The following is a 71,301-nucleotide window of genomic DNA, read 5'->3' as shown; positions in this document are numbered from 1 at the left end:
TGAGCTCTACCCCCAACCTTCCGCCTGGTTCTGCTTCACTGAGCTAAAGAGCTTCCATAAGGGTCACCCCTCTCTATCTGGCCCCGCCTGTGCTTTGAGCCACCACGAGCCCTGGGATGAGCTTGTGAGAGAGGCCTTGCTTCTCAGTGGGCATCTCGGGGTGGCCATGAGTAAGGGCCTTCCTGTCCCCTCTAGAAGGCTCTCCTTGCCTAGGGCAGCCACAGGGCCCAGCCGTCCTTGAGCTTCCTGACCAAGGACTGAAGCCGGCTGCATTTCCATCACTGACCAGCAGAGGGCACCTGGCCCCGAGGCGCCTGTGGAGGGTGACTGGCCAGAAGATGGCCCAGGGAGAGTCCTTATTCCAGGGGCGATGCCCAGAGCATTTTCAGAAAGAAAGCAATCAGTCCTGGGCCGTAGACCTCTGGATAGTCTCCCGACACACACACACACACACACACACACACACACACGTCTGGTGGGAGCTGTCGGTCTGTCAGTCTTTTTTCGTCATTCCCTTTATGTTAAACGTCCTGACCCAGGTCCCCAGCTTATGCCCAGATTGGGGCAAAAAAAAAAAAAAAGTGTTAGATCTGTCACAGAGAGCTGTGCTTCAATCAGTGAAGGCCCACAGAACCCTTGCACTGTCCCTAGGCTTGGGCTGGGAGTCAAGGAAGCAGCAAGAAAGTGAGCTGACTCTGGGATCTGGCAAATGGGTGACAGTCTGGGGAAGAGAGGGTCTTATTGACAGGGGTGATGGGTGGGAAGAGGGGCTGAGCTTTGCTGCAGGAGTTAGAGACTGATTGTGAACCCCGCTGTCTGGACTCAAGCCTTATTTCCAAGCCTGTGGCCCTGGGCAGATTACTTAACCTCTCTGTGCCTCGGTTTCCTTTTCCGGGAAATGGGACATTGGGAGTGCTTCTCTGGAGGATTTAACATAAGGAAGTGTTTAGCATAGACGCTGGCATGTAATAAATCTTAGCTATCATTGTCGTCGTCGTCATCATCATCATCATCATCATCACCAGAATTGGTCTGAGCCTTTAAAAAGGGGGACCAGAGCCTGCCGGGCAGAAGGAAGAAGGTACAGGCTAGGTGAAGGCCAGTAGTGAGCTGAGAGTCTCTGGGCAATAGGGAAGGTCATTAGAGCCGGAGACAGGCTGCATTTCTGAACCCGGACTCTCTCAGGTAGTGGGGTCAGAGGAGGCAGGAGGGGGCACCCTATACCCCCACTCCTGCCCTGGCACTGGCCCTAAATGGGCTCCTTGTACTGCTTGCTTCCTTTTTATTTTTTTAAGAGCAAGAAAACTCATCTTGCTATAGTATGCGGCGGCCAGTGAGAACACGTTAATCTTTAACGTGTTAGCAAAACAGCCTCCAATTTGAATATCGGCTCTTCCTTCCATCTGTGGCAGTTTGCACAGATTTTTTTTTTTTTTTATGGAGTGGCAGAACGCCTCATCTATGCACCAGCCGGCCGCAGACACCATCCACTGTCACCAAGCTTCCCCCAGGACCATGAGGAGCCCCATCCCAGATGCCCTCCCCCAACTCCAGGCCCATCCATCACCACTGCAGAGTGTGGGACCCAGCAGAGGGAGCATCCTCCCCAGACCTCTGCTTGAGTGAGCCCCAGATCTGTGGACTTTTCAGATGGGTAAAATGACCTCCCATGCCAACTGGGGAGCCAGCATAGAAATACTAGCCCATGATTTTGCCAAGAAAAGCTAATTGAGAAGAAAAAAAAAATAGACTATCATCCAAGAACCCTTTCAATTCACCCACAAAAAGAAATTTCCACATTTAAAAGGGAAAAAAAGAGAATCAAAAAATGAAAGTCTTCAAACTGGGCAAATTCAGCTTTATGAAGACCTACCTTACCATCTTTATTTTTCTCTATTTGGGACTTAAAAATAGTCCTGGAGAATCTGCAGGCCTGCCCCAGGAAGGAGCCTGAGTACAGACTCCAGAAGGGCCCAGAAGGACCCTCAGCCTGTCATTCTGAGCTGGCCTGTCCGCAGCCCACCATCCCCTCAAGAGAACCATGTCTGCAAACTTAATTCTTGGGAAATACTCTCTTACTCCAGAGCTTGTCAAGCGACAAAGAACCAAGCGAGGAATAAATAGCAATATTTTATAAGTTTTAAAATGCTATTTTAACACAAATACCAGAGCAACTATAGCATAAATCAACAGAGACACCCAAAAGTATGTTTGTACAAGAAATGTAATAAGCTGGTACGAAAAACAGTGTCAACTGGTACAGATGGCAGAAAAAGCCACTATTCAAATGTATGCTGTTTTACTAACACATTAAAGATCAACATTTGCTACCTGCTGCTCATGATAGCAGGAGTAAAAAAACACACAACACACACATATACTCACGCGTGATATTCTAACCCAGAGAATGAAAGATTCTTAAAGAAATTGTCAAGCTCTTTCTATACTTCATCTGGTGGTTTTAAAGCTTCCGTGGTTCAGAGAACAATTTGCATTTGAAAATGCAGATTTTCCCCTATCTGCCTGATGTTTGAGAAAATGAGGAAAGTGGGATGAGGAAATATCAGCATTGTGGTCTTTAAAAGTCTCCTAGATTTTGGAAATAGAATTATCCCAAGTGTATGTTCACGGTGCCTCCCCTCCATGCACAGCAAATGGGTTTTCTGGGGGGAGCAGTAATGGAGAATTAAGCCCAGGGGTGCTCTGCCACTGAGATACATCCCCTACCGTTTTTATTTTTTATTTTGAGACAGGATTCTGCTAAGGGTGGCCTTGAACTTGCAGTCTTCCTGTGTCTGCCTCCGTAGTAGCTGGGATTTTAGGCATGTGCCACCATACCTAACTGCACATGACTATTTTTAAAGTGCTTCCTCAGGTACAGTAGCTCTGGACACCCCCCCCCCAAGAGCCCTATAAGGTAAGTAGGCCAGTGAGCATTAGCCCCAGACTACAGATGGGCAAACTGAGACTCAGAGGTGGTGTGTAGTTGACCAAGGATTGCAAGACCTAAAGGAAGTCCATTAGGGACTGCAGATCAGTCAAGCAAGAAAATTGCCAAGGAATTTTCAACTTCTCCCTGTAGAGTTGATTCTTAAGCCCATAGACTTGGGAATCAGGCAGCTTGAGTTCGAATCCTAGCTCCACCTGACCAGACCTTGGACAGGTGAGCTCTGGCAAGTGATGTCACCGCTGAAGTAAGAACAACAGAAACCTTCCCTGTGGGTTGGCATGAGGACCAGATGAGAGGTATCTTAGACGGATGAGCCTGGGCAGTGTGAGCAGCAACTGTGATGTAATGCTCTGTAGAGAATAAAGAAAGCAAACCAGGGGCTAGGGAGACACAGCTGGTCACGGATGTTTTATTTGGCCCACCTGGTGTTTTTTGAAATTTTGATTTAAAAATCTAGAGATTGCACGTGACAATCCAGATTGCCTCCTGTCTTAAACAGTTGCAGTTGAAAGCTCTGGCAATCTGGAGTTGCAGTCAGCATCCTGGACGTGCAGGAGACGGCTGCTCCCTGGGACTGGGCATGAGTGGCCTGCTCTGTTTCCCAGGGTTGGCCCATCTAGCTGGGAAGGAGGCTGAGATAAGAGCGGGGCCCTCTCTTTCTTTGTACTCTAAGCCCAACTTCCCTGTACTCCCACCCTGGCACACAGAAGGGGCAGGACAAACAGTGAACTGTGGACAGTCTTCCCTGACCTCAGGCATGGTAGGGGGTTGAATCATGGTCCCTAAAACAATACGTCTATGTTCTGGAGCCTGTAAATGTGAGCTTAACTGTTAAAAAGTGTCTTTGCAGATCATCTTGGATCACCTAGGTGAGGTATCTATCTAAGGACATGCGTCCTTATAAGAAGGCCATGTGGACATGGAGGCAGAGACTGGAGTGACACACCCACAAGCCAAGGGACACCTGGAGCTACCAGCAGCTGGAAGAGCCAGGAAGGATTCTCCCGCAGGTTCTTCAAGGGAACGCAGCACTGCTGACACCTTAATTTTGGACTTCCAGCCTCCATAAGTATAAGGGAATAATTTTCTATGGTTTTAAACCACCAAGATGGTGGTTATTTGCTAGGGCAGCCTCAGGAGACTCACAGCAGGTGGCCCCAATGGATGCCCTTCCAGCTTCCTGAGCACCTGATCCCCTTGACTTAGCCTCCTTAGGGGCTCCTTTGGGTCTTCACATAGCCTGCAAGGCCCCCAGGACCTCAGCTCTTGGGGCACCTGTGCTCCTTCAGTTCTAACCCTGCTGACCAGGCTCCACCACCTCCCAGCTCTGGCCCACATGCTCCCATTGCCTGGAAACTCGCTTCTCCCCATTTCCCACTCCTTAGGAAAGTGGGCCCTGCCCCCAGCCTCTGCTGACCTTCCTCAAACACAGGTCACCCTGTCCTGGAGGGCAGGCCCTTGGCTATTACATTGCGGTAACAAAACACCTGGAAAAATCAACTTAGAGGAGGAAAGATTTATTTTGGCTCATGACTGCAGAGTCCATGGTCTGCTGGCTCCCCTGCTTTGGGCCTGAGATAAGGCAGAATATCCTGGCCACAGGGTATGACAAGAAAAGCTGCTCAGATCATGGAAGTTGGAAGCAGAGAGAGAGCAAGAACAAGAAAGATCAACCCTTCCAGGGTGTGCCCCCAGTGACCTCCAACTGGAACTACCTTCTACCGTTTCCACCACCTTCCAATAATGCTATCAAAGGACTAATCCATCAATGGATTCATCCACTGACAAGGCCAGACTCTCGTGATCCAATCATTTCCCCCAAAGCCCCACCTCTGAACATTGCAGCATTGGGGACCAAGCCTTCAACGCATGAGTCTTTGGGGGACACCTCATATCCAGACTATATAACAGCCGCTTCCCTCTCCAGCCTGGAAGCTCCTGAAATCATGGCCCCACACCCAGCAGAAAGCCTAAAGAGTGACATTCAACAGAGCTGATGAACGGACAAAGCGATTCGTAAATGTGCAGATTCTAGATGGGAAGATGGAGCCTTGTGATACCATGCTTTATCCATTAAATTGACAAAAACATAAAAGCAGGACAATAATAAGTGCTGGAGAGAATGTGGGTGAACACTCTGATGTCAGTGGTTTGAGTATAAATTGGTGTCTTGGAGGCAATTTGTGGACCATTTAAACCATTTATTTATTTATTTATTTATTTATTTATTTATTTATTTTAAAGAGAGAGAATTTTAGTGTTTATTTTTTAGTTTTTGGTGGACACAACATCTTTGTATGTGGTGCTGAGGATCGAACCCGGGTCGCACGCATGCCAGGCGGGCGCGCCACCGCTTGAGCCACATCCCCAGCCCCATTTAAACCTTTTAAATGCACATCTTCTGTGACCCAGAATTTTCATTCTTCATATTGACTCAGGAGAAATCTTAAAGAGGCCTGTGCAATTACCTTCACTTCAGCTTCATTACAAGAGTGATTAACCTGGATGTCAGTAGGAGGCTGCTAAATAAAGAGCAAGGTATCCACACAAGGGAATGTCATGCCGCCGTTAAGACAAAGAGGTGTGTCTCCCTGTACTGACTGAGCAACAGGCCAAAGCGCATTCCAATAGTGTGTTGCTTTTGTGTTTTAGCACAACCATCCCACAGGTAATGCTGCCAGTCATCTGGGCCATGGGTCACAGGAGGGATCAGTTCTGTCCACAGGGCACAGGTGGCAATGTCTGGAGATATTTTTGGTTATCACAATGAAGCAGAGAATTCTCCTGGCACCTAGTGGGTAAGCTACCAGGGAAGTAGCTAACTCTCCTGTAATGCACAGGACAGCCCCCAAAGAACTGCCAGCCCCGAATGTTGATAGTGTCAAGATTGAGATAAATCAGATTGTTAACAGAGGTTATCTCTGGGGGAGTATATAGGGGTTGGGGGGACCAGTCAATGATAATTTTAATCCTGGGATAATGCTGTCACTATTTCCTAAAAGAATCCATGTGTGTATCACTATATGGGTAAGAATACCAAGGACGGAAGGAAGGAGGGTCAGAGTGGATCTCAGTGGACATGGGGCCAGGCCTGTCCCTGTGTCCCCAGGACAGCATAACTGAAGACACGTGGGAGTGCCAGGGCTCATTTTAGTCAATGCCGTCTTGGGGTACCTTGGCCTGGGGCAAGCTGGCAGCACCCAGCCCCCCCCCCCCGCAGTGACACTCCCAGGAAATGCTGTGGCTGCTCTTCCAGACACCCACAGCAAATTAGGTTTTCACCTTTCCCATAATGATCGTGACTTTTAGCAACTGTGCTGAATGTTTTCAGAAACAACTTCTTTCACCAAAGCATCACTATCAGCGAATTCACTACCGTTTCCAAACCAGCTTCATAGAATCACCTACAGCATCTTCTCAGTCACCGACAGAAGTCTCCAGACAATTGACTGACATCTGTGGTGCCATTTGACACTCAGCGCATGCAGGCTGTCTCTTCTGATGCCAGAAGGTGCCAAGGCCCGCGGCTGGGGAGGGCTGGGGATGATTTAATATTACTTAAGCTCCTTGGTGACACCTGAACACAGCCACTGTCTAAACAAATGATGTCATTGCAGTCAGGCTAAAACCCCGTTTGACTCCTTCCCCAAGAGAAAATCACTGATACACAGTTTGGGATGTCGCTATCACATCTTTATCTTACATATTTACCTAGAAGATAGGGAGGTAGGTAGGCAAGAGGATAGATAGATACACAGATGATAGATGACAGATAAGATAGATGATATATCGATGATGGATAGATCATAAATAAGAGATGACTGATAGAAGACAGAGATGATTGATGGAGACAGAAGGACAGAAGATAGATAGATAGATAGATAGATAGATAGATAGATAGATAGATTTGCAGCCACACAAATTATATTGCTTTCTGGGGCTTTCCTACCTATAAATGAACCATACCATACCAGGCATATTGTTCCTGAACTTGCCTTTCTCTTCCAAGGCCGACCTTGGAAGTCTCCCTTTGTCGGCTAAGTATTAATAATCACATTGTGTCTTGAAGCAAGGAGAAGGGCATCGAGGTGAGAGGGGTGCGGAATTCAGCCTTGCACGCTGGCAATATGTGGCTGTGACAACCCAGGGACATGAATTCCTCTTCATAATTCACCTGCCCAGAAGGGACTCCTTTCTGGGATCCACCGGGTCCTTCAGGGGTTGGACAGCCTGTGAATGCTGGCTGGTACCCAAGGACAAGCAGGACACCACTGTGAGTAGCTGGACATTTAGGGTGTTTCCAGGTGTTGATCATGCACAATTTCACCGTAGACACCCTTTTTTCCTTGGACTCATGGGTCTTCATGTGGGGACTCTGATTTGCCAGAATAATGACAAATGGAACTTTTTTAGAGCCTCCCCACTCTGTGAGGAAGCATCTTAGGGATTATAATTCATGGATTACAAAGGATGACCCTAAGCTCAGAGGAACAGGGACTTCTCTGAACTTCCCTGGTAAATGAACAAGCCCCAGGCATCCAGTTCAGGCATGGCTTCTCTTCTCTAAGGAAAGTGGCTAGGGTCAGAACACAGCTTCTGAGAAGCAACAGCCCCTGTTATCCATCAGGGTCCCAGCTTGGGCCCTGTATCCTTCTGTCCATGTCCATTCTCCTGACCCAGTTGATGTTTTGACAGCCCAAGACCAAATCTCATTCAAATGTCCATCCATCCATCATCCATCCATCCAGCCAGCCAGCCAGCCAGCCATTCATCCTTCCACCCATCTATCTGTCCACCACCCATTGAACATCAATCACTGAGAAAAATAATTAGTATGCACCTATAATGCACAAGGCACAGTTCTAGGCACCAGGGACAGAGCAGGGCATGAAACCGTCCATCATCCTTGGGAGGCTAGAATAAGGAAGACACTGGTGCAGGGCAGTAGATCCTGTGAAGAGAACAAAACCAGATGTGACTGATGGAAAAGGAAAGACTTTTGAGACAGATGGCCCTACATACACAGAAGGGACCAGTGGCCGAGCCGCAGGAAGGGTGTTCTAGGAGGGGAACAGCAAGGGCAAAGTCCTGGAGTTGGAGTGTGCTCAGGAGAGAACGTCATGAGAGCCCAGTGGCTGAGGTGTCCTGGGGGAGAGGACACCGGAGAGGCCAGGGCCTGTTGTGCTCAGCAGCTGCCCACACCCTGGGACAGCCTCGAGGGGACAAAGACACCCAGCGTTACCTCCTCAGGACTGTCTTGCAGCCTCCCCACTCTGGAAACTGGAACCACTGATCCCATTCCACCCCATGCCGGAGGGGTTCCCACCCTGGGAGCTCCCCTTGACCAGGGAGGGCAGGCCCTGCTCCCACCCACCCACCCTCTCCAGGCCCTTTGGCAGAATGGGAACCACCGCTCTGAGAACACAACAGCCAAGGCAGAAAGTCTGATCAGGGCTCCAGACAGCGTCCCTCAGAGTGGCCCTTGACCTCACCTTTCAAGTGCCCATGCCTAATGGATGGGGGGCTGGCAGGAGAGTCAGGTGGCCGGCCAAATCCCAGCTCTGTCACCAACTCCCTGTGTGTCCCCCCACAGCCAGCCACCTGCTCTCTCCAGCCTGTTTCCTCCTAAGTGTATGTGGGGGGGGATGGTAATAAAGGCCACACGGGGGTATCTGTGAGATCCTTACGACCAGTCCTGGGACTCAATCCCCAAATTCCTTGTGCTCTTTCACCCTCTCTGAAGCAAGGTGTGCCTTCCACCCTCAGCCCCAAATCCCCTAGAATTCCTAGGCACTGGGCTCAAATTCCTCTCCCAAGGGCTCAGACTGTCAAGGCTGCATGTGGTTGGCACAAGTTTGTTTGTTTTAAAACAGTGTTTTGAAGAAATTTGAAATCGTTGCCAGTGTTTCAGAAACCAGGAGAAAGGACATTAGAATCAGGATGCTTCGCTGCTCTGACACAATCAGAACACGTGGCAGCTCTGGGCCATGCTGAAATTCACATGATGCCTTGAAGGGACCACTGGGAACCAGCCTCTTCAGTCGACTAAAGTCCCCAACACTACCTGCTGTGCCCCACCCAGAGGGCCAGACTCACAGGTATCTGAGCTGCTAGATGTCTTAGGGCTTTGGAAGAACTGGGGGAGGAAGGAGGGGTTTCCCCCAAGCTGGGGTAATTAGGGGGTGCTCGGTTTCTAGATTCATTGGCAGGACCTCCGTGAAGGGTGGATCCTGCAAAAGCCCCCTACCCAGGGGAGCAGGGAAGACTCCCAAGGCCTCACAGAGGCAGCAGGGAGAGTCTCAGGGTAACTAGAGTGGTTTCGTGCCAGCTACCCCAACTCACTGCCCAAGACCAATTATTGGAGGGGACCCCCAAATTTTTGGCTCTGTGTAAAAAAGAATGCATTAGCCTAAGGGAGTGGGGACCTCTAAAAGGAGAGAACATTTCTCTTAGGCATGTGGATAAGGCATCCAGAGTAATATTACATGAAATTAAATTAAAAGGAAATAAAGCAATGTGTGTCCCAGTTAGGGCGTGAACTATGTCTGATACACAGTATCAGAGCATTTTCCATTCTGCAGAATAGCCGCTGTCACCAGAGGCAGCAAGAGATGGAGTCAGACGGGAAGAGGGACAAAAGCTACAACAACCCCTGCACATGTCCACACGAGGACATCTGCAGTGGACTGAATTGTATTCTTAGTCCCCAAGTCATATGTTAAAGCCCTGTACCTTAAAGTGTGACTGTTATTGTAGATAGAACCTTTAAAGAGATAATGACGTTAAAAGAGGCCACGAGGATGGGTCCTAATCCAATCTCACTGGTGTTCTCATTAGAAGAGATGTCACATGGGTGTGCCCACAGGAGAACACAGCAGGGGGTGCCCATCTGCAAGCCCAGGAAAGCAGTCTCAGGAGAAAGTGACCCTGCTGACATCTTGATTTTGGATTCAGTCTCCAGAGCTGTGAGAAAAATAGATCTCTATTGTTTAAGCCATCATTCTATGGCATTTTGTCATGGCAGCCTGAGCTAAGACAACCTCTGTGTATACACACTTCAACCTCCAAAGCTGACCCCCCCACAACTCCAATACTAACCCTACCATCTTTCACACATGTGAATGCACACACATGCACACACAAACACACTCTGATTCTGCACACACTCAAGCCCCTTCCTGTCTTAACTGGATACTAGGATTGAGCTGGTTTCCATCAATATTCTTGATTCTTATTTATGGTTGAATCAATTAACTGTTGCAGCTGAATCGATGCATGCCTTCATTTGTCAAATAGAAACCAGACTAAGGTCTCTTCAAGTAACCAACCATGATGTACAATCTTGGAGTGCTGGAAATCCCTAGGATGCATTTCCATAAGCACCCTTCCTGCTGGTCTATATGGCTGTTGAGATAAAAGAGTCAGCTTATTAATACAATTACCATGGGCCTCAGACTGCTTGACTGATTTTCAAAACCACTAGTGATATAAGTCACAGTTTAGTGAATACATACAGAACATTTTAAAGGTTTTGCAGATCATTCAGAAGCCCTCAAGGAACCTGCAGATTCCTGGGGTCAGAGACTGGTTTTCATAGTACTGTGAATAAACAGAATTCCTGGTTGGGTGCAGAGGCACGACCCTATAATCCCAGCTACTGAGGAGGGTTCGGCAGGAGAATTGCAAGTTTGAGGCCAGCCTCAGCAGCTCCTCAGCAACCTCTTAGCAAGTGTGACCAAATGTTTCTCTGCTCAGGTACCAGGAGTTGTAAATGCTGCCTCACAGACAGGTACATTTTGGTTTTAGCTTAAGTTTAGTTTTAAGGGATTCTGCTCAATTGGATTTTTATGGCAACAATGGCTTCATTCAGGAAACACCCGGGCAGACCCTACTTCTTCCCTGGACCACACAGAAGGCCTCTGGGATGAGAAATGTTGTGCATTGTCCCTGCCCCCACCAAATTATGTAAAGTCCAATTCCCCAGTGCCTGTGATGGTGGCTTTATCTGGAAATAGGGTCTTTGCAGATGTAATTGATGTAATCAAGTTCACATGGGATTATACCAGATTAGGGCAGATACTAACTCCAATCACCTGTGTCCATATAAAGAAAAGGAGATTCAGATAGTGAGACAGAGAGACACCATAGAGGAAAGAGGGACAAGCGGAGACGGAAACAGGAGCTGGAATGATGCAGCTATGAGCCAAGGACACCAAGGACTTCCAAAACCCACCAGAAGCTAGGAAGGGGCAAGGAAAGATCCTTCCCTTGAGACTTCAAGGGGAGCATGGCCATCTGGGCACCTTGATTTGGATTCACAGTCCCTGGAAGTGTGAGAAAGTAAGTGTCTGGGATTTTTTGTTTTGTTTTGTTTTTTTAAGGTCACCAATTCATGAAAATTCGTTATGACAGCCACAGACACTAACGTAGGGAAAGAGTATGGGATTGACCTTCTCTCCCTCTGCTATTGAAGGCACAGGACACAGATTTCCTTCTCCTTCCTCAAGTGAAATCCTGGCACTCAGTGGTTTCTCAGCCCAGAGTTTCCAGTGAGTGTTGCAAAGCCACACAGCATCAAGGGATGAGAGCAGGGGACCCTGATTCAGCATCTCGCTCTGTTGTTCCAGGAATGGCTCCCGGCTCGGGGTGCACGTGGGGATAACCCTCCGGCCAGCCCTCCGCTTTTATGGTCCCTTGACCTGTCTGTCCTTTGCGGTCTTTCCCTCCTGATGGCCCTTTTGGGAGCAGCCCAGCTCTTCTCCTGGCTAATAAAATCTCCCTTCCATTACCCATCAGTGCCCTCTCCCCGGTCTCTTCTCCTATTTTAGGGAAGTTTTGATTCATTTAGACATATATTTTTGGTCCCATTATTCTTCCTGGATCTTCCAAGGCCAAATGAGACTGAGTTGCTTTTCCATTTGATGGATGTGGGAGCCAATTCCGGTGCAGGGTGTGTGGAATGGTGGAACAGACTGCAGTGGCAAGGGCACATGCCATCCCAGCCCTACCTAGGGCTGCCTTCCCTGACCCTCAGGGGGAACCAGCTGGCCATCACCTTTAATTCTGGTGACTATAAGAGGAGAGATAGGGAGGCCAAAAGATACCATGAGAAATCTTTTGGTGGGTGGTATTGGAGGGTGGTCAGGGCTCTTCTGCAAAACCCCTCAGTCTTGACCCACTCCTCAAAGTCTGAAGTTTAAGAAGAGACTCCACATAGAAGCCATAGCCGTCCATCCTGCCTCCCTCCCCTGAAGCAGGTATACTCAGCAACTTCGCAAAGACCCCACACCAGCTTACAAAGCCCTCAAGAGTCAACCTAGCCCCTCAGCCTTTCTTCATGCCCACTTCCTATGATTGATACCATAGATAAACTGGCCTTTAGTTTCTAGAATGTGCTCACACATGCCACAGGGCCTTTGCACGTGCTGTTTTTGCTATCTAGAATCCCTTCCACTCCCCTTCACCCTTCTCTTCAGTAACTCCTACACATTCCCAGGGCCTTGGCTCAAAGCTCACTTCCATGGGAAGCCTTCCTCATCACACCCCCTTCTTCTGAGCAGCTCACATCTCCCCTCAACAGGCTTACAGTCATCACACCCCACCCTTCTCCATGGCAACACTTATCACAACTGCAATTACAGCTGTTGGCCTTGGCTGGCAGCACATGAGCAGGCCATGGGGACACCACCATGAACAACTTGAATTAAATGTGGAGATGATGTTTCCTCAAACGGAAATCACCAGAGGAAGGAGCAACAGCCCCCAGCATGACAATAACAAGTGCCCTGCTTTCCCTCTACTTTTGCACCTCTGCACCATCCAGAGGAGAGAGGGGCCTGCCGGGGCCGGCTGACAGAGAAGGGAGAGCCCAGCTCCTGCTCAGACCAGAGCTGCTAATGAGCCAGTGGACTCCACCTGTGGGCAATGAGAAGCATTTCAGAAAGAAATGAGCAAAGCCGACTGGCTGCCCGGTCACAAGGTGCCAGTGACATTCGTAGCTGAGCATGAGGCTCAGTCACCCTCCATTCAGAGGATAACTATTGACCCAGGGATACAAAGGTACACCAGCCCCTGCCGTCACAAAGGCCAAGGCTGACTACGAGGGTGCAGACATGGATAAAGCAGGAGAGCAGGTGGGCAGAAGGGTCCCAGATGAGGATGGGGTGGGTAACAGACATGCCAAGATCTGGGGTCTGAGCTTTCCCCATAGAAGGAACAGAAAATTCAAAGATCCTTTGATAGGGGCTGGGGTTGTGGCTCAGTGGTAAAGCGCTCGCCTAGCATGCCCATGGCTCTGGATTCGATCTTCAGCACCATATAGATGTAAAATAGAGGTACTGTGTCCACCTGGAACTTAAGAATAAATATTTTTAAAAAAAGATCCTTTGATAGAAATGAGTGTGGAGGCCAGGTGTACTGGTGCTGCATACCTGTAATACCAACAGTTCAGGGGGCTGAGGCAGGAGGATCTCAAGTTCAAAGCCAGCCTCAGCAACTTAGCAAGGCTCAGTGGTAGAGTAACCTAAGCAACCCAAAGAGACCTTGTCTCTAAATTATATATATATATGGGCTGGGGATGTGGTTCAGTGGTTAAATGCTCCTGGATTCAATCCTTCAATCCCTGGGGGGGGGGGGAGAGAGAGAGAGAGAGAGAGAGAGAGAGAGAGAGAAAGAAGAAGAAGAAGAAGGAGGAGGAGGAGGAGGAGGAGGAGGAGGAGAAATAATGAATGAATGAATAAATAAATAAATGAGTGTGGAAGACTGAGGTTCATGTGGGGCACTGGGAACAGGAGGGCAAAGAGCAGGAGGGAAAGCTGAGCATATGAAAAAAAAAAAATGGACATTTTTATTCCAAGAGCTGTGAGAACCCACTGGGAGCTGTTTGGTGCAGGGAAAAAAATCATTTAGGCTGGGAGATTCCAGGATTTTGCAGTGCAAGTGGGTGTGTGTTAGAAACCCTGGACCCCAGCCTCACTTGAGTGCAGTGTTACTGGGAATTGAACCCGGGGGTGCTCTACCACTGAGCTACATCCCCGGGTCTTTAATTTTGAGATAAACTTGACAATCTGCTGGGCCAATCTCTGGAGCCGTTGGGACTTACAGTTGTGCAATTCCATGATCAGAGTACAGCGCTTTTTTTTTTTTTTTTTTTTTTGTACTGGGGATTGAACACAGAGGTGCTCTGTTGGTAATCTACATCCCCTTTGCCTTATTTTTTTTTTAATTTCAAGACAGGGTCTTACTAAGTTCCTCAGGGTCTCACTAAATTGCTGAGGCTGTGCTCAAATTTGTGATCCTCCTGCCTCAGCATCCTGAGTCGCTGGGATTACAGGCATGTGCCACCACACCCGGCTGAGAGCCGCATTTAAAGCGCACCTCACAAACTACTCTCTCTGCAGAGGGAAGAACTTCCCACACCACTTCTGCAATGAAGACATCCGCTACATTGTAGACACAACTGGACACTTTTCAACATTTCCAAGACCTCATTCCATTCAGCCTGTGAAGTGCCGACCGGGCAGAATCCAAGAGAAGGCATCTCTCTCCCTTTTGTTTTCCTGTGGGGCAGTGGTAGGGTGGGGGTGCCCAGTTTCAGGGAAGTCTCCTGACTTTCCTCAGCAGGAGATGTCTGCCTAGTAACTCAGGTCTTTCCCACCTCTCTGGGCCTGGGGCATTTCAGATTGAAGGGCTTGTTTGGAGGGGACCAGGCTGAAAACTTTGAGAATAGCTTCCCACGGGAAGCACCGATGTGTGCCAGGGGCTGGCATCCTCCCACATTAGCCCGTCTCATCCTGGCGTCAGTGCCCGGGCATCATGGGGGGCTTGAGGCTCGGGCACTATGGCAGTGACGTTGCTTGATCCTGTCTTGGCCTGGCACAAGAGGGCCTGAGCCTCAGTGCCTCATGCTTCCTGGTCATCCCCTGGAAACCACAGCAATGGCATCACCAATGCGAGCGAGCATGACCCTGAGCTCTGCTTCTGCTGCTCCCTCCCTAGAAGTGGATCAGGGGACAGAGAGGCTGAAGACACACTCGTCCCCAGGGCTGCCTGTCAGTCACATCAGGAGCAGCCCCTACACCTCCCAGGGAACTCAAGGACAAACCTTAATGGCACTCAGCTTGCAGCCCAGCCAGCCTCTCTCCACTTACCTCCCACCCGCCCAGCTTTGATCCATGGCTAAAGGAAAGGCTGAGAATAGGCCCTGGGAATTCTAGAGAATTCTTGAGACTGCTGTGGGCCCTTTCTTGTAAAGGGGCAGGAGGGAAGGACTGGTTCCTAAGGAGTGTCGTGGTGGGATAGGAGGGGACTGTGTTTCTGGGGCCAACCTTCATTCAAACCCTTCCCAGGGTCCCTGGGGCAGACCACCAGCCCCAGATAAGCACAACCTGCTGAGCCATGAGAGGGCATTGCTTAACCCAGGTATGCATTTAATAACAGGGTTCCAGGGGAGGAGACATTTCTAGGCCAGAAACCAGCCTGAGGGACTAGGACTGCCTTATCTACATATGTCCCTAAATCTCCAAAGCTGGCCTCCATACAGGAAGGACGCAAGGTCCTCTGGTGGCTCTCACACCCTTACTTCTCACAAAAGGGCGAAATCTCTTGTTGGAGCTGCAATTTCAGAACAGCACAGGGTTAACTCTGAGTGTCCTGGCTTGAGTCTTGAGCCCACTTGGGACAGATCAACAGTTACAGGGGTGGGTGGGAGAAGTTGAAATGATCATGGCCTCATCCAGACCCAAGGGGCTGGGGTGGGAGGGAGTAATTCCCTGAACAATCATGGGGGGCTCTGTTTGCAGAAGGAAGGCAGGGGCAACAGACCAAGCTCAGGAGTTCACTCATTAGGAAGAGCTTTGAGGAGGAGATGGCATTGTCATGGGTCTTGAAGGATGAGATGCACTTGGATTCACAGAGAGGGGAAGGAATGTGAGGATGCAGGCCCTATGCTGTTTGGAACAGGGTATAATAGAGTGTGGGGAGGTGTACAGTGGATCAGAACACCAGAACCATGTGTCTGCTAGGTAGCTTGAGCTAGCACAGTTCCAAAGGCACAGGGCATGGCAAGTGAGTGCAGATTGGGGTTTGTCCAAAGGCTCTTGTGGAGTGCACAACATGCACAGTTGTGCATGGTCTCAGACTAAGATGCTGAGCAGATGTAAGGCCTCTTTTTGAAACTGAATGTGTGTGTGTGTGTGTGTGTGTGTGTGTGTGTGTCTTCACCTGCCTCACAGTTCCTGACTGCGACGCAGGCTCTTGCAACAACAAGATGCAAATGGGACCAAGGGTGACAGCCCTCAGCTGATGGGCAAGAGGCTGCGGGCCAGCAGGCAGCTCTGCATGCCTGTCACATTCTTGACCTGCATTCCTACCAGGAGCGAGCCCTCCTCCACGAAGGCTCCTTGCAAGACAGCAGGAAGCAATTCATCAGCAGAGCGAGGCTGTGTGGACTCCCACCCTGCTCCTGAGCCACAGGGCTTCTGCAGCCCAGTGGACAGGCCTCCAGTTCTCCTCCCCAACCCACCAAGAGGCCAGAGGCAGCACCACGCGCCAATTACGGGAGCCAATTAATTCGCACTTAACAGGGATATTTTCTTTTACTGCACAGAACCGAGGGGCATAAAACCCTGATTTCTCTTCTGTGGCTTGCTCCTGCTCTCTGTGTGCTCATATCATTTAATAACTCCTGCCGCAGACCAAGGGCCAAATCTGTGCGAGGCGCCGGGGAGCCACGCTGGCGAGTCCCCATTAACAATCTGGTGAGGAGGCCACACCGGCTGCGCTGTTTACAGTTCTGTTTCCCCTCGGCTGCTCCCAGAAGTTTCCATAAAAACAGATGTAAGGTAATCAAAGACTTCCCAGCCCCAAGCATCTTTGTTCCTGAAGGCTTCCTCAGAGCCGCCTCCCTCTGCTGGAGTTTGTGGCTCCAAAAGACTCTCAAAACAGCCCTAAAATCTCTCCCCAGAAAGGAAGGCTCCTCCTTGCCTGCAGACTCTGCAATCATTTGTCAAGCATTTTATGGTCAATAGTAATAGTAATAACACCTTAGCTGTCCCTGGTGCCTTTTCAATTGTACTCAGAGCGCGTGACGCAGGATCCCTGCAGCGCCCGCAATGGCTGAGGAGAGCCGCGTCCCATTCCCGTTTTGCAGATGGAAAGGAACCAGCAGCTCACTCAACGGGCCTGAGCCCATCTCGCCCAGAGTCCGAAGGATTCAGGAAGAAGGTGGGAGCTGATCCTGTCCCAAGAGCCAAGCCCCGCTCGTCTTTCCCTTCAATCTTATCACTCCACTGCTGTCACTTAAGAAGCCAGGAGCCCAGCAGTGGGGGGTGGGATGGAGCCAGGACACCAGTGTGACTCTGATTGGACACCAGACATCAGAAAATCCTGCTGCTCTGAAGGTTTGTCCCAACTCACACGTTTTACAGATAAGGCTCTAGGGCCCAGTGTCAAGAAGGGCTAAAGCCAGGACTCCTGGCCAGCCCCTGGACACCCAAGCCTCAGGTCGCCTTGCCTTGTTCTTAAAAGCTCAAAACATGAGTGTCAGTCTGAGCTGAGCAGTGGATGAAAAGATGCCCAGACTGCACGTGTGTGGGGTTGGGGCTCCTGGGAGACGCCCTCGTAGCTAAAGCCTCTGTGTGGTGCGAGGGCAATCCTCTTTGCCTGCCTCTTGTTGCCCCTTTATGACTCAGAACCAGGAATGCACAACTGACCCCACCTGCCCCGTGGAGAACCCACATGTCAGGGTGAGAGCCAGGCTCAGACAGTGGGATGCTGGTTCCCAGGGCTGCAAATCTCAAGCAAGAGATGTTATGAGGAAGGGAACATGCATTTGGGATTTCTCCAGTCTCTCAGTAACTCGTGAGACTGTAGTGGCCACGGTGATACCCCCCCCCCTTTTTTTTTTTTGGAGATGGCTGGAATTGGTTCTCCTGATCTGCAGGCAAATCCCAGATGGGCCCTATGATCAGTTAGACTTGATGACGATCCTGGTAGCTAAGGTGTATGGAGCACCTACTAAGTACCAGGTACCTCATACATGACTTCATTTAGTTCTCAAATGAGCCTTAGTACTATTATCACCACCTGCTTTATAGACAAGGAGAGGGAGGCACAGAGAGATTAAGGGACTTGTTCAAGATGACATGGCTAGCAACTTAGACTTCTCCCCCAGAGCCTGTGTACTTGAGGAATGCGTTGGTCTGGCTTGAGAGAGCACAGTGGCTTCTTTGCATCTCAAGGGTGGAAGTGTGGGTGTATCCTGTGTCGTGTCAGAGCCTTGTTGGGATCTTATCTCCAATGGGGTGGGAATGTTTCTTGTTTCCAGTATCACCTCTGGGCAGGGCCTCTGTGCGGGGAGTGAGTGTAGCACCCAGAGGCTGCCGGGCCCAAGCCCTTCCCACAACTGAGAAGTGGTATTCAGTGTCACTGAGGGGTGCAGAACAGACAGGTGCAAAATTCTGCGGAGGTAGAGATGTAGCACCATATTTCCACAGGACCCTCTCAGGGGCTACCTGCTGTGTCCAGAGGGAAGGTTCAGGGGGCAGATATTTCTCTTGATTCCAGCCGAACAGCTTCCATTAGTCTGCTTTACCTCTTGGACTTCCATGAAATATCTCATTTGAGTAAAGGACTCTCCTTGGCTGACAGGAGGTTAAGTGTGGAGCTGCCAGTGACATTCTTACCATCACTCAAGGACTACCTGCCTGAAAAATGAAGCCAACACAGAGGAAATAAGAGACAAATAAAGATTCCTGTCAATATTATTTAAACCCCTGGATCCACCCATACCTGAAGTCCCCAGACTTTTGAATAATAAGAGCCAGTCATTTCAGGTTTCATTTCAGGTTTTCACTTGAGCCTACCGACTCCAGTTTCTTTCACTGGCATCTGAATGAGTCTTCATGAAGACGGGTTCCATACTGGAGCAGATTCTGACTTTTCCATCTTGAAGGGTCTCCTAGCATTATAATGGCAAGAGCAGCTCTGACACCTCTGGAGGGACTGCCCTTCCTTAGTTCAATTGGGAGAACAGGTGGCTGCTGATACTGAGCCACCACACTCCCCCAAGGATGCCCTGGGGGTCAGTGTCAAGGAGGGGCAGGGTGGGATTGGGTAGACCCACAGTGGTGGGAGGCCTCCGCTCCACTCTGGTTCTCCCAGCCTGGGGAGCCCTCACCCCTCACTGCACCTTCTACTGTCAATTCTCCACAGTGTGAGGGAGCTTCTGCCAGAAACCCGTGGTGTCTCTCCCCTGCTCCAAACCATTCCTTGGCTTTTCATGCATTTTGATTGAATGTGCTGCGGCCCCAGCCTGGCCTCTTGACCTCCCACCAACCGTAGCTCCAGCCTCCCTGGCCTCCTCTCTCACCTGGCTTGATCTTCAGGACCCTAACACTTGGAATGCGTGAATGCAAAAATACCATTGGCCCCGAGCTGGCTCCTCTTCTTCCTCCAGCCTCAGCTTCCTATACCAGGCCCTTTCGTGAGTAGCCTTTGCTTCCTTTGCTGTCCACCCCTCCACCACCCCTTGGATCCTGCTTCTCTTCAAGGGAAAGGAAAATCTCAGCATTTCTATGACCTCAATGCATAGAAGAGGGCCCTTCATAGTACATGCTCAATAAACACTGATTGAGTGAATGAATTAATAATGGACACTGACTCTAATGCTTTGCCAATAAATCTAGCCTTTCCTGGCCATCTGCACCACATCTCCACATAAAACCCACCCGAGTCACTCTTCTTAAAGGCCCAGCACCCATGATCAGGGCCTTCCTCGTTCTCCCTGCCCACCCTGGGAATGCATCTGGCCTTCTGCAAATATTTCTGGTCACAGTGCTCTGGGGGAGTCAGCCCCAGTCCATCTTGGCTGTCCCCGGGTGATGTGGAAGCTCCAGCAGGTGCTGTTCCACCCAGTAGAGTGGTGTCCCACCCCCCTATATGAAGAAAAAATTAGCTTTCCTTACCAGACAAGAATGACAATTTACAGAAAATTATGCTTTGAATTCATAATCTGGAATGAGCGGAAATGGTATTCTATAGTAATCCATCCCAACTGACTCGCTATTGTATACGCACCTGCTCACATTTTTTAAGCCGGGACTTTATGGAAAGGACATTTTGATCGCTTCTGAAGTTTGCTGAGCAATTCCCCTCTCTCTCAGGCATACGGTCTTTGTGCTGGAAATTTCCCTCGCGGCTTCCTGCAGGCACCGGCAGACGGGCACGTGGTCCCGCACGCGGGCACGCACACACACACACAGCCGCAGCCCCCTCTCATTGGCATGACTCTAATGGGGGGCTTTGCAGGTGCCGAGCCGTGGAAATGGAAGCTGGGAGAGTGAAATAACAGTTGGCACCTGTGCCGAGCATGCCCCAGGAGCTGCAAACTGTGGTGCCCACTGGAATTAGGGATGCTTTCCAGTGCAGGATTCAGGGGGTGGGGCAGAGGACAGAAAAGGGGCAGAGGGCTCTGGTGGGGCAGACCCTGGGACTATCCTAGGGTTGTGAGAGCCAAGCCTTGGGCTGCAGAGGTGATGGGTCTGGAGCACGCAGGCCTCACTCGGGTCCCCTCACCCGCCTGGTCTTGTGTTCCAACAGCATCACTCATTCTAGGTCCTGGTTGGCAGCCACCCCGCTCAGTCCTCGCCTCGGGCTTCCAGCCCAGCACTGACATGAACAGGTGGTGGGCAGCTTGTTTTACGTGGTCCACATGGACAAGGAGCCCCATGAGGCAGCGCTGAGGCTGCCAACGGGCCTCGGTGCCTTGTCCCAGGTCTGGTTCACAGAAGGTTCTGGTGCAGTATGTCCAGAGAGAGGCATGGCCCATCAGAGGGCCCAGCTCTGGGGGTCAGGCCCTCCTTATTGGCTGGGTGCAAACGAGGCCCCTTGGCAGAAAGTGGTAGTCATGCCAATCTGTGATCCAGCGAGGACCTGAGGAAGTAGGTGGGCAGGAGAAGATCCACCAGAGGATTTGGGGACAAATACTAAACTGACAATATTAGAATGGTGGCCAGATGAACCATGCAAGCTTGGCCTACCACAGCAGCAATGAAAAAGAATGGGGTATGTTCTTAAGTAGAGGAAGCCACAGAAAGCATTGATCTTGAGAAAGAAAGTATAAAATAAAATCAGTTACATGCATCCGCCCCTACACAAAAGGTGAGCCCACTTTTTTCTTTCTTTTTTTTTGGTACTGAGGATTGAACCCAGGGGTGCTTTACTACTGAGCTACATCCTCAGCCCTTTTAATTGCTTGTTTTGAGACAGGATCTCACTAAGTTGCTTGAGGCCTCACTAAGTGGCTGAGGCTGACCTCCAACTTTTGATCCTCTTGCTTCAACCTCCCGATTCCCTGGGAATACAGGTGTGTGCTCCTGTGCCTGACCTCCACTGATTTTTTTGTTTAAATCTTAGAAAAGAATTCCTTCATCATAATCGGGCACATCTCCATGCAAATGCACACTCATACACACCCATCCATATGCAAATATGAGAAATGTATAGAGAACTGCTATGGAAAGGAACCCTGCACACCATGAACTGTGCTCACCTCTAGTGTGAGAAATGGGTTTGAAGCTGGTGGTAGGGGGAAGTTTTTGTCTTATATGTAACCTATGAATTGTTCTTACAATGAAGATGTGCCATAATGTCGTTCTGCTAGTAGATCCAAGTAGGAATCAATGAGCAGGCTGAGGGAGTATTTTTCTATGTTAGCCTGGTGGGTTAAGAGGTTCCATATGGATGCAGGCACCATGCTTTGCTGTCTATACCCGGTCAGCTTTGCTTTCAGCCAGCACCTGGGTTTGTAGGCCCCACTTCACAGTATAGCTAGCTATGCCTTCACTTTGTTCCCTTACTCCCACCACTTCCTACTCTGTGGCATTTATCCAGAGCCAGTCCATACTCAGTGGATGAATAGATGGGTGGATGGATGGGTAGATGAGCTGATGGATAAATGGATGCGTAGATGGAGAGATGGATGGGAAGACTGATAGATGGATAAGGAGATAAATAGATGGACAGATGGATGAGTAAATAGGTAGAAGGATAGATGGAATAGTAGAATGAATAGATGAATGGATATATGGATGGGAAGATGAATAGTTGAATAAGTAGATAAATAGATGAACAGATGGATGAGTGAATGGATATATGGAGGGATGGATGAGTAAACAAAAAGATGAATAGATGGATGAGCAGATTGATAGATAGATGAATGTGTAGGTGGATAGATGGATGAGTGGATGGGTGGATGGATAGACCAAATGAAGGGGCTGATGATACCCAGGTATCAAGCTACTGTGCACTAGGAAACTTGAAAATGGAAGAAGAGGATGAGGAAGAATTGGGGGTAAAAGAGCATCTCCCCTTTCCCAATAAGGAAAATGTTATAGATCAAGTCAGCCAACAGATAGATTTATGCACCTACCCTGTGCCACACACTGTAGTAGAAGAAGAGGACCATGGGAGAAAGAGAAAGAAAGAAAGAGAGAGAGAGGAGGAGAAAGAAAAGAGATGAGGTTAAAGTCTGTACAGACAGGATAATGAGGTTGGGGTCCCTTCAGGCAACCTAGAAGTTCAGTTAAAAAGAGAGAGCAGCATGAGTCTGGAGTTGAGTGCTTGCATGGCAGATACAAGATTTGGGGTTCAATCCCCAGCAGCAGAAAGGAAGGAAGGAAGGAATAAATGAAGGAACGAATGAATAAACAAACGAAGGGAAGGAGGGCGACTGGGAGGGAGGGCAGGTCAGAAGGCTCAGCTCTCTCCACCCACCTGCAGATTCTTTTGCCTTGGGGTTATTGGTATTTCAATGTGAATTAGGTCTTGAGATGCCCAATGTGAAATGAGCTATTTCTTGTCTCTCTAGAATGGCCTCTGCTGCCTAAAATCAGAGCCCTGGGGTGGACAGGGGCCTTGATATGGAGAGGAACACTCATCCTCTCCCACCCCTGTACCAGCCTCGGGGACTATGACAACTTGTCCCAAAGGTGGGTCAAATGGGGACAGTCCTGAAGTTCATTCCCTGAACCGTTATCTATTGGCCCCTTTGGTTGAAGGCACAGTGCCAAGCACTGGGCTGTGGCAGGAACTGAACTCTGCTCTCATGGAGCTGCCAGGGTGGTGGGTGCAGGCTGTTGAAACAAAGCCACAAAGTGAACAAGCAGAGACAATGACAGCTGGGCTAAAAGTTATGAAGAAAATAAAACTAGTGATGTGAGAAGGTGACTGAGGGCGACGTTTCAGAGGGTGATCAGGGAGAGGTACGTGGAGGAGGCAACTGAACTGAGAACCAAAGAGGCCCAGGCAGGAGGGAGGCTTGCAGTTCTGCCTTCCCAGGGCAGGCGGGGCCCACCCAAGGCAAGACCTGGCAACAGACACTGCCCAGGTTCCATGGCGGGGCCTGACACCATCTAAGCAACTGTAAGGAGGACGGGAAGAAGCATGGGTACCTGACGGGCAAACTGGGGCCAGAGAGTATGATCCCCAGAGTGGGCCCAGCTCAGCAGGCCCACCCCCAACAAAGGGTGTCCTTAACTACCTGAGGAGTCCGAGGCCCTCCTGGAGGAGCGAGGCTGGAGCAGGCGTTGAAGAGAAGTATGCCAGTTAGACAAGCTGGGAAGGGGCCTTCTAGGCCAAGGCACGGGCAACGTGAGGTGGTTTGGGGAGGCTGGAGCACGAGTCCCGGAAGGAAAAAGGAGCCAAGGCTGGAGGTCCTGGAGGAAGAACAAGGCCAGATCACCAAGGGGTAGCTATACTTTCACAAAAAGAGTAGACTTCATCCAGGGGGCAATGGGGACCCATCAAAGGCTTTGCAGAGGCTATAATCCTCTTATGTTTTAGGAAGCACCACTTTAGGCTGCTGCAAGGAAGATGGACAGTGGGGGATTGGGAGGGGTGGGGTGGGGTCAATAATCATGAAGCTGTCACTGTGCTCTGGCAAGAAAGGATGACCTCTAGAGCATGAAGGACAGGTAGACATTAAAGACAGATGAGAGGGGGGGAGGAGAGAGAGAGAGAGAGAGAGAGAGAATCTGCAGATCCCTGAACACGGGACTTGCGAGGAAGGAAAGAACCAGGAAGGTCCATCTCCAGGGGTTTTGTGGTTTTGCCTGATCAGTGTCCAGGATCTCCCTTGAGAAGCACCTCTTCCCTGACTCTTGGTGAGCATGTGATTTAATCCTGACCAAGCAGAGCAGGCGACTCCTAGGGTAGACACAGAATCCAAGCTGGACTAACGGACACGAAGTCCAGAACTTCTGTACGGATAGCAGAGCTGACCATTCACGCCACCAACTGAAGAGGGCCTGTAAGACAGCAGGATCAAGCGGTGGACACAGTCCTGGTGACTGGAGCCCTGGACCCAGCTATACCTGAAAACCCCAGATGTTCAACATAATGTGCCAGTAAATCCCTTTGTTCCTTAGGCCAGTTTGAGATTCTGTTACTGATCATGAAAACAATTCTGACAGAATCCATAAAGGGGTGAGCAGGATTTGAGTTCTGTCCTTTATGAGAACCCTTGTTATCTAGGACTAAAGTTGCAAGTCAGGTCACCTGGACAGAGAGCACTAGGTCAGTGTCTAAGGGAAGTACAGGAGATACGGCCACGACATTCAGAAGAGGGAACAAGAAGGAGGGCTCCCTGGAGGAGGTAGGCCTTGAATCTAATGGATTCTAAGATGGACAGATGCACACAAGCCAGGAAAGAAAACAGAAAGAAGAAAGAAGGTAGCTAGAGTCTTCAGAGTCAGCTGGCTCCCCAGAAGCATAAGGTAGGTGCAGGGGTGGGCTGGGAGACTGGGGTCCCTGGGCAGAGGGTGGCCACATCCCTGCCAGGATAAACACTTGCTTATTCTAGCCTCACCTGGTCAGGAGCAGAGAACACCCAAGTTCTGAAGCCCTGGAGGAGGATCCAACCCAGAGTCTCTTTGAAGGATCCAAGTCTGCTAGCAATGGGCAGTCTGCCTTCTCTCTATTATAAATCCATCTGTCCCTGTGTCCACCCCACATGCTGCCACTTGACCTAGCCGCCATCTTGCCTGGCTTGGACCACTGGCCTCCCTGTTTCTAATCTCCCTTGTACCCCACAATCCAAGCTTCCAATAGCAGAGTGACCTTTAAACATGTAAAGCACATGAGTCACTTTCCAACTTAAAAGCCTCCAAGGGCATCTAAAAGCAATAGGCTAAAATTCAAACTCCCTAGGACAGCCCATGAGACCCCACCTGCCTCTCTCTTTCTCTCTCGCCTTCCCTCCCTACTGTCCCTTACTCCCTTCAACTCCAGCCTGCCTGCTGTTCCTTTAGTCACTAAAGTAATTCCCACCGCTGGGCCTTTGCAGACACTATTCCCTGTGCCTGGGATATTTTCCCCATAACTCTTCTTGCTGGATTTTTCTCGTGCCTCAGGTTGCAGGTCAAATGTATTCTCTTGTGAAAGGCCTTCCTGAGCCACCTTATCTGCGGCAGTCCGCCCTGGCTTTGTTTACACTCTATCACATGGCCCAGCCACTTTCTTGAGGTTTCTTATGACAATAGGAAACATCCCTTTTTCATGTGTTGATTGACTGACTTATGATTTGACCCCTGTCCCACCCTGGGGACAGGTCTCTGCTTATCTTGGTTCCATTTCTCTCTGGTAGGGGAACAGTCTGAGCATGTGACAGGAGTTCAGTGAATGAATGAATGAATGAAAAAATGAATGAATGAGCTGATGGAGATCGGCCAGCCTGGGCCGGACAGCAGGGTGGGAGGAGCCTGTGGCCCCAGCTCGCTGATGAGGCGGGTTGGTGAGCTTCTGCTGTCTTCCACTTCACGTTCGCACCGTATGGCTGGTGGCAAGATACTCTAACTTGGAGCTTCTTGCTTTTGTGTGTTAATAACATAAAGATGGAACACGGCTTACCACATATTTTGTGTTTGCTAACTCTCTATAAGTATATAAAACAGACTTCAGTGTGACTAGCCAACCCACTTGTGAAGTGGAAGGAAAACAGAGCAATTAGAGAGAGAGAGAAAGAGAGAGAGAGAGAGAGGTGGGGAGAGCAAGGGGAGTGCTGGCTGAGAACTGGCCAAATCTCTGCTCAGGTACAGAGTGTGCTTCCTGGAGAGTAAGCTCCAGACAGGAGGTCATATCCCAGAAGGCAGTGGGCGGGAGGTGGACCTTCTGCCCCGGCTCCCCCAGAAGAGAGTCCAGCTCCTCACAGTTGGAGGGTGGCTCTGGGGCTCCATCAGCCCCAGTCATCTCCCCTCCCACCTCAGGCTGGGAGCAGACCCACCTGAGAACCGTCACCTGCTCTGAGTCTTCTCCCAGGAATGCTCTCCCCACCCACCCCCACCTTGGACCCTGCCCACTCACCCTTCCTGGACTTCGTTCACTTATTTTTCACTCGAATGTTTGAAATATGGAGTGCCTCCCATATGCTCGTGGGCAGCTTCCTTCTGACAGGAAAAGGGCCCCAAACAAGTAAACAAATGTCTAATTACAAAATGTCTCAAGTGCTATGAAGAATAAAAATATGGAGCTTAATTAAAAGAATGAAGCGTTTATTCCACCATATGAGCTGTACTTCAAGGCAACCAAATAGCCTGGAAAATTTCTTTCCAGAAGACTTTAGTGAATAAAGAGTAGTGTGTCCAGGTGGGGGTGGGAACAGGGGCAGGGAATAGTGTGTCCAATGGAGAGGAGTGTTTCATGACTAACACGGTTCAGAATCACAAGGACATAGAAACGATAAGAAGCAGAGGACTCTTAGTCCATTTTATGATTGTGTCTAAGTTCTCTACAGACTATGCACCTCGTCCCTTGACTGCATCGGGGTGACCTCCCTTGACTGCTTCAGGGTGACCGTTCCCATACACTGTCCCCCCCCCCCCCCGGGGATATGCTTCTAATTTGGAATAAATAAAGGAAACAGAAAATGCACAGTATTTAGAAAATTGTAATCAAATAACTGATTGGAGAAACAATTATCAATGGATAAAACTGTGATGTGTGAAGTTGACGGGGAACTTTAACACGGAGGAATGAGGCTGTTGCCACCTGACCCCACCAGCCAATCAACATGAGAGCGAGACAGCTGGGCACTAGAGGTGATGATAGAAGAACATGGAGCATCACCCATGGACATGAATCTAACTGAGCTTCTAGAACTTGTTCCCATCTACAGGAAATACAGGGAAGAGAGGAAGGAGTTAAAAATGACTCCACAAAGAAGCAAATAGACAAATCCAGAATGTGAAATGATTCTACAGGAATCTGACCTGGTTTCTACAGCAAAGATGGAAAAGAAGGGGCTCCTACAGGGTGAAAAAGACCAAAGGATACAATAACCAGATGTAGTGTGTGGATACTGTTTGGACTGTGATTCACGCCAACAGCTAAAAAGACCTATTTGAGACAACTGGGAAATTGGATGTTAGTCTGAATACTAAATGACACTAAAAACTATTCTTCATTTTGTTTCGGTGTCTTACTGGTGTTAGGGTTATGTGAGAAAACATTTTTAGCAACGCATGCTCTAGTATGTTAAAGTGAAATGACATCATGTTTGGAATTCGCCTTAAAATATTTCAGCCAAAAGAAAAAAAAAAACAACAACTCTGGCTCAATGAAGTAGATATGACAAAATGTTTTAATTATTAAATAAACAGGATCAGGACATGAAGACTCATTGTACTATCATCTTTCTACTCGTGTACAGGTTTGAATTTTTTTTTTCTCATTAAAAGAATCCTAAATGAAACAGGGTGCTGGGAGAAAATTGGTTAAGAGGTGAGATAGAAAATGACAGTCCTGAGACAGAGATGACTAAATTTAGAGAGCGTGGCTGGGAAAGGCCCGCATGAGGAGAGGATATTGACACTGAAGGAGCCAGTCTCTGAGAAAGCTGGAGAAGAACAAGGGGGTGCGGGTGAAGAACAGGTGCAAACACGTCAAAGCAGCAAAAGGCCTGGCGTGTCAGGGAAAGAGGAAGCGAGCCAGAGAGGATGGAGCAGAAGGAGCCGTGGGAGAGAGGCCCAGGATGAGACGGGCTGGGGCAGGGGCCAAGCCAGGCAGGGCCTTGTACTCCCCACTGAGAGATATGACGTTATTCCATAATCAGTGGGAAGCTGTCATTTGCCTTTAAGACGGGGCAGATCTGATGCAATTGACTTCTAAAAGAGATGGCTCTATTCAGTGACAAAGGCATTTTAGCAGGGAAGAGGCAGTGCCAGTGGGAGACCCATTCAGGAGAGAGTATGGCATCCAGGCACTGGGCAGTGGCTTGGTCTGGGATGGCAGCAGAGAAAGAGGCAAGGAACAGATTGGAAACATTTGGGGGCCAACTGAAAACATGGGGGTTTGCTGATCTATGTATTGTAGAGGACAAGGAAAGGGGAAATCATGGATAAATTCCAGGTTTGGGGTTTGAGAGAACGAATGGTGGTGCCATCTCCTGAAAGAAGGGAGAAGCAGGTAGTTGCCACAGTCTGGCTGGGCACAAATCAACCAGCCACTGAAGCAGGAACAAACTTTATTTCTGAACTCCACCAGCACACTCCACACATGTTCCTGGGAACTCCCCCGAACCACACAGCTCCTCCAGGAACCAACAACCGGAAATCCCTCTTCCGGAAATCCCTCCTTCCGCACTTCCCCAACCAATGGGAACTCTCCGGGAATCCCCACGAGAACTCCAAAGTAGCAGGCCAAGGCGGACAGTAAAGGTCTAATATACAACCGAATCAATCCAGCATCATCTTAATGGCTTTCCTCTCAACCAATACTATTGGCAAAATGCCATGCGTCATCCCGACTCGGCTGTGGCCCTCAACAGGTAGTGAATCCAGAGTTCACCCTGGAGCATTTATATTGCAATTGCTTGGCAGGCAAACAAGTGGGATGTCCTGTAGGTAGGGCAGAGGTGTGGACTGGGAGTGGCAGGAGCTCCTGGGGAGGAAGTTTATGGAGAAGGCTCCCAGTGAGGGATTTCATCATTTAAATAGACTAGGAGGAGCAAAGACACAGAGAAGAAGCAACCAGGCAGGGGGAAGGAACCAGGAGGGTGTCTTGTCACTGGAACCAAGAGCAGCAATGTTCTTAAAAAAGAGGGGAGGCCACGAACCCCAAGCCTGGAAAAAGCCCTTTGGAGTTGGCAAGATAGAGGACATTGGTGCCGGTCTTATCCAGGCTGCTATCACAAAATGCCACAAACTGAATGGCTTATAAACATTAGAAAATGTAATTCTCACAGTTTTTGAGATGGAACAGTCTACGTTCAAGGGACTGGAAGGTCTGAGAGGCTGAGCACTGTCTCAGGCCTCTTTCCTAAGGGCATTAATCACCTCCAAAAGGTCTTCCCTCCTCACATCATTACCTTCGGGGTTTCAAAAACAAATTTTGGGGGGACACACTCAGCATAGCAGTGACTTTGACAAAGTCAGTTTCAGTGACCACTTCCTGCCCCATTCTGCATCTTGAAGGACCAGGGGCCCTGCTGCTAGGTGCTTCCCTCCTCTGTACTTTGGCTGCTCTGTTCTGACAGGTAGGCTCCTTTGCCCCTGCACCTAGGGAGCGTGATGAGGGCAGCAGGTCTGCCAGCTTTCACGCTTAAGTCAGAATTCATCGTGCTTAATGAGCACTGACTGTGTGCAAGGCAGCTGTGGGCCCAGTTCAATGGCACATTCATAACCAGCTCCCCTCTGTTATCCAGCATCAAGAAGGTTGTAAAGACATTTGCAGAAATAAAAGCCATCCGATGCCACTCCCCCTGAAAAAAAGAGGGCCATGAAGGCAGGAAATGTGATCACCTGTCCCCAAGCACAGGAACCGAGCTCACTGATCTTCCCCACCAAAAACTGATCAGAGCAAACCTAGGAAGGAACTCCTTGTGAGAGCCAAGGGACAGATCCCCAAAATACAGCCACGCTCTACCCCAGACCAGGAACACTGAACTCACCAACGCTTCCCAGCCTCACACCAGCCTCTTTTTTTCTCCTTCTGGCCAGTGGAGAGAGATGAGAGGCCCAGAGGTGAATTGATTCCCCAAGGTCACAGAAGACCTATGTGTTCTATGGCACTTCTCTTCAACATAGCGGGGTTGTTGCTGGGTACATTCCACCCAGGGCCTCTTCCTGAAGGACTCCCTCCCGAAAGTCCTCCCTTCAGACTTGTGATCCCTCCTCTAGCTTTCCCACACCCCTGGCCACTTCTGATCTTTTTCCTTACACCAAACCCACTTTTATACCTCAATTTGAGGTAATATCACATCACACCGTGAGTAGCTAGCTTCTCAATTCTCCTTTAAAGATTTAGCTTGATCAAGGAGAAAGCCTATTCGAAGCTGAGAAATCTTTAAGACCTCTCTGTTTGCTTATCTTTGAAATAAAAATCATAAAATATATGGAACATAAAATTTATTATCACCATTTGGTGTTTTTTGTTATTCTCTGTGTGTGTGGTGGGGGGTACTAGCCCAGGGGTCTAACCCAGGGCTTTGCCCATGATAAGTAAGCACTCTGCATTGAGCTACATCCCCAAACCTTTTGTAAAATTTTTTATTTTAAGGGTCTTATTAAGTTGCCTAGACTGGCTTTGAACTTGAGATTCTCCTAACTCAGCCTCCTGAGTATCTGGAATTACAGGTGTGTGCAACCGTACCAGGCTCTCTCCACCATATTTAAGTTGTACATTTAGGATGTTCATGATGTTCACCATTTCTATTTATCCAAAGAACTCTTTATCTTGCACAACTGAAACTTGGTAGTCATTAAATGGTGACTCCCTGCTCTACCCTCCCCTGCTCCAGGAACCTTACTCAATTTTCTGTCTCCATGAATCTGACTACTCCAGATTCCTTGTATAAGTGGGATCATATAGTCAACTTTTTTTTTTTTTAAACAGGAAGATACCAGGCCTCAGGCTCATGGCTGGGGCAAGCAGCACTCTCTGCCTCACGTTGTTCTGTCTTTAGATATAAACATCTTGATACTTTCCTTCTCCTTGTGGCTAGTAATGCTGGTTTTCCATTTAGGGTAGGGATAGGAGATTTTCCTTTTCAAACAAATGGATAGAAATGGAAAATATAATTTGTAGTGCAAGGTCGAAGGTGGAGAGGCCCTCAGAGCGGATGAGAAGGGAGGGTGGTGGTAAGAGGCAGGGAAGCCCTGGCCCTGAGTATGAAATCTCCTTTGTGTCCCTAATATCAGCAAAAGAATGTTCCCTGGGCTCAGCTTCATGTACCCAGACTCCTTGGCTTCCTATCACCACCACCTGGAAAAGGTTTTCTGTAGTTCTCACCTTTGCCCCCTATCCGTTCATCCATCCATTTATTTACTTAGCAAATCTGGCTTTCCAGAACCTGGGCTGGGCTCTGGGAATGCTCAGGCTGCTAGGCCTTGGATACTTCCAATCTGACCCCTTCTCTTGTTTCTTCTGTTCTGATCCTCTCTCATCCGGGACCCTACTTTGCAGGCACTGAGTCAGCCCCGAATTCCCAGGTGGAGTTTCGAGGTCACATTACCACAGTGGCCAAGTTGTTACCTAGTACAGACAAGGGATGAAGCTGCTTCACCCACAGGGCAGCCTCATGCTGTGGCTGTGCACAGATGTGGGCTCAACTTTGCCAAATTATACTACTCTTCAATGAGCCAGAAACTCTCCTGTGTACAGGAATTTAAATTTTTGCTAATTCTCTGAGGGCTGCTAGTGTCTGTTTGGAACTTCTGCCCAGTAGTATTTTAGGTAAATCCTGCTCGTTTAGTGTTCAATTTGCCCCCAACTAGTATGAAATGTTCCTCAAATTCCCTGTAGGGCAGGACCAGGCAGGTCCACCCTGACCCACTGGTGCTTAACCCCTGGGAAGCCACATGGTACTCCTCAGGATGCCAGGTCAATTCATAAGTGGATTACTATGTGACTGACACACATGAGTGACTGAGGGCTGCTTCCAGGGAAGTCAGGATTCCTGGGGCATTGAAACAAGGAACCTAATGTTCACTCCCACACCTAGGCTTGGCAACCCTACAACCATGTGTCAGTGGCTTTACAGATCTTGTAGCCAAGGGCCTACGTGGGGCCTAGGGGGCCACTAAGAGGCTAACGAATGAGCCTGCCCCAGGCTAGACAAAGTTTGACAGTTTCTCAACTTTTGACTCACCTATGACATCCAGGATTCTTGGTTGCAAATTATGAGAAAATCCAATCTCATCTGAATAAATCAGTACATGAAAATAATTCAATGGTTCCAGTATCCAGAAAGTTTCTAGTAATCCAGTCTTAGGCATGATTGGATACAGGGCCTCAATAGATCAGAAGCCTGCCTCCCAGCACCTCTGGCTCTGCTCTCCAGGAAGAACTTCCCTCTAAAGCAGGTCAACTTATGTGGCAAGATGGCCTCATGGCTCCAGGCCCACTTCCAGTCAGCCTAGCAACTCCTGAGGATTGTCATTGGCCTGGCTTGGACCATATGCCTGTGCTTAAACCAATCGTATAGCCAGGAATGTGGGGCTCTGATTGGCCAAGTCCCTCTCTCCCATCAAAGTGCAGAGGGTGTTGCTTAGAGAAAAATGTTGATCCCTGACCAGAAGGGAGATGCCAGAGCCTTTTCCCTCCAAGCCCCTCCTCTGTTTTGCAGCTGTGCCTGTCTTCAGAAACCCAAAATGAGGAGATTTAAATTAGAGCTGGGGATATGGTGGTCGAACAAAAAACAAAGCACTCTTGTGCCTTTGCCCATACTGAGGGAGCAGCTTGTTGCTGCAGATCTGGCCCCACCAATACCCCTGACCTGGTCACACACCCCTACTTCTAGAAATGTCTTCAAATTAGTCTCTGTTCCAGGCAACCCTGAGTTTAGCAAAGAATTCATAAATGTCAGCTGCCATTGTTGTTCTATTAAATTCTAAATTTAGAGACCAATTTTAATTTTCACTGGCATTTTTTATTGATTACAGCATTCAGAATAAAGAAAGTTTGACTGAGATTGCTCCCCAGTATAAGAGGAATTTAGGCCTGAGCTATAACCATTCATTGGTCTGCAGTCTCCCTGCCCCGGAGCCCATACACAGCAGTGAGCGTGATATAAGCAGTAACCAAGCCCGGGAGAGCACGTATTTGGGCCCTTCGCTCTGGCTGGCCTGGCAGGCTTGTGCAGACAGATTTCCTGGGCTGAGGGAGGACAGGAGCCAAGCCTCTGGGGCTTTCCCACACTCGGGTTCCCCAGCACTGGGCTGCAGCTACTCTGACAACCTGATCCTGTTTATCCTGCCTGGTCCCCACATGATGGCTCTCACTGGCCCCTCTTTTAGTTTTCCCATGTGTAGCCTCACAAGGTGCCCTTCCTTTGTCTCGTCCTGGCTGCCCAAGAGCAAAACCTCTCAGCCCCACTATTAGACACAGTCTTCACCTTTTATGCTCAGCCTTCTCTGCAGCAGAGCTTTTAACTTTCTGTTAAGATGCCCTTGAAGAGCTGGTAAAAGTTATGCAAGTATGCCCAATAACGTGCATACAGGCCCATCGTTAGGACTGCATTGTCTGCAGGCAGCTTTCTGGGTCCCTGAAGCACCATGTTAAGGAATCCTATCTGGGAAGAACTTCCCCTTTGAAGTACTCATGCTCTTACTTCTCCATGACCTTTATATTCAGTCCTTACTTCTGTCCTTATTCCTCCACCATCATCAGGCTTGGGTCACATAGACGCTAAGTGAAGGCCCCCCAACTTCCTATGTGAATGGCAATGAACACATATTGAGCATTTAAGTATGTGCCAGATACTGTTGCAAGTGCATTGTGGGTATTAATACATTTACTTTTCACTGTACTAATTCATCTGCATTATCTCACTTAATCTTCATAGTGATTAGGAAGTAACCACAACTCAGGTGAAAACATAAAACAGGTTTAGTGCCCAGAAGTTTCCCATGTGCACCCCCATGTTATTATCACTTTGCTTCAGAAGCAACTACTGTTCCAATGACCAGTCACCATAATTTTTCTTTTTTGTTGTTGTTGTTTCTCTTTCCTCTCTCTTTCCCACGGTGATGGGAATTGAACCCAGGGCTTGTGCATGTTAAACATGTGTTCTACCACTGAAACACATTCCCAGCCCAATTTTCCTCTTCATAAACTTCAAATAAATGTAAACTTCATATACATGTGCCTAGCTTCTTGTGCTCAACATTATATGAGATTCATTTGTGTTTCAGTGATTTGTGTCTTTTATTGTTGTATAGTATTCCACTAAATGAATACAACAAAATTTATTTATCCACTTTATTATTGATAGAAATGTCAGCTCAGATCTGGGGTATCTGGAACTCTCACTCTTTTCTGATGAGAGTATACATTGCTACAGGTATTAAAGAAGACTCTCTTTTCAATAAGTTACAATAACTCATCTATTGTGGGCCAGGCACTGTGCTTAATTCATCTCACTTAATCCTCATAGTGACTAGGAAGTAGATAGTTGTCATCTGTGAGATGGGAATCAAGGTATCAATGTAATATAATTATTGTGAAGTTTAACTGAGATGACACTTTGAAGGGCTTAATCCAAAGCTGCCATTTTTGAAATGCTACTTAATACCTGTTATTGTTACTACCAAGGAGCACAGGGTTGGGAGTTCAGGATCTTGGGTTTCATGCCTATATAAGATGTCTTAAGCAAGTCATCTTTGCAGCCTTGACCTTAGAGTGCCGGCACCTAAGCCAATATCCTATTCAGGACCTCTGGGGATGACACAAGCTTCTCTTCAATAAACCCTAGGCAATGACTGTCTTATTCAATGAAGACAGTCATGGAAGGAGACAAGACCAAGACTGTAAATGAGGAGGAGGCTTGGAGGTTTTCAAAGCCCTGTTACATACTTTCTCTAGAAGTTGAGTACAGAAGGTACTTGCAAATGATGATCAATTAATACCTGCTTCTCACTAGCTTGTAAGCTCCACGGAGCATGGTCAGTGTTTTCAGTCACTCATTCACAAATACCATTGTAGCCAGTTGTGGTGGACTGTTCCATAATCCTGGTGGTTCAGGAGGCTAAGGCAGTAGGATCCCAAGTTCCATACCAGACTCAGAAACTCAGCAAGGACCTAAGCAACTTAAAGACACTCTGTCTCAAAATAAAATACAAAAAGGGTTGGGAATGTGGCTCAGTGGTTAAGCACCCCTGGCTTCACTCGCTGGTACCAAAATAAAAAATACGATCGAAGTGTTCCCTTTCCTCCTCAAATGTCAAGATCTGAGGAATACAGCAGTGAACTAGACAGGCGAGGCAAGGAGCGAGAGACAAGGAAATAAAGCAAGAAACATGGTGGCAAGTGCCGTGAAGAGGGCAGTAACTTGGAGAGGAACTCCTGGGGAGAGTCGTGTTTTAGATGAAGGGGTCACCAAAGACTTTGAAGTTCACAGGATGAGCAACTCAAATGGGTCAAAAAGGAACTGACAAGCTCCAAGGCCCAGAGGTGAGAAAACAGAAGGTGGGGGGGGAGAGGGCAGGGTTCAAGACCAGGTCTGAGGCGAGTGAGGCGAGTATCCATGGAGCCTTGTACCCCAGAATGATGCATGTGTATTTGATCTTAAGGTTGATGAGAAACAACTGGGAGGTTTTAAGCGAGAGATGGTTGCACTAGGATCCTACTGTCAGAAGGGTCTTTTGATGCTTAAGGTGGGTGGGGGGGGGGTTGCGGAAGAGAGACATGTAAAGGAAGCAGAATATGAATAGTTTGAATGATGAATGAATGCATTAATAAGATGAATGGACACGCAGCCAGGAATAACACCTGGCCCACAGGAGGTCACAGACTCAGCGGCCTGAAGCCCAGGCACCAGACACTGTGACCTTGGGGACATCCACGCCCCGCACTCAAGGCCCGGAACTCTGCGTCTCGGGGGCGGGGAGGACGTGCTAGGAGGGCAGTGCGCGCGCGCGCGTGAGGCAGACGGACGACCGGTTCTCCGCTCCGGGGTTCTCTCGTGCATCAGTCCGGCCAGGACCACCCAGCCGGGTCCCGAACCCTCGCAGCCAGCGGTGTTTACATTCCACCCGCGCTGGCCACGCGGCTCTCTGCAGCCACAGCACCGTTGGGCTCCGCCCCTCGGCCCGCCCCTCCGCGCAGCTCCCGCCAGACTTCTCCCGCGTCCGGCCCCGGCACGGCCCCGCCCCCTACCGCGCGCGCTGGCCGGCCCGCTTGCTCTCCCGCGTCCCACCCCGCGCAGGCCCCGCCACAGCCTCGTAGTCCCGCCCACCACGTCCCGCGTCCTGTCCCTCCGGCGCGCAGGCCCTGTCATTTAACCCCGCCCCTGCGCGGGTTCCGCCGTAGGACCCGCCCCAGAGACTCCGCCCCTGGGATGGCCCCGCCCCCGATCTGGCCCCGCCCCCAGCGGCCCTGAGCGCCTCGCTGGCCTGCGCCGAGGCGGGGGCGGTCCTGAGGGCGGTGGCTGGGCGGGCCCTGGCCCTGGGGCTGCCGCTGAGGGGCTCCGAGCCCGGGCGGGGCGGGGCAGAGGTGGCTGGGAGGCGCGAGGGCGGTCCGGGGCCGGTTCCGCGCGCAGGGATTTTTAAATGTCCCGCTCTAAGCCGGGCGCAGGAGCAGCCGGCTCGGCAGCCAAAGCGGTGTAGGGGGCAGGCGCGGATCCCGCCACCGCCGCGCGCTCGGCCCGCCGCCGCCTGCCGCCTCCCGCCTCCCGGCTTCCCGCTCGCCTCCGGCCTCCTGCCTCGGCTCGTGCGCGCCTGCCTACCGCGGAGACCGCTTCGGGTAAGGCCCCGCTGCGGACTGCGGAGACAGGCGCCTCGGGCGGAGACTCCCAGAGCACCCGGGTCGGGCAGGGTCGGGCCGGGAGTGGGGGTGGGGCGAGGCCGGGTCGCCGGGTCTTCTGGTCCCGGAGGCGTCAGCGCGGGGTGCCCCGGGTAGGGTGGCTCAGAGACGGGTAGGAGAGGTGTTGAAGGAAAGACTGAGGCAACCCCGGCCCAAAGGGAGAAGATGGGACTGAAAGGTTTCGGGGGTCGTCTGGACCCCCATCTCCACTACGGGTTCGGACCCGAAATCCCGGGCTGCTGGCGGCGCCGCGGGTGACAGGCCACCCCGGGCCCATCGGCCATTTTCCCGACCGGCCCGGGAGGCTCCCGCCGCCGTCCGCGCGGGAGGGGGGAGGGGTGCCCGGGGCAGGCCCGCGGGACCTGGCCCCCTCCGCCCGCCCGTGGTCTTCACCCCGCTGCCCGCTTCGTGCCCCCCAGGTCTGAAGTCGTAGCCAGAGCCAGAGCCTGCGCCATGCCAAGGGAAAGGAAGGAGAGGTGAGTGGCCTGGCTGCTGGGAAGGGTAGGGTGTGCAGCCGTGGGGGAGGGGCTGGTTAAGATTTGGGGAGAACTCACCTCAATTTCTTTGCCACCATGGCTTTGCAGAGATGGGAACGAACGGGACCCTATGAAAGAAGAAGGTGGCACTGACTTCTCTGTTCGCTCCAGGAAAAGGAAGGCCAATGTGGCCGTTGTGAGTACAAAGGGGACAGATTGGAGATTATTCCCCCCCATCTTACCTGGGTACCAGACATGGGTCTGCGCACATACCTATTGATGGGACTTGGTGCGTGTGGGAGGGTCACTGCCAGAAATGGTACTCATAATCTAACCCCCCTCCCCTTCTCTCTTTTTTTGTCTTTGGGTTATTCTGTGTTTCTTTGGGGATTGTGGATTGTTTTATGTTAGTTTTTGCAGGATCCAGATGAAGAAATTGCCAAAATTGACAAGACTGTGAGAGACCAGTGTGGCAGTCAGGTAGGTGGCCTCCCATTAGGCCTCATGGAGGGCCTCCAGCTCTCCTGGGTCCAGCTGGGTTTTAGGCTTTCTTGTCTCCTGTTGAAGATACTGGTTTAGAGTTGATTTCTCTAATTAGAGCCACAGTCCACATGGTTGAGTACTGTGACTGTCAGTGCACACTGGCCTTTGCTAGCCTTGAGATTCCAGGAAGGGCTTGTGTTCTTGATGGCTCTCTCTAAGGTTGCAGATATGTGCTAACACCTACAAGAACCAGAGTGCACATCAAATAACTCCTTTTTCCCATGAGGAAACTGGGATTCAATTATAGGAAGAAAGCAACCCAGAGTCTGTAAGCAAGTGAGAAGCAGAATTGGGCCTACAATCTTGTCTTTAATGGCTAGTGAACTGGGTGGGGTAGGGCTCCTGTGTGTTGTCCTCTTCCTCCCCATCCACACCTGTGCAGTTTTGTTTTGTTTTTTAATTTGTTTTTTGTAGTGGTGCTTTAGTACTTCTCATTTCCTTTAAGTCAAGTTTCAAAGTTTTACCCCTTTTGTGGCCCTGAATGTTCCTCCAGCCCATTCAGCAATCCCCCCACATGGACCAGTTCTGTTGAGCTTAACCTGGCTTCAGCAAGAGTATTAGTGGAACATTCTGGGTAATGGTCTGTGTGTCAACTCATTTTTTTATTGACTACTCCATTTCTATTGCCCCTCCTTATGGAGTTCCTGCCAAATTTCCTGTATGCAGTGTGATATCATTGTAAACATCAGAAGTTCCTTGCAGAAAGAGCTTGTATTATCTCTTTACCTCCAGAAATGGCTGGAGTCTGCAGTTAGGGCTCCAATGGGGGAAGCAGACTATCTCCAAACTAGCTAGTCAGGCCTTCTGCCTCTATCACAGATAAAAAGCTGAGCAGGAACAGTACTTGACCTGAGTGTGGCAGTAGTCCCAATAAGGTTTGCAGTGGACACACATCACTTTGTAAAGCAGTGAGCAATAGCCATGGTAGCTGGTCTGAAAGAGCGAAGTGCTTCAAAGTGATGGGCCATGTTGTTTGTAATAGCAGTTGTTACTATATATAATACTCTAGTTAAAAGCATCTCTGGGAAAGACCACTGAATATTGAATAAGGAGTTGATTTCAGTCTCTGTTAAAAGAAATGCTTCTCTGCAGGAAAGGAAATAAGACAGTCATCCAAAGTCATTTCTTCTTTTTCTCCCCTTAAAAGAGTCTTCAAATCAAGCAGGTTGATTTTTGTGGGTATTATAAAATGAATCCCTGCTTTGTGTAATTCAAGATTGCTTCTTTTCTCCAGCTGTGTTTTGAATAGAAATTTCCAAGATGAAGCAAACCCATCCATATATTGACTTGGAATTTCTGTTCTCAACATATAACTTGAACATTGTTTAAGTGCCTCAGATAGGACTGTGGCATTGTATCTGGGTGGCTGAGAGGTGATAACTGTGATGCATGAACAGCCATGTCATTTCTCCCAGGAAGGCATTTTCATGGTTGTCCAGAAATTAATCAATAGGTTTCTGCACATCTTAGAGAATAGATGGTATCTTGAAAATTATCCACCTATTTATGGAGCATTTTTGTTTTTTCTCTGTAAAGATTTCATGAAGCTAGAATTGGGGGGTTCAACAGATTTTTTGCCTATTAAGAAGATTTTTCTCAGCCTACTATAACAAATTTGAGCTAGTAGAAGCCATTGTGCCTTTGTACTTCCTCAAGGCCACATGGAACTTTTGGTGATTCTTACCTTAGGCCGTTCTTAATGAACAGTGCCCTTTTACCTAAAATCTATTTCACATGTCCATTTTATTTAATTTTCACATAAGACCCAACTTTTTTGTTTGAAATAGAATCCTGGACTATTAGTTATTTCTCAGAAAATTTTGCAGAAATAAAGTTAAGTAGTTAGCAATAGTCACAGTTGGTCTCTTGTTGTTGTCCCATTCTTTCCTAACTTAAGTCAGACTGATCTTGTTTCCTTTGAAACTTGGTATACACTGAAGGTGAAGGACATTGATTTAATTATTCTGACTCATCCACTGGCTCTTAAAAAGGCCAGCTTTGGAAGCCATTTGTCTGCTTGTGGTACACCTAATTTGTCTATGAACTGCAGGTTGGGAACTGCTACCGGTTAGTTTTATCTGCATAAGCCTGCACTCAGAAGTGCCAGCCATCTGGCCTAGGAGGGTGACACCCAACTTGTGCCTTCAGAACTAGAATTCATTCTTGAACAGTTGTAATGTGAACCTTGAGTCAAGGAAATGCTACCAACATATGATACTAGAACCAAAAGGAAGTTGCCTTTCTTTCGCAGCTGTTGGCAGGAGCTGTCATGGATAATTTGCATGCCCAATTGTTTCTGCATTGAGTGGGGAAGAGCTTTATCCAGCTTTGCCCTTCTCACTAGACAAAGCATTTGGGTTTGCTCTGAAGATGGCCTGTTGTTGTGGCAGCCATTGTATTGAACATGTATTGAACAACTGTAATGATAGGACTGTGGCATTATATCTGGGTGGCTGAGAGGTGATAACTCTCAGCCACCCAGATACAACATGGGTTGTCTTCAAGGGAGCACTTAGAGCAGAGTTTCCATGTTCATTACAGTTGTTCCAGGTGTCTATTTTGTTCTCTAGTCAATATAATGATCTCTCTGTTTTAAAAAAAATGACAAGTGGCTCAGATAGTACTTCCATGCTAGCAGGATTGTCACCTGCCTAATATCTTCAGTTACAATTTTACAACTTTAAAAATTAAAATAATTCATTTTACAGTAGGATGGTAAATAGTGACTTAAAAAGAAAATATTCCAAATGACAAAATGATCTTAGTCTTTTCCAAATACTGAAATTTCTGAAATCTTTCAAATAAAAGCATACTGTTTGGGTTCTTAATGATAATTCATTCATCAGCTATTTGAGTCTGACTGCAAGGATCTGAGGGTAGGATTCAAAGGTCTAGGTTCTCTCTCCATGGACTTCGTATTACCTGTGACCATTGCTTGATTTGGTTTTAACTAGGTGGCTTATTTTTTGTTTTGAGTTGGGGAAAACAAAAGGTTTGTCTGATATATTTGGCTAGTCTTTTTTTGTAATGTCAGAGCTATTTGCCTGTATCTTACCTCTTCCATGTCCATTTTGCTGCTCAAGCACCTCAGTTGAGGGGTGATAGTGTAGAGGATAAAATGCTGCTGATTTCTTAGCTTCCTTAGGAATTCACTGCATGGACTCCTAAGTTAGTGACAGAAATGAAATGAAAGCTGGGAGTCATTACCCTCTTTTACTTGTCCATGCCATATTCATCTTAACCTAGAATATTTAGTCCTGGATATTATTCTTCAGTGTGGTGATGTTTTCTGAAGTACTGGTTAATCTACAAATCCATGAATGTAAAAACAGCTGGTTTACATCAAACATTTTAAAATGTGTTTTTCAATTACAGCCTTGGGACAATAATACAGTATGTGCAAATCCCTGCTCCTTGATCCCTACACCTGACAAAGAGGAGGATGAGCTGGTATACACAAATTCTACATTTGGGCCTCAGCGATCTACACCATCCAGAGCCTCACCACTTCCTTTACTGAAGTAAGTGCTGACTTTGCTACATGACTTCCAACCTCTACTCCACTTATTAGTCCTCCTTAGTATGGATGCATACTGACACTTGTGTGGGGTTTTGTTTTTGTTTTTTTTTCTGTAGCTGGGCAAATAGAGAGGAGGTTTGGAAAATCATGCTAAACAAGGAAAAGATGTATTTAAGGGATGAGCACTTTTTGCAGCGACACCCTCTTCTGCAGCCTAAAATGCGAGCAATTCTTCTGGATTGGTTAATGGAGGTGAGCTCAGGTCTTCCCATTCACTGGACTCATTGGCCATTTCTAGATCCTTCTTTGCTGTTAAGCTATCTTTGTGTGCTTGATTCCATTGATATATTCGATATCTCAGAAGCTTTCCTGGTATATTTAGTATAGCAGTCTAAACTTTTTACTTGCTTTTTATTTTTTTGGTATGGGGGGAGGGGATTGAACCCTGCAGCGCTTAACCATTGAGCCACATCCCCAGTCCTTTTTTATATATTATTAGAGACAGGGTCTTGCCGAGTTGCTTAAGGCCTCACTAAGTTGCTGAGGCTAGCTTTGAACTTGAGATCCTCCTGTTTCAGTCTCTCGAGTCTCTGGGATTACAGGCATGAGCCACTGCACCTGGCTTTACTCGCATTCTTATAAGAATTTCTAAGATCTCTTTATCCTGCAGGTATTTTAAAGTTGGCATCAAATTTTTTCCATCAAAGTTAAATAGTTGCAAAGACTTTATTTTCCAATAAATTGTAAATATTGATATTTGAGCTCTGTTCATTAAATTGCTTTTAAATGTATCTACTGGAATGCAGGTATCAGCTATTTGATAGCCACTATCATAACTTGTAAAAATATATGAACAAGCTTATCTTTAATAGTCAAATTTCACATTGTTCCCTTTTAAATTCCAGAAGTCCATTTTTCTTTCCTCACAGAACAATTTCCTAACAGACCATACTGTTCTAATTGATCACACTGTCATACTTCTGCAACAACTGGTCAAAACAACAAGTATTACAAATCAGCAAGATAATCGTTTAATATAAAAAGTGAAATTTTATTGGCAGTGCACCTCTTACTGGGATGCACTGCAAATAACTTCCTTGCTTAAGGGAGGCTTGATGGCTACTCAAATACTTGGGTAGATGAGAAGTGTTTTTCTTCTGAGAAATGGGAGGACCCTCTCAGGCACATCTACTTTATGAAAGAGAACATGTAGAAGTTGAGTGTCTAACTATTCCCTATAAATGTGATAACACTGTCATACTGTATATCCTGTAGAAGGTCAGCATTCTCCAGGGTATGCAAAACACAGTTGTGTTAGTCCTAGAATGAAATTCCCTGCTGCCACTTACCATCTAGGTGCTTAAGTCCAGCAAGTCACCTGAGTCTCAGTTTTCTCATCTGTAATATTTTCTAGCAATATTTTCTTGCAGAGTTTGTGCAGATTAGAAATGATGTACAGAAAGGTTTTTTATAATCATTCTTAATTTGTGTTTCTTCATTGGCCCCTAAGAATGTCAACATTTTTTTTTTTTTTTTGTAGTAGATTCTTTAGAAGGCCTACTTTTTTAAGTACAGGTCTTGCAGTTGCCCACTATGGACTTACCATGTCACAATGACCTTCTGTGCCCTTTATAACATTTTATAATTTCTGGAAGTGTTGGATGTAATAAGTGTGAATCTTTTAGGCTGTAATTTATTATAAAAGTGTTGAAATTGAGGACTGGGGAAGTAGCTCAGTGGTGGAGTTCTTGCCTGGCATGTGTGAAGCCCCATCACCATGACAAAAAATTTGACCGAGAGGTTCTCTTTTTTAAATGTAATTAAAGCCATTATGTTTTGAAGGACAGATTTTATAAATAGCTATATATGGCTTAATCTGAACTTTGGAAATCATCTATGGTGATTGATAGAATTTTCTAGCAGAATTTTGTGTGTTTTTCTCTGGCACCTTTCCACATGTTAACCCCAACAGTTGCAGTTACAGGAGATAGCCTGTTGGTGAGTGGCAGTGGTGGTGTTGGAGTTTTACGTGCATAATCATACTTTTGGTGTTGGTACTGAGTTGAAGACTAATATTTTCTTGGTCCCTTTTTAATCCCATCTTGTATACTGTTTCACCGGATACTCAATTCTGAGAGGTAGGCAGAACAGGTATTGTCCTAATTTTATAGTGAAATAAATGTGTTTGTTTAAGGTAGAGCCTAAATTATAACCTAGGTCTCTGAATATTTTTAATGCTTTTAACAAAGTTTTTGCCTCTTGTGATTTATAGTGTTTGGGGCATGTTGTAGTCTTTAAATAAATTTGAGTTCCAGCTTTTAAACTTTTTTATTGGTATCATTTAGTTATAAAGAACTATTGCAGTTCTTTCCTTAAATTGACTTATCATGAAACTTATAAAAGGGGACAACATTTTTGAGAAAATTCATAAATTTGATTTTTTTGTCTTATTTCATGAGAATTCTGCTTTCAGCCAGGTGTAGTGGTACACACCTGTAATCCCAGTGACTCAGGAGGCTGAGACAGGAGGATTGCAAGCTCAAGGCCAGCTGGCCAACTAAGTGAGACCCTCTCTTTAAAAATGGCTGGGGATGTGGCTCAGTGGTAGGGCACCCTTGGGTTCAATCCCTAGTACTACAAAAAGAAAAAATGCCTGCTCTCACCAGGCTTTAAACCTGTCTTCCTTCTCTGGCCTACAAACACTTGCTTTTACTACTACATAGATCACAGAAACTTAATCCTTATATCTGCGCCCAAGTTTGTCTTTGTACATGTGCTTAGGCACAAACAAGGTAACAGTCCTTTCAGAAAAACAAAGTTATTCTTATCGCTCTTGGTCTGATTATGTTGTCTTTTACCAAAACTCAGAGCAAGGTTTTTTTTTCCCTTGAGTAACTGTTATAAAATTTACTAAATATTTTTTCAGGTGTGTGAAGTCTATAAACTTCACAGGGAGACGTTTTACTTGGCACAAGATTTCTTTGATCGGTATATGGCAACGCAAGAAAATATTGTAAAAACACTTTTACAGCTTATTGGGATTTCAGCTTTATTTATTGCTGCCAAACTTGAGGTAAATAATTTCAAATATTTTATATAATATTTCATTTCTTGAGTTCCACTAAGATTAGGAGAAGAGGTCAGCTATTTGCCTGTAATGCATATCCTAAGTTTTTCTAATTTGAAGTCTTCTAAAGTTAAGACATATACAGAAAGACTGAGGACTAATGAAGAGAAGAGAGGAATAAATGTATAATGTATAAAATGTTTGGTTAGTTTAGTTACTTTAAGCAAAAAAATTGAACCTTGAACTAAGAAGATAAAAATTTTGGTGTGACAATAGAAGAGTGTTTGAGCCCAACTTCCAGACATGTTAAAGATATTGAGAAGGTGAAAATTTTAAAAATACATTGAGTAAAGTTCTATTAATCACCATATGTATTCATTCATTTATTTAGTGGAGGTTGGAGTTTCATTTTTTTTTACAATTAACACATACTGAACTGTTAAAGTAGCTCCTGTAGTAATCACATCAGTGTATCATTTTTCCATGCCAGGGTACTAAAAAATAATTTCAGATGCACATTATAAGGTGAAATTATTATGATACTGGATGTTTGCTAATGGTATCTTTTATTTGCTTTTAGGAAATCTATCCTCCAAAGTTGCACCAATTTGCTTATGTTACAGATGGTGCTTGTTCAGGAGATGAAATTCTTACCATGGAATTAGTGATAATGAAGGTAGGTTACAAGTTATTTCCAGTCATTTTTAAAACACACACATAAGTATTTCTCACATGAAGTTTGAGCACATCTGGTAGGTCTTTAGATGGGCACATTGTGGTGTGGAAAATGGCTACATCTTGAACTTCTTTTCACAACCATTGGTCTCTTTCCTGTTTTCCTTAGGCCCTTAAGTGGCGTTTAAGTCCCTTGACCATTGTGTCCTGGCTGAATGTATACATGCAGGTTGCATATCTAAATGACGTATATGAAGTGCTACTGCCGCAGTATCCCCAGCAAATCTTTATACAGATTGCAGAGGTAAGTAGCTCCATTGCCTCTAGGGGCTCCTAACCCCACAGCTAGAGTGAAGAACTCTAGAAGTGATGTGTGTGCCCCTCTGTTTCAGCGTTCTTTTCTTCTTATAGCTTCTAGATCTCTGCGTCCTTGATGTTGGCTGCTTAGAATTTCCCTACGGTGTACTTGCTGCTTCTGCCTTGTATCATTTCTCTTCATCTGAATTGATGCAAAAGGTTTCAGGTACGTTGGTTTTCTGGTGAATTCACAAACAAAGTGTATTAAACTTAGACACCAATTATCAACATCTGGTTGAGCCTATGGTTTCTTTTCATCACAGGGTACCAATGGTGTGATATAGAGAAGTGTGTTAAGTGGATGGTTCCATTTGCCATGATTATAAGAGAGACAGGAAGTTCCAAACTAAAGCACTTCAGGGGGGTTCCTGCTGAAGATGCCCATAACATACAGACCCACGTCAACAGCTTGGATTTGCTGGTTAGTAATGTTTTTGCTCCAATCCTTCTTGACCAGAGAGAACCTTAAAGCTTCCTGGATAACCTGTTCACTTCACTTCATGCAGCCTTCAGACATCCTAGAAAAATTCCCAATTCTCTTAATTCCTTGAAGAAAATTTCTGGTTTATAGCTGCTGTATGTCAGTTATCATGTAGACCATAAACTTTTAAGTGGTTTTTTGCTTTTTTTCCCCCTCACTCGCCTCTTTACCAATAACGTATAGTAAGTGAAACAAAGGATATGTTCTTCCACCTTAACAGTTTTCCCTTTTTTTCTTATCAATAGGACAAAGCCCAAGCAAAGAAAGCCATATTGTCCGAACAAAACAGGATTTCTCCTCCCCCCTCGGGGGTCCTCACCCCACCACAGAGCAGTAAGAAGCAGAGCAGTGAGCAGGAAACAGTGTGACCACCCCAGCATTCTCCACCAAAGACAGTTGTGCGGAAGTGCCTGCTCATAGTTCTCTCCTGTCTACTGCAGTGGAGGCGTGTACTAGCTTTTACAGATATTTAAGTGAAGAGTATCTCTCTTCTGCAACAGAAGTATTTCTGTGATTGGCATTGGACAGGGAGAAGTGTTTTTTATTGAATACTTAGATTTTTTTAAATAAGTGGGTCAAGTACACCAGCCACCTCCAGAACACCAATGAGTGCTCCACATGCTGCTAAGGAGGGTGATACTTGACTTGATTGACTGTTCACACAAATAACAAAGGCTTGAAGTTGAGGAGTGCCGCTGTTGCTGTTGGTCTCCCCTCGGGTGTTCTGGGTTGCCTCGTGTTCGGTGGAACAGGTGGTTGTGAGCAAGCATTGTGATGCACAGCCTCAACCAGCAGGGCCTGCCCTTTACACATCAGTTGACAGTGTACCATGCCTCTTATGAACTTTTGTTTTGTAAGTGCTGCTATGTCTATCCGTTTTTAATAAAGATAATACTGTCTTTGAGACAGCTGGTTTTATGAGCAGTGTCTGGTAATTAGAAGTTAGAAGTCAACTCAGTGTGGCTATGTCAAGTTCTCTTTTTGACTTCATGCTTCTTGAAGCTTGAATCTTTCTAGAGAAAACATTTAAAATAGGGAGTAAGCTTCAAACATAGCCTTGTCTACCTCTTGAGGCCTTTGGAGCTGGGAGTGAGACTTTTGATTTGGCACTTCTGCAGTTTCCTGCACAGGTGGCCACTCACATCAGGTTCATTAGCCATCAGTGGCAATGGTGCTAAAGTCATTTCCATATCTAGAAGGATTCATAAGTATAATTTCCTCCCTGGGGCTGTTTGAAGGTTGTAAAGAAATCTGTAATTAATACTATACCCTTACCCAGATCTTAACCGAAAGAATAAATGAATTTTATTTGGAGAACTTAACATAGTAGCCTGAAACTGTGCTTCTAAGAATAAAATGCAAAGTATAATATATGGCTGAAGGTCAGGATATAAAACTGCTCCTTGACTGAGGAACTGACCAAGTACTTTGCTGATGGTCACTGTCCACCTGAAGGCCTGATGTGTGCTGCCCACATCACTTGTTGATATTCTCAAGTCTTGTTTCACTTTCTAACTATGCTTCGATGTGTTGGGGGAAGGGGCATGCACTCAAGGAAAGGTGAATGAGCAAATAAATACTACTTATTTTCAGCCAGTTTTATCTTATTTTGCAAAAATTTAATGTAGAAAGAAAACCAGCCATTTTAAATCTTCGATTTATTCCAAGTTGGAAGGAGACCCTACTTTTTTACATCGATGTGGTTCTGGCAAATTTTAATACAGTTTTCCTAATAAGCACATTAGAAATCCATATATAATGATATCTAGTCAAACGATGACCACCCCTTGCTAGTTATTTCTTCATCTCAGGTGCTTTTGTCTTAAAAGAAGTGAGCTTTGAACAGTGACCATTTGTGACTAGTTGGCAAAATCCTAAAAGTGGTTACTTAGTTTGGCATTTATCTGTAAAATTGGCACTGAAATACGTTTCTATTTGCAAAGTTTTATTATAAAATTGAGAGCTTGACAAATGTGAGGTAACGGATCTGAAAGCATATCTGAGGTAAATTTTAATTCATAGCTCATAAAGCAAGCCCTTACACTACAAAGGATGTTATTGAAAACACTGAAATGAGAATGCCTTATATATAAATGGTGCTCTTCTGGAAATCGGGATTTTTTTTCAAATGGCAACATTGCCACAGGGAGCTCTGAATCATCTGTGCTAACAAAGGGTAATTCCTGGATGGGTAAATAAAATCCACAGTGCTCAATTTCTGTGGCTGTGTCAGAAACTCTAAGAGCCACCAGTAAGTAAAAATCAAGTCTCCCCTCTTGAGAGGAGCTTCCATTTGCTGGTAATCAGTTGGTGGCTACTTTGAGCTTTCTCTGATTGGCTCTATATACTTATTTGCCAGGTCATTTCTGCTATTCAACTAAAACCAACTGAGGTGAGGGAATGCCAGCTACACATCAGAGGTGAAATGGCAGGCCAACCCAAGGAAGCAGATGCTATGAGGCCAAGATGTGGCACAGGAAGGACCAAAGAGATGATGTAGGGCCCTTGGTCTGACTTTACAGTTTGGGGCTTACCTGTCCCTCAGAAGCTCATGGGTCAAAGGCTTGGTCCCCAGTGTGACAGTGTTCAGAGATGGAGCCTTGGGGAAGTGATGGGTCACAAGAACTGACAGCATGAATGGATTAATCCATTTATGGATTCATGCTTTAAAGGGTTTTGAGGGAGAGGCTCTGTTATAAAAGTGAGTTCTCTCTGCCTCACCACAGGACCACAGCAATGGAGCCAAGCAACTGTGTATTGGAACCTCAGACAAACTGAGACAAAATAAATCTTTCCTCCTTATAAATTAATTATCTCAGGTATATTGTCACAGTGACAGAAAGCTAGCTCTATGTTGGAGAAACCAACCTATTGACCAACCTTGAAGACTGGATTGTGGCACAAAATACCACACCCTCATATTTTTCCCCTGCTCACTTGCTATATCTCAGAGTTGCTATCATTTCTCTGCCCACTGTGCCTGAGGAAAAAGACAACAGGTTCCTGTATGGGGGGTTTTGAAGGTTTTCCAGTGTCATCTTCCCCGCATGAAACTTGGACAGCTTATTGTTTCATGGAGGCTATTAAATACCAAGTGGGTAAATCAGTGGTGCTAATATTCACATGGACGGCAAGTACCTGCAGCAGATAGGGAAAGCTGGGAGCCGTCGAAGATTTGCAGCCTAGTGCCTGATACACCTCTATCCTCTAACTCCAACACAAACAAGATTGGAGTTTATTCCGGCAAAATTAGGCTCTAGCTCAGAGCAGGGACGGAAAGAGAAATCAAATCTGATAATGTCTAGTCATATTTACCCAACCGTGCATTTTCCTACCACATGTTCAGCATTTTGAAATTCAAATCACATTTATACCTTGGACATTGTTAGAAGACTATTTTTATCCCTGCTGTAATCATCTAATTTGCTGATTACAGGTCTCAAATTGCCACAGAGAACTCAATTTTTGAAAGAATTGTCCTATTTGATCAAATATGTTATTCAAGCAATGCAGTCATTTGTTCCACAAGGTTACCTGCCAGGCAGAGTTAACCAGGAGTAATAGCATTAGAAGCCTATACTTAAAATCAAGCATTAGCTAATCTGCCTGTGACAATAGAGTCTTAAATATAATTTGCTGCAGATACTTCAGTTCCTGCACTGACAGACAATTGCATTTTGTATTCAATGAGCATAGATTTTCCCTACCTCGTCCTAATTCCAAATTTAACTCCAGAAGACTCTAATGTGCTCAGTTTCACTGGTTACCAGGTACTATTTCCCAAGAGCCTCAGATGGAAGTGCAATGTTATTCTTTATTAAATAAACCTTCCCCACCCGTTCTCCCCCTCTTTAAATCACTGTCCTGATCAAAGCCAATTCCAAAAACTGTAGCATCTTTATCCAAAAAGTTAAGTCTAATGCTTTTTCCAGCGTGATGTGTGAGATGTCCTCCTATTGATCCCCTATTGTGTGCTAAGCACTACCAATATGGGAGACAAAGATACAGACAGTGTGGCCAAGGGACTCAGGTGAGCCTGCAGGTGAGACATATAAACAACTGTTATCTCATGAGGGTCCTAGTTTGAGCTGGGGGCCTCTGGGAGCAGAGGGCAGGAATAGCACTTTCGCTGTGCTTTAGAGGTGCAGCTGTTGAACACTCCTCAGCAGTTTGCAAAAAGTGCTCACAATTGGGCACAAGTAGGAGTCAGAGGATAGAGGTGTATCAGGAGGAAGGAGAAGATGAGGCAGAAGAGATGACAGAGAACATGTCACGAGGAGCTTTTGTACATCAAATAAAAGATGGGTGTAGTCTCCCCAGCAACAGGAAGTTGGGTTTGATAAAGAGGAAAGTAGTGACAGTGACCTGTTCAGAGCCAGTCTGGAGGCAGAGGATGAGGAAACAACCCAGAGTTAGGCCTCTCTGCACCATAAGAAAGAGGCTATGCTGCATACGGGGGACAAGCAGGAAGGCAATGGAATGTCTGTAAAAATCAGCGACACCAACACTAATTTCTAAATGGCCCTGCCTGAATGACTGCCTCCATCTCCCTCAAGTTTCTGCCCCTGTACCTTTGTGCAGGCATTTGCCTGCCAACCTGCCCAATGCCAGCTTGAATCTCACTTCCTGAATGAGTCTGACCCTGTCTTCGGCCCACACTGGTGTCATTTCTTCATTGGACTCTGCAGGCATTCACCTTGAACTGGGACTCAGCTTTGCCACTTCCTAGTGTGATCTGGGCTTAACCTCTCCAAGCTCAGTGTCCCTCAGTTATGAAATAAGGATTAAGGATGACAACAATGTTTTTTTATCCCATAGAACTGAGGGGAAATGAAATGAGAAAATGCATAGGAAATGTTTATCCCAGTGCTTAGCACATTAAAAAAATGGTGGTCACCATCCCTGAATCTACCACTGCTGTATGTGGTGGTGTGATACGATCTCTGATTCATAATAAACTCCTGTGAGTGGTTTAGAGCTGAGGACATGTCTTCACCCTGCATCTCTGGGGGACAGTGCTGAGGGTGAGACTGGCTGGATTCCCTGTGTGCCCCACACAGCCCACTTGAGAGCAGGGGGACCCCAGGAGCACTTAGCAGTTTGCTCTGATGTGCTCTCCTCCCTCCAGCCTGCTTCCTCTTCCCTGGTCATTAACCCCATCTTCCTCCCATCCTAAGAAGCCCCTTTGAAAGTGTTATCTATACCACCGTCACTTCTGCAGCACCCTCCAGCTGGGCATATATGCAGGCCATCTAAGACACCTGCTCTAGTTTGGATCTGGAAGATCCCCAAAGGCTCATGTGTTAAAGGCTTGGCCCTCAGTGTGACACTGTTGGGAGGATAGAGCCCAGTGTGAGGTTTTGAGTCATGAAGAGCATGCCTGTGAAGAGAACAATGGGACCCTAGCCCCTTCCTCTGCCTTTCCTTTACTACCTGTCCATGAGGGCAGCAGTTGTGCTCTATACACATTGCTGCCACAGTGTGCTACCACTCTACCAGAGGCCTAAAAACAATGTGCCCATCCAAGCATGGGCCAGAAACTCCAAAACTGAATCAAACCAAACCTTTCCTCTGCATATATTGATTATTTCAGGGATTTGTTACAGTAATGGAAAGCTGACTAACACAATCTCCAGGTGACAAATCTCACAGTGCTCTCCAGCCTCATCCCTGCCACATTTAGCTTTGCTGACTCCACCTGCCCTCTAGAAACATTCCATCGTCCTTCAGCTTCTGTGGCTGCACACCTCCCAATTACATGCCTGATACCATTCCTCCCAAATCCCTCCTCTCTGTTCCAACAAAAGTTGAAGGAGTCATAGGGCCCTTCAGGGCCACCACTGCCCCTTGACATTTGTCCCTGGGCAAGTTCACCACTCCAACTTATGACACCTCCTGGTTGCATCTCTACCCCCCCAGTCAGCCTCCACCTGGCTTAAACCTGAATGGTCACCTGCCCAAAGGGTACTTCCACCTTCCCTCTCACCACTGCAACACTTACTTCACCTTTCACCATTAATACAGTTGTCAAAAATGGGAACTGGCAAGAAAACTATTCAAAGCACAAATCATCAGAGAAATGAAAAATAAAACAACAAGATCAGTTTATACCACCAGGTTGGCAAAGATTTTAAAGTGCAAAGAATAACACAAATGACATCTGTGGACCCATTACCCAGATTTGCCATATGAGCTGCTCCTTCTCCTTCTCCTTTTTTTTTTTTTAAAGGTAGTGGGGATTAAACATAGGGGTACTTTACCACTGAACTATATCCCCAGCCCTTTTTATTCTTTATTATGAGACAAGGTCTCACGAAGTTGCCCAGACTGGTCTCAAAATTATGATCCTTTTACCTTAACGTCCTAAGTAGCTGTGACTGCAGGCGTGTGCCACTATGTGGGCCACATACTTTTTAAAATAAAGAAATACAATATGGCAGGCACAAGTGAAGTTCCCTAGTGTCCCTTCCCAATCTCATGGTTCTTTTCTCCTCAGAGGAAACAATTACCAGGGGTGGATTGTATGATTACTCCATTTATGTTTAGACTTTTATCATTTACATGTGGCTCCATTAGCAATAAATATAGCAAACACCACTCTGGATTTTTTAAAAATAACATCAACGGCACCAAACCTTTTACATCATGTCACTTGCTATTTTCTTTCCACGTTACTTTTAAGTTTGTCCATGTTGATACCAATAGTCACATTCATTCATTTTTAACTGTGGTATATATTTATAGTCCCTCCTACCCTGGTGCACAAATAGATTTCCAATTTCTTTTTTCACCATCACAAATGGTGCTTTAATTGACATCTTGCGCACATGTGTATCACCCATGCAAACTCCTGCAGGGCACACTGCTACACATGGAAATGCCATGTCAAAGGGCATGCGCCTTTGCATCTTTCTAAAGGTAATCATCTCCTCTCCCAAATTGCACCAATTTACACTCCCAGCCAGGGAGGATGAAGAGTTCCCACCTCCTCACATCTGTTCCAGCACTCGGTATTGCTGACTTTTCTTTCCATTAAAATTGCTATTATTTAACTTTACTAGTTTTACTCTAGTTATGAAAGTAGAGCTTTTTAGGTATAATAAGTTAGAATACTTCAAAATCACACAACATAGTAAGCAAAAATCCCTCAGAGATCTATTCTTAACAATATTGGTATTAATAATGTGTACCTTGCTCCTGAAATTTTTTCACACATATAAATTAATGAAAATATTTGCTTTTTTTTCCCTATAGGGCTGTTTCTTTTCATTGTATTATCTCTAAGTAGTTTAGGGTTAGGGTTAGGGTATGGTACAGGGCACCTGTAGTCCCAGCTACTTGGAAGAAGCTGAGGGAGGAGGATCACCTGAGCCCAGATAGTCAAGGCTATTCTGGACAATGAGATCCCATCTGGAAAAATAAAAAGCAAGTAAAATAAAATAGGCACACAAAGTCACTCTTTTTGTTTTTTTATTTTTAAGTGATTACCTACCAATTGATTTCATTGACTCGAATGGGGCCTGGCACAAAACAGGTGTTCATTAAATACTTGCTCCAAGAATGAATGAATGGATTCTTACATAGATAGCCACTATCCTCTACTTCCAAAGGTTCCTCTGGAAGAAAATAAGATTGAAAAGCAAGACATTAACAGGAAGGAATCAAGTCCCTGCCCCAGTCCTATTCTGAGCAAAGGAGCCACATACCAGTGCCTTCCAGTTCCCAGGAGAGCTGCAAGGATGAGATGACATACAGGAATCCAGCTTCATTTGTGGAAAGAATGGTGATGAACCCTCCCAGTGATACCATCCTTTTAAAAGAAACAAAGTCCAAAGTTAAATCTATTCCAGCAGTCACAACCTGAGCCTTCAAGAACCTTCTCTGCATCCCTCTTGCTGAGCACCTAACCAATGGTTCTCTTGTTATAGACAAGAGATGAGTACTCAATCTCTGCAAAGATGGTGACTTGATCTGAAGCACTCCTCTGAAGTTCTCGATCCTCTATTCCTCCTCCAGACTGTGAGGCCAAAGCAGAGGCTAATGCAGAAGCTGTGCATGAGGACCTGTATATAGTCAGGTGCACCCATGAGTTTTTGTTGTATTTAGACTGCCAAAGGGTTTTAAATCACCTTTCAACCAACATTTAAAACTTAGGAGCATTCCCATTCAGATAGGGCTCCCCAACTCTTGGCTGTCCTACAGGCAGAGTAAAGTCTATCTGCAATGTGCCCAAATCCCTACCAATCCCTATAGTACCTCATGCTGATGTCTCTGACTCCATAGCTGTTTATCTTTACATACACACTGCACATCTTCTTGGAACAGACAAATATTTCTTGTATCTGTAGCCATCGAATGGGAGAAAACAGTATAGATCAAGAAGGTAGAGTACTTCAAGAAAAAATGGCAAAGGAAGCATATTTCTCCTTGGAAGACCAGACTATTTGGCCATGTCTCAGTATCCAGAAACATATTCTTTCACCTGCCTGGTTTCCAAAGACATCTGAGTTCATGATTCCCATACTTAGTGAGTGTCTTGGCTCTAACAACATTAGCTCATTACTTACCTACTCTGGGCCTCTGTTTCCTCCTGGGCCCAAGGGACAGTGCAAGCCCTCCAGCCAGCAGTCCTGTTCAGAAGCAAGGAGGCAACAGGATGTTCTCTCAGTGACTAAGTGCAGCCTCTCAGGGGTTAAAAGTTGCTTTCTGTTTCTCCTCAAACTCTTGTCTTCCAGATGGTGATGCAAGACTAGTTTTCTGTTTTCAGGTTTGCAGTCACACTTCAGAGACTTCCCCTGCTTCCTTTCATGCAAAGGTTTCGTTTTTTTTTTTTTTTTTTTTTTTTCTAGTTACCACAGTGGGGTGGAGGTGAGGGTGGTACACAGGGCAGAAGTCAAACTGGTAAGCAAGTGGGCCCCGAAATCCCCTGGCCTCTCAGAGATCTCCAGGGTGACCTTTAGCCCTCATTCCATCTAAGGCATGTCAAGGCCAGAGGTGAGGCAGGTGAGATTCCAAGGCTGTTGCCTGAAAATGGTCTCTCCATACCTATCAAGGACTGATGCCCAAAAGGTCACTGGCTGCCCTGCGGGGTGGCCCTGAAGAAAAATTCTAGGTGGGAGGAAACTTGGGGTTCCTCTGCCATGGGCCCGCAGGCTTTGTTCCTCCTAGAATGGAACCTGAACTGGGCTGCTGGGAAACCCTCTCTTGCTTCAGCCTCGTTGATGGAAAAAACTGTGCCAGAAGACAAACTGCCTCTGAGAAAGATGGGCTTACAGATCCCAGGAGTGATTTTCGGCACTGTTCATTTTAGCGATGTCCAGGCCAACTGAAAGGGATGGCTCATCTGTGGGATGAGATAGATGCAGATGTCAATACTGAATTCGTGGAAGTATAAAAGGCGGGCAGGGTGGGGTTTATTAATTATATTTCTTTTATCCTCATAACAATGGCATGTCAGTAATCTACACTGAATGTGCCCAATTGATGCTAATGATTTCATCCTTTTGTTTCTGTGGGGAAAAAACAAAACAAAACAAAACAAAACAAAAAAACCCAAAAAACACAGAAGTCTGTCCGCCCAAGCTAGTCAGCCTCAGCACAGCCTGGAGTCCAGTGAGGCCTTGGAAGCCCTTATCTGAGCTCCTTGTCAGTTTTGAACCTTACTCTCCCTGGTAAAGTGGTCCTGCCTGGCAGTGTCTGTCATTATGTTCCTAGTCCCTGTCTCATCTTCCTCTACTCTGCTTTGCTATGATCCCACACATTGGGATGGGGTTCTCTCTGGGTGCAATGACAATGTGTGCGTACATGTGTTTTGGGGGCAGTATTTCTGAGCTAAAGACCCCTCTTGGTGTACTTCAAACCCCATTCTTCAATTAAGGGATCTTCTGGAAGAAAAAAAAAAGTGAATAGTTATGGATCACTTTTGGCTACAGCCCCTGCCTATTATTAGATTGAATTATTTGGGATAAAATAGAAAAAGGCAGGACTGTTAAGGGGCACAGCAATGACTGGATGAGTCACAAATCATTTGCCCTCTTCTCTCACCACCATACCACCCCCAGGACCTGGAACAAGTTATCAGGAACAGCATCAAAGAGTTTCTAAACTTATATGCGCTAAATCTCATGTCCTCTCCCCTTCGTCCTGGTAGACACCTTAAGAAGGAGATGTGACACATCTGGCCCGGGAGAGAAGTGCCGAGGAAAGCATCCAGCCTACATCCAATGTTTTGTGCTACAAATTAGAGACAAGTTTTCACAGATAACACCTATGTTATTATTTGAATGCAAACTTCATCAGCATGTGATGTGTGGGTTGGTACCCAGGCAGCAGCAGCTGTTACAAGGAGGGCCCTATATAGGACTCTCACTGATGATGTCAAAAGGAGATTGGATGGCCTTTCCTGACCCCACATTATAGTGTCCTCCCTTCCCCCAGGAAGCCTGGTTTGTGAGAAGATGCTAGAGGGGGTCTCCAACTTGGACATCTCCACCTTCAGCTCAAACAGGGCAGTAATTGAATTTCCATGCAGGGAGCAGGAAAGTGACCTATAATTGAAAATGGGGGCAATGGCCATATCCTAGGCATGGGTCTACAATTGCATGCTTATTGAGGTAGTTTTGGAGGGACCCACAGCAATAATGGAGGGTGTCAGAGCCTCCCTAACCCTTATCTCTAGAAACTGCCAACCTCCTCTCCCCACTGGATTTTCTGTTCTCCAGACCTCCTCCTTCCAGGCAGTTGGGGTCAGTTTACACAGCTGGTGGTTCAGTTCCATCCTGGCATCCTTGGTGGAGCCAACACTGAGAAGACCATTACTGAGGCATTGACAGCACTCTGGTAGAAGGCCCTGTGTGCACACTTACCCCGAACAGCTGCTGGACTCTGGCATGCTCTGCTGCTATAAAAATATCAGCACTGCCACCCCAGCTCCTGGAGAAAGTCTCAGCGTGACAGCCTGCAAAGAAATCCTGCATTTGAATTTCATCTACAAATCCTGGTTTCCTCCAGACAAGCTCAAACCTGCACAGATGGCCCCTCGCACCAAAAAGTAAAAATAACAAAGCTTGTGATTCTGGGCCTCCCTTTTTCTCTAGGCAGATGTGCCGACTGCACATTTTGGGAGGCGCACAGTCTGGGTCCCAGCAGCAACCTCTCTCCTCCTGTGCAGTTTTCATGCCCCCCTTCTGGCTTCCTGGTGGGTAGCAGCTGTGATCTTTTGGAGTGTGTTCTTGGAAGTGTCCAGAGTACCCAAGCCTTTAGAGTGTGGTAGGGCAATCCAGAGGGGTATGTTAATGTTGAAAACTCATTCCTCACTCTACTGGCCATACCGTCATCTGTGAGATGGCTCAAGGTAAGGGTTGAATACTTGTGAGTGAGTAAAGTGATCAGCAGAAGTGAGAGGCAAGGGGATGGGATACTAGGGCCAGCACGTACCAAGGGCAGGTGGCGGGGTGGGGGAGGGAAGCAGCACTAGGGGATCCTGATTTTTTGAACCCCTCACAAATCCCAACCAGCCACATAAGCCTCAATGTCTCATGAACTCTTTCCACTAATGTTTTCTGAAAACCTCTATTTCAGGTCCTAAGGATATAGTTATGGACAAGACTGACCCAGAAAGCAGATGCCCTAGAACACACAATCAAGGCCAATAGTTTGGGTGGCCACCAACTCAATGGTCAGGAGGCAAGAGCAGTTCCAGGGGATAGGCCAGAGCAGGCCAAAGCCCCTGACAGGGGCACTTACAGGTAAGCTCCACTTCTGATATGACATGAAGCCCCAACTCTCAATCAAATATTGTGATTATGGTCTTTGGTACAACAGAGGGTCAGATACGAAAAAGTTCAGTTGAAAGAGAAATATGATTCAAATTGCCAAGAGAAAAAAAAGAATTTATAGATTCATATGAGCTTTTGGATTCAGACAAATAACTAAGGTGTAGATATAGCTAGATTCAGGCATGGCTGGATCTGGGTGTTTACATGCTACCCTCAGGAATCTGGCTCTTGACTTTGCTCAACTCTGCTTTGTCTGTCATGTGCTGACTTCATGTAGTATAGTTGCTAGTATCTCCAAGTTGACATTTCTGCCAGAAAATACCTCTTTCTCAGGACCTCTAGCAAAGTTCTGGGGATGATTCTCTTTGGTCCAGTCTGGATCACTAATTGCTGTGGCCAGAGGAATACAGAACTCTGACTGGTTAGGCATGTGGCATGTGTCAGTCTCTGGGCAGGACTGCAGTCAGACCATGTGAACTACCTGGCTCCACCACAAAAAGAAAGGGATACTGGTTTGTCAAAAGCAGTAAATACAGAAACAACAACAAAGACCCTCCTAAATAATGAGTGACAGCAGAGATGTGAGCATGCTCTGAAACAGCTGCAAACACTCTGCTTCCAACAGCAGGATTCCTCTTGCTGCAGTTGTGTGACAACCGTCATTTATCCTCTTGGATTTCCTAATTCCACAGTACCAGTCTCTATGCGAGGCATGGGATATAAGGAAGATTCTGGACATCCCTGTGGAGAAGCCTGACCACCATCTGACTTCAGGAGAGAGCTCATCCTAGCAGGGAATGATCACAATTGAGGTCTCCCTGATCCCTAAGTTCCCCAATTTTCCTTTTCTGGCATGCCCTAGGTCTCTGTGCTTTCACCTTCCTTTTCCTTGGGACAATACCCAAAAGAACCCCCAACCTGATCTGCAGGAGAGAAACAGCAGGGTTTTCATTAACCAAAGCCTTAGGCAGGGCTATTCCTGCTTCTGTCTGCCACCCAGAAACCCACGCAGGGTAGTCTTGCCCCCTTGAAGCAGAGGGAGTGTGCCTAGCCCGATATTACATTGTAGTTCAGGAAGGCATGGAACAGAATAGTCAGTCAAACAGGTAGCTGATGGTCCTGGGGATGCAAGGGGTGGGGGTGGGCAAAGAAAGGAGCATTATCAGAGAGGGCCATGCTGAGGCTAGCCAGTATTTAAGTGAACTGGCAGGAGGCACGCAGGGGGATTCAGCTTGTGGGTCACTATGCAATCTTATGTCACTGTTCTGATGTGTCACAGTGACTGCATTAGCAAACTGCTGTGTGAAAAAGTTTGTATGGGAAGTTTCATAAAATAAACTTTGAGGAAAGAATTAGGACCAGGGGACTTGGATTGAGACAGCAGGAAAGTACACAGTTACCATCCACACGGGACTCCTCCCCAGTAATGAGTGCTCCTCAAAGGGCAGGGCACTGCTGTGAATGCTTGACTCCTGTTTACTCATTTAATTCTCCTGCAATTCTATGGGTGGGTATAACATTAGCCCTGTTTAAAAAACAAAACAAAACAAACAAACAAACAAAAAAAAAAACAGTGGGGGAGGCTGAGACACGAAGAGATTTTCAGGGTCCCCTGCCACACTGCACTACATGGGAAGCTTGGGCTGTTTTAAGGAGACATCCAATTAACCAGCTCATAGGTATCACCTTTTGGGTAGGGGATCCCTAGGGTGGCTCTGGCTGCTGGGCCTGGAAAGGTGTTCTGAACTCCCCTGGAGGCTGCAGCTCAGCTCTTCTGCCTGGAACATTTTCTTCCTTCCAATCCTAAGCACTCCTGTCCCCCTCCGAGGCCTCCAGCAACCCCCGCCAATCTGGGCTGACAGCTTGGCTGGGCCCCAGGCCGGGCCGACTCCGTGTGCTGCGCCTTCCCCTGGTCACGCGGAGAGGACGGTGGAGGAGGAGGAGGAGGGGAGAGAAAGGAGGCCGGCTTGGGTAGAAGTCAGCTTAGGGAAGGAGCCTCAGTGCCATGGGTGCTGCCCCTGCAGAGGGCGCTGCCTCTGCTCGGATTCAGGAGAAGACAGCGTGGAGGGAATGTGCTGGAGGAGGGGCTGTCCAGCGAGAGGCAATGTGGGGCCAGAGGTCCCTGCCGACTCTGTCCCCGCCACACCCGAACGGAAACTATCGCGACGGTTTGGAAAGAGCCTCCTCTAAGTCTCTTCTGGAATGGGTATCTTTGTTACCTCATTGCACAAACAGGAAAACAGGCTTCACCAAGGGACCCAGACTACGCTCGGTCCCGAGGGGTCAGCGCAAAATGCTTGAAGTAGGACCCAGAAGTCCTATAATGTAAGCCACAGTCCAAGCTCTGAAGGTGCTGGATGCCCGAGGTCGGATTTTGGTTGCCCCACTTGCTAGCCACGTGGCTTTGGGCAAGTTTCTTAACCCCATCTGTGAAATGGGAAAGCGCACACTTTATTCGGTTATCCCCAGTTCATTAAGTTCCCTAGGGTAGGGCCTGGCCCGACTTAGCCAAAGTCAGTATTTGCCATGTTTTCAGCAAACTGAGGCTCCGGCCAGAGCCTGACCGCCCCCGCCCAGCCGCCTGCCCAGGGCCTCCCAGCGCGGGCGCACTCCGCAGCCCGCCCGCCTCCTCCCCAGAGCAACCAGCCAGCTCCGCCCTCGTCGCTCAGGCTGCCCTCCACGTGCGGTGTGTTTACCCACGTGACACGGACCCGCCCACAATCCCCGCCTCCATGTAGGTCCCGCCCCCGTCCCGCCCCACGTCGGCTGCGGCTGCGCAGTTGCGAGCTGGCCGTCCCGGTTGTACAGCGCTGGCGTACGGAGTACGGAATTGTGCCACCCAGACGCCCGCCGGGTACACTGGAGCTGGTCGCTTACTTCCCGGGCAAGTTGGTCGCGGGCACTCCACAGTGCTGAGATAGGACCAGCTGGTCAGTGTGCAAAGAGTCTGCGCGATGCTCACCGTGAATGGGCGTGGCCAGAGCGGTAGGGGCGGAGTCATGCCTTATTCTGGGCCTCTTCGGGTTGCGCACCGCGAAGGGGCGGGGCCGGGCGTGCGCAGGCGCTTCGGTGTCTTTGAGGTCTGTCGTGTCCCGAAGTAGCTCTAGGTGCGCGGGTTACCTGTGCTGCTTATGCCCTGAGGAGACAGAACTATATAAAACTCGGAAGGATGCATTGACTCCCACATTTCATGTTGTTCGTTGTGAAGCACAGCCACGCACTCCTCCTTGGTACTCGTTCTTTGGTTTCTTGGCACCCACCCTTCCTGCTATTTTTCTTCTGCCCAGCCTGGATTAGCGTGGGCCATGCTTTATGCCTCGTCACCTTTGACTTCTGGGCTATTTCTGGAAGGTCTCCATTCTTGTTTTAACTCTTATCTGTGTGCGAATGATCTTGGTATTCTAACAGCAGCTAGCCCATGTATCTTCATGCCAGGCACTTTTCCAAATGCTTTGTGAACATTAACTGATATCATCTGGACTCATCACCACACCTAGTCTCCATCCTCTCACCCAGACCCCCTGCTCTTAACTCCATGTTCTTCCATCCATACTACTACTAGATTCCTCTCTGGATGTTCCACAAGCATCTCTAGGCCAACGTATGTGAAGTTCGGAACCCCCATTCCTTCCCCCCAAATTGTTTCTCTCTTGATGTCTTCAGTGAATGGCCTTGCCATCCACCTAGCCAAGCAGCCGCCAAGCCTCAAATGGAGCATCAGTCTTAACTCACTTTTGGGAATCTGATCTATCGCCAAATCACATCATTTTCTCCCTCAACCCCCAATTCTCTGCTGAACTCATGATGAGCTACGCTCATCTCCATGACACCCAGTTCTCTGCTACCCTAATATCTATTACACTACATTATGTTTCACGCATCATGTTTTACCTGAACTAGTAGAAGAGCCATTTCAACCCAGTGTCTTACTCTCAAATCCAGCCTACATTGTCCAATTTCAGGGATTTTTCTCAAAGATTAGCAGATATCTGAATGCTTGCATTCATTTTTTTATAAGCACTAGGCCAAAATTCAAACTTTTTCATCCTTTTAAGTCAGAAGGAAGATAAAGATGCCCTTTGGCTCAGCCTCTGGCCATGATGATACAATCATTTCTTGGTATCTTGAGTCCAGGATCCTCCCAAAGTGACCCAAATCTGAAAATACTCAAGTCCTTTATAGAGAATGGCATATTATTTACTTATAACCTATGAACATCCTCCTCCTTACTTTAATCTCTGTATTACCAATACAATGTAAATGTTATGTAGTTATTTTACTATATCATGCATGTGTTGTTTGATAACTATGAAATTGCCTGGGTTTTTTCCCCCCCTGAAGCACTTTTGATTTGAGGTTGATTGAACCCCTAGATGTGGAGCCTGCAAATATGGAGGGACAACCATTTGAAGTCCTGACCAATGCAAGAAGGTGAGAAAATTGAGTGATGTGAAGATTGGAAGCAAAAAGTCAACATCATTATTATTGTCTAGTGTTCCTCATTATAGAAAACAAGATAATTGACAAATTAAGTAACCTAATAAGAGAGTTATCCTCTGCAATAATAATACATTTCTTGAACATTTGTAAAATAAGCTATCTTATACAATGATGAGGTGTTCAAGGATTCAACTAACAAAAATGTATAAGATCTTTAAGGATAAAAATCTAGAACTCTAATGTGTAGACCTCAAAAGACTTGAATACACAATTAATGGGATAATATCTTAACTTTGAAAGAATGTAACTTTTCCATCAAATGATCTGTGTATTCAATGCAATTCCAGTAAAAATTCCAGCCCAATTGTACTGGAACTTGAGAAACTGGTTCTACAATATTTATCAAAGAATAAATATCTACAGTCTTTTAAGATAATTTTGAAAAAGAAGAACAAAGGAGATGTCTTACTCTACCAGCATAAAAGCAAATTTCAAAAGCATAGTAATTAAAATAATATGATATTGATACAGAAACAGATAAGTGGAATAGTTTGGAGAATCCAGAAACAACTCAATTATGTATGTGACATTATAAAATATTGTGATGTGAGATAAAATCATATATCATTAGAGAAAGCCCAGATTATTTAGTAAGTGGCACTGGGAGTGTTGACTTTCTGTAATGGATAAAAAGTAAAATTGGATTCCTACCTCATACCATGTACTTCAAGTAGATTAAATATATAGTTATTAAAGGTGAAAGTATAAAGCTGATAAATTAGCATAGATAATAATACATCTGCAATAGGAAAGGATTTCTCAACACCTCCAAACCATAATCCACAAGATGAGAAATCATGAGGGTTTTTTAATACTTTTATTTATTATTTTTTATGTGGTGCTGAGGATTGAACCTGGTGCTTTGCCTTGCATGTGCTAGGGGAGTGCTCTACTGCTGAGCCACAACCCCAGCCCCAGAGAAATGATGAGTTTTGATGGCACTAAAATGAAAAAATGTTTACTATAGACAAAATTAATAAATAAGCAATAAACTGAAAGAATTTTTTTTCACATCTTAAATCACATCTTGATTTTTCTATATCTAGAAAAATTAAGGAACTGCTGAAATCAGCTCAAAAAAAGAAAGGAAATCTAATTTAAAAATTAATGATAAAGGGCTGGGGTTGTAGCTTAGTGGAAGAGTGCTTGCCTAGCATGTGCGAGACACTGGGTTCCATTTTCAGCACCACATATAAAAAAATAAAGGTGCATTGACTATTAAAAAATTTTTAAAAAATTAATGATAAAGGCTATTTACAGAAAAAGAAATAAGAACTGCCAAGTTGTGCAGTTTGGAAAATTTTTCACTGATGGTCAGAGATAATATATAAGTCCTTCATCAGATACACACACACACACACACACACACACATTATTTTCTTTGCACCATGGTTTGCCTGTTCATTTTTTTTAACCATAGGTTTTGAAGAGCAGTTTTAATTTTGACATCCAAATTGATCATTTTTTCTTTAATTTAATGGTTTGATTTTTGTGACCTATTTTTAAAATATTGTGTACTCCAAAGTCTTAGGTATGTTTTTCTAGTAGTTTTATGTTGTTTTTTTAAATAAGTTTAGGTCTATGAACTACTTTAAGGTAAATTTCTGTATGGTTTGAATTAAGAGTCAAGAGTGCAGTGTTTTCCCACCTGGATCTCCAACTGTTTTAACACCATTTTTTTAAAGAGACTATCTGTTCCCCTTTGAATACCTTGGTATATTTATTAAAAATAAATTGACCATGTTTGTGTGGGCTTTTTTTTTTTTACTCTCTTCTGTTCCATTAATCTTATATGCATCCATTCACCAATACCATACTATTTTGATTACTATAGCTTTATAACAAGTCTTGAAATCAGGTAGTGAAATTCTCCAAAAAGTTTCATATCTTCAAAGAAAAAGACTAGTTTCATGCATTTAAATAAATTACCTGTTTTCTGTTTTATTTATTTTCACTCGTTATTTTACTTGCTTTAAGTTAAAATTTCTCTTATTTTTCTAACCTCTTGGACTAGCAACTTTTAGAATTGATTTTAGACCTTTATTTTCTTCTGTGAGTATTCAAAAACCAAAAGTTTCTTTGGAAGTACTGATTTAGCTGCATCCCACAAATTTTGATATGTTCTTTTTTCCTTTCCATTCATTTCAAAATATTTTTCAGTATCCTTTATCATTTCATATTGATCTATTAGAAGTCTATTTAATTAGAAGTATGTCACTTAACTTTCAATATTTGGAGATTTTCTAGTTATGATTTTGTTACTGATTTCTAAATTAATTTCATTATAGTTAGCGAGTATATTCTTTTGATTTCAACCCTCTTAAGTTCATTGAGCTTTGGTTATGGCCTATCACATTGACTTATTACACATTCCATATACAACTGAAAGAAATGTGTTATTCTGTTGTTACTCAATGTAGTGTTCTATAAATGTCAGTTAACTTGAGTTATTTGGTGATTTTGTTTAAGTGCTCTGTATTCTTACTTTCTACTTATTCTGTTAATTACTGAGAGAGGAACATTGAAATCCCCAACTATAAATATGGATTTTTATGTTTTCCTTTTTAGTTTTTTTGGTCTTGATGGTTTCATGTATTTTGACACTTCTTTTGTATGTGTAAGCACTAATAATTTTGTATCCTCTTGATCACATGACCCTTTTATGATAAGCAAGTGTACCTCCCTGTCCCCATAGTACTGAGGATTGAACCCAGGGGCTTGTGCACACTAGGCAAACACTCTACCATTGAGATATATCCCCATTCCTCCCACCTTTTGTTTTTCTTTTGTGGTAGTAGAAATTGAACTTAGGAATGCTCTACCACTGAGCTACATTCCCAGCCCTTTTTATTTTTATTTTGAGACAGGGTCTCACTAAGTTGCCGGGCTGGCCTCAAACTTGTGATCCCTCTATCTCAGCCTCTCGGGTAGCTGAGATTACAGGCATGCATCATCACACCCAGCCCAAGTGTATCTTTTTTCACTGGCACTGTTACTTATCCTGAATTTCCAGCTTGATGTTTGTTTGTTCATTAATTTATTTTTGTAGAACTGGGTAATGGACCCAGGGGCTTCCACATACAAGGAAAGCCCTCTATCACAGAGCTACATCCCAGCCCTTTGTATTTTTTATTTTGCAGCAGTATCACTGTTTTGTTTAGGCTGGCTTTGAACCTGTTATCTTCCTCCCTCAACCTGCCTAGTAGCTGGAATTACAGGTGTACACTAACCATTTTTCTTATTATTAGTGTTTATGTGATATGTATTTTTTTAATTCTTATATTTTTTAAAACAAGTATGATTGATATACATTTTTTCTAGGTAGCATTTATTTGGATTTTTTATTAATTTTTATCTATTTATTTGGATTTTGCCTTTCTTTTTTTTAATTGTTTATTTTTTAGTTGTAGTTGGACACAATACCTTTATTTCACTTATTTATTTTTATGTGGTGCTGAGGATCGAACCCAGGGTCTTGCCCGTGAGAGGCAAGCACTCCACTGCTGAGCTACAACCCCAGCTCTGGATTTTGCCTTTCTATTCAGTATGACAATCTCTGCTCTTTAATGGGAGAGTTTAGATTATTTATATGTAGTATAACTCCTGACGAGTGTGAGTTAAAATTTACTATCTTGCTGTTTGTTTTGTTCGTCCCATGCATTTTTGGTTCCTCTTTTATCTTTTTCTTTTTTCTTTCTTTAAGTAAGGATTTAAAAATATTTAATTTCCACTGTTGGCTTATTATTTTTAGTGATTGTTCCATGGCTTACAATACATATTTTCACAATCTACTTTCAGAGGATATTGTACTACTTGGCAAATAATGTAACAACCTTAGAACAAGATGTTTTCTCTTTTCCCTCCCATTCTTTTGCTATTTTTCCCAGTTTTATTTTTGTCTTAATTACCACTTAATTTTTTAAAATAAATTTTTTATTATACTTACCCACATACTTATCATTTTTTTACTTTCTCAGTATCCACCTGATGATATATATATATTTTTTACCTGAATAGCTTTCTTTAATACTTCTTATAGTGTAAGTATGCTGGTAATACATTCTCTCAGGTTTTGTTTGTCTCAAAAATCGTCATCTCATCTTTAGTTTTTGAAGGATCATTTTGCTAGGTATAAAATCCTAGGTTGCCAGTTACTGTAGTTTTTAATTGTCTTCTGAGACATCATGTTTCTAACAGAATGTTAACACTTATTCCTACTTTTTTTCCCTGTATGTACTACATATTTTTCTTGGATGCTTTAAAGACTTTTTTTTACTTATTTACTTGTGGCTGATCATAATTAAAACGTTTCCCAGCCTGGTGCCAGCTACAACATTGTTCATATTCTAGCTTCCAGCCCGCTTCTCCTTTTGGCCTGACCTTGTAGAGCTTCACTCTAGGCAGGCACAACTTAATATTCAACAGCTGACATGTGAGGACTCCTAAGCAGATTGCTGGAGCTCCTCTCTGTACCTCTCCTTCCTCTGTGGTTTTCTGTCTTGAAAATTCCAGCTATTCCAAGCTTCCTGAACCCTGATCCATTTTTCCTCAACTCAGTAGGTCTGCTGTTCTTTTTTTTTTTTTTTTTGTTGTTGTTGTTGTTGTTAGTTGTTGATGGACCTTTATTTTATTTATTTGTATGTGTTGCGAAGAATCAAACCCAGTGCCTCACGCGTGCTAGGCAAGTGCTCTACCACTGGGCCACAACCCCAGCCCCAGCTGTTCTCTCCTTAGTCCCTACTTTATAGTCTAGAAAGTCCAGTGATCCTGAGGCTCATTTTCTCTTTTACCCTTCTCTTGGAGGTCAGTCCTTTGATGTCTATTGTCGGTATGAAAAGCATTGTTTCATATGTTTTGTCCAAATTTCTAGTTGTTAATGTTTACTCCATTATGAATGGAAATAGAGGTCTTTATTTGACATAAAGAACTTATGGAGATTAAGCTGAACAGTTCTAACAAGGCTCTTTTATAAGACCTACATCTTCTTAGAATCTTGGGCTGTGTGGTTGCGTTTCATTGCTGTAATCAAAATGCCTGACAAGAGCTACCTCAGAGGAGAAGTATTAAAGAAAGCTATTCAGGTAAAAAAAAAAAAAAACTATATTTAGGGCTTATAGTTTCAGAGGTCTAGTCCATTATTGGCCGACTCCATTGCAGAACATCGTGTGGAAGGGCATGTCATAGGAAAGCTTTTAGCTCACTGGGAAGCAAAGAGGAGAGAGAGAGAGAGAGAGAGAGAGAGAGAGAGAGAGAGAGAGAATATGCTAGAGGAGCCAGGGACAAGACATAATCCCGAAGGGCATGTCCCCAATGTCCTACTTTCTACAGCCATGCCTTGTTTGCCTGTGGTGGTCTGTTCAAATTGTTAATCCATCAGTGGCCTATCCACTGGCAAGGTTATAGCTCTCAGACTCATTTTTACCTCTGAACATTCTTACATTGCCCAACATTGACTTTTTTGAGGGGGCATCAAAGATCCCATCCATAACAGTGGTGTTGAAAGATTCAGTCCAGAGGAAGTTTCCCTTGTCACTGTGTCATGGTTGCAATCGAGTGGACATTGTATGTAGGGTTCTAGCTGAAGAAGCTCTGGGTTTTTTTCTTTGGTCTCAGGTTTTGTGGGCAGCAGTCACATTTTCCTGAGCCTAAAAGAGAGTTAAGGTGTTTCTCAAGAGAAGATTTGTAGATTGTTTGGTGCCTCCTATTCTGAAAGAAGAGACTGAACAGGGAGTAGTATGGTCTAACCCAGATAACTCTGAGCTAGATGGAGAAATCTTTCTTCTTTCTTAGAAGCTGATATCTGCAAATGTAGATGCCTCAGCAACAACCAGTGGATTTCACTAGCAGACTGACATCATTGTGAAATTGCCTATCATTTCTATTTCTCTGAGAACATTTATCTTTAAAATTATAACGATCAGATTTTCCTTTATGTTCATATGTATACTTATGCAGATGGAACATGCCTAACCTGAAATCTGAAATGCTCCAATATCTGAAATATTGAGCAGTGACATGATGCGACAAGTGAAAAGTTCCACACCTGACCACATGTGAGAGTTGGCAGTCAGAACACAGACATTAAAAATATCAAGTACAATTACCTTCAGGCTATATTTATAAGGTATATGAAACACAAATGAATTTTGTGTTCAGCTCAGGAACACTGGACTTTCTAGACTATAAAGCAGGGACTAAGGAGAGAATATATATATAATGAAGATATCTCCAAGATATCTTCATTATATATATGCAAATAATTTTAAAAATTCCAAACATATCTGCCCTAAGTATTTCAGATAAGGGGTATTTAACCTGAATAGCTGCCTCAAAGTGATTGTTGGATACTTCCAAAATCTAAAGTCATTTTATGTTTGTAGCCATTGAGTGTTTTTTCTCTAGAGTTTGGGTCGTGTTTTTCTTTTTACACATGTCAGGTTATTTTGGATTTTATCCTAGATGTTGTGATAATATGTTATAGAGACACTGGTGTTTTAGTTAGCTTTCTCACTGCTGTGACTAAAAGACCTAACCAGAACAACTGTAGAAGAAGAAAAGTTTATTTGAGGGCTCACAGTTTCACAGGACACAATCCATAGACAGCAGGTTCTATTCCTCAGGGCTCGAGGTGAGGCAGAACATCATGGTGGAGAGAATGGTAGAGGCAAGTAATTCACAGGATGATCAGAAAGCAAAGAGAGATTACACTCACCAGATAGCCAATATATACCACAAAGCCATGCCACCTCCTCCAGCCACACCCTGCCCACCACTCAGTTAATCCCATCAGGGGATTAATTCCCTGATTGGATTAAGGCTGTCATGACCCCATCATTTCTTCTCTAAACCTTGCATTGTCAAACATGAGCTTTTAGGGTCACCTCTCATCCAAACCACAACAATTGGATTTTTTTTGTTGTTGTTACCAGAGATTGAACCCAATCAATGAGCCATATCCCTAACTCTTTTTATATTTTATTTAGAGACAGTGTCTCACTGAATTGCTTAGGGCCGTCCCTAAGTTGCTGAGGTTGTCTTTGAACTTGTGATCTACCTGCTTCAGCCTCCTGAGCTGCTGGGACTAAAGGTATGCCCCACCACGCCTGGCTGACACTGAATTCTTTATATTCCTTTTAAGAGTACTGATTTCCCTCACCCAGCTTTATTAAGAAATAATTGAGAAAAAATTGTATTTATTTACAATGAATAAAATAATGTTTTGGTATATGTATACTTTATGAAACGATTAAATCAAGCTAATCAATGTATGATTGCCTCTATACTTATTGTATGTCTATGTTAAGAACGTTTAAGATGTTGTCTTTTAGAAATTTGCAAGTATGAAGAGTATTGGTTTTTATTTAAGTAGATAATAAACTCAGCTGAACTCAAAACTGTAGACTCTGTCTCCCCTGCAGAGTATTGTAGTTGAAATTTCAATTAAATTATTTTAGCTTTAGCTGCACTGCTTGGTGATTGCCTCACTCATGCAAGATTCTGAGGTCAGCCAGAGATTTCAGCATTTTTATACATAGGTTTTAGGACTCCTCTTCTATGTCTTTCTCTCTTTTTGCATTTCTCCAGTCACTTTTCAGTTGCTACAATTACTCTGACCTCAGTTCTTCAAGCTACTAAGACTTTTCTAATTAACGTTTTCTGCCTAAGAAGACTTTACTTTCAGGAATCATTTCTATAGTTCATTACTAAGGTTTTCTGTCAGGGTTCTCTGTGGAGCAGTCTGGAACCTGCTCTCAGGCCTAAGCCCATAAAAAGGGAAACTGCCCTAGTGTTCTTTTCCTTAAAGTCATTGACTGTCCTCCAGAATCTTCCTTTCAGCCACTGTTAGGTGCCTTCTTGGTGTTAGAATTCATGGTTGTCTACAGAAGAGTTGATTAGATGTGAGTTACTTGGCCATTCCTACAGCAGGACCTCCAAGGAATGACTCTGGATGACTAAGAACAACTTCCCTGTGCCAGTGTCACCAATGCCTCTGAAACACAGAAGGAATAAGGGGAGTAAAGGAAATTCTGAACTGACTGAGCTTAAATCTGACATGCCTGAACAAAGTGCAAAGTGTCGGAGAAAACCTGGAACTGATTAGGTTAACTTCTGCCACCATATAAAATGGAGGTTCAACTTTTATTTGTAGCATAATAAAGAGAATTGCGTTTTCCATCTATATCTTGTGTTCTGAACATACTTTCTCTCCTACAACATAGGAAGGCAAAGAAGATGAAAAGTGTAGAGTTCAGGAGAGACTTTTACCACTGTTTTTTTTTTTTTTCCCCTTCAGTAGAATGATAGGGGGAGGGAAGATCTGGAATATTTCAAAGTTCAAGCTCTGACATCTATGCTACGTCGAGTCTTTTTTGGCTTGTTTTTGTTTGTTTGTTACTGGGGATTCAACTCAGGGACGCCTTACCACTGAGCCATATACCCAACCTTTTTTATTTTTTAAGATAGGGTCTCACTGAATTGGAGAGGTTGGCCTCCATCACAGTCCTTCTGCCTCAGCCTTTTGAGTTGCTGGGATGACCCACATGCTCTACCATGCCTGACATGTCTGCCTTTTTATAAAGTTGGAAAATAACTCCAGAAACAAAAGTGAAAGTTCTGCTGAGTCCCTTTATAATTTTCCCCCTCTACTGAGGTTGAGCCCCCAGGTGCTCTACAACTAATTTACATCCCCTGCCCTTTTTATTTTTATTTTTTTGAGACAGGGTCTTGCTAAATTGCCAAGTCTGGCCTTGAACTTGTGATTCTCCTGTCTGGCCTCCTAAATAGCTGGGATTACAGGCATGTGCAATTGCGCCCAGCTACTGTGTGCTTTTAATGAACTTCTGAGGCCACAAACTCTGCCTTGACAGAGTGAAAAGGGGTGTATATCAGGAAGTCCACAGCCTGAAATTCCATCCTAAACTGTACACCCCTCCTCAGGCGCCTGCTCTGGAGGCCCTACCTCTCTCAGGTCTCCGGTCCCATTGGCTACTTCCCCATCAGAGTCATTTTGGGGGTTTTCAGGCAGAACCCTGGCTGTGGAGGGTAGAGCAGCTTGGTACTCCTCAGAGAATTGGAACAGCCTGTGACTTTGTTAGAAGAAAACATCAGTCCTGGGCTGTTGAACTTGACCAGCTTGCCTACCCTACATTATTTTTTTCCTTTA

General features: G+C 45.8%; 1 protein-coding gene and 1 long non-coding RNA gene across 5 annotated transcripts; one reads left to right on the top strand and one right to left on the bottom strand.

Annotated features, from left to right (window-relative positions):
• Nucleotides 1-36,526: 36,526 nt before the first annotated feature.
• Ccne1 (cyclin E1) lies at nt 36,527-46,765 on the top strand. Of its 4 annotated transcripts, none has more exons than XM_046448187.2 (12): nt 36,527-36,682; nt 37,162-37,218; nt 37,327-37,414; nt 37,639-37,698; nt 41,131-41,282; nt 41,398-41,533; nt 44,208-44,354; nt 44,929-45,024; nt 45,193-45,327; nt 45,435-45,546; nt 45,644-45,801; nt 46,107-46,765. In XM_046448187.2, exons 2-12 carry the CDS (start codon nt 37,196-37,198, stop codon nt 46,227-46,229), a joined length of 1,230 nt encoding a protein of 409 aa, XP_046304143.1. In that variant the 5' UTR covers nt 36,527-36,682; nt 37,162-37,195; the 3' UTR covers nt 46,230-46,765. The 4 variants fall into 4 exon arrangements, with proteins under 4 accessions (XP_046304143.1, XP_058436428.1, XP_046304142.1 ...); XM_058580445.1 differs by having other exon boundaries at nt 36,528-36,682; nt 41,137-41,282; XM_046448186.2 differs by having other exon boundaries at nt 36,529-36,682; nt 37,630-37,698; nt 41,137-41,282.
• Nucleotides 46,766-53,323: 6,558 nt separating this feature from the next.
• Nucleotides 53,324-56,819, bottom strand: LOC124095076 (uncharacterized). Its single transcript, XR_006852413.2, has 4 exons — nt 56,727-56,819; nt 54,429-55,204; nt 53,568-53,671; nt 53,324-53,477 (listed from the first exon to the last, which is right to left on the bottom strand). It is a non-coding gene; the product is annotated as an uncharacterized LOC124095076 (long non-coding RNA).
• Between the last annotated feature and the right edge of the window lie 14,482 nt (nt 56,820-71,301).

Source organism: Marmota monax, unplaced genomic scaffold (genome assembly GCF_021218885.2).
Source record: "Marmota monax isolate L192 unplaced genomic scaffold, Marmota_monax_Labrador192_F-V1.1 WCK01_AAM20220418_F8-fsc00101, whole genome shotgun sequence".
Taxonomy (NCBI): domain Eukaryota; kingdom Metazoa; phylum Chordata; class Mammalia; order Rodentia; family Sciuridae; genus Marmota; species Marmota monax.
Note: the sequence above shows the minus strand (reverse complement) of the source record. Positions and strands in the feature narration are given on the sequence as shown.

Coding starts and splice junctions, on each gene's coding strand:
- Ccne1 (XM_046448185.2), top strand. CDS start 37,196: ATGCCAAGGGAAAGGAAGGAGAG. Junction 37,219..37,326: donor CCAAGGGAAAGGAAGGAGAG/GTGAGTGGCCTG, acceptor ATGGCTTTGCAG/AGATGGGAACGAACGGGACC. Junction 41,534..44,207: donor TTCTGGATTGGTTAATGGAG/GTGAGCTCAGGT, acceptor ATATTTTTTCAG/GTGTGTGAAGTCTATAAACT.